The sequence below is a fragment of the Pinus tabuliformis genome, chromosome 9, assembly GCF_031772625.1.
Source record: "Pinus tabuliformis cultivar Carrire ecotype Pingquan chromosome 9, CPIR1, whole genome shotgun sequence".
NCBI lineage: Eukaryota > Viridiplantae > Streptophyta > Pinopsida > Pinales > Pinaceae > Pinus > Pinus tabuliformis.
The window spans coordinates 1,595,524,389-1,595,596,477 of record NC_142307.1 but is presented as its reverse complement, the minus strand read 5'-3'; the positions used below and the strand labels follow the sequence as shown (position 1 = coordinate 1,595,596,477).

Genomic DNA, 72,089 nt, shown 5'->3' with positions numbered 1-72,089 from the left:
ATATAAATGCATCATTGAAAATGAAACAAGTGAACATTGGTACAAAGGCACAACCCAAATTCGAAAATATTGGACACTACTGGGATGACGTGACGGTGGATAAGGTCACTGAATTGCTCCGCAAATACTAGGACTTATTCCCTACCAAGTTTATGGATCTAAAGGGAATAATCAGGGTCCTAGGAATGATGAATATCATGTTAAAGCCTGACGCGAAACCAGTTAAGAAAAATCCTTACCATCTCAACCCGAAATATAAAGAAAAGGTCCACTTAGAAGTAGACAAGATGCTCACAGCAGACATCATTGAGCTTGTGGAAGAATCTGATTGGGTAAGCCCAATGGTGGTGCAAGAGAAGAAACAAAAGGACGAGATAAGGATATGCGTGGATCTCAAAAAACTGAATGATGCTTATGTGCATGATCCTTTCCCAACTCCGTTCACTGATGAAGTATTGGACAATTTAGGCAGCCAGGAAGCATATTCCTTCACTGATGGGTTCTCTATGTACCACCAAATCAAAGTCACGCTGGAGGATAGGAGTAAGACAACCTTCACAACTGAGTTGGGTTGTTTTCAATATAATGTAATGCTATTTGGATTGAAGAATTCACCTGTAATCTTTTCGTGTGTGGTTGTTGTGGAATTCAAGGAATTTATTCATAAGTTCTTGGAGGTACATTTTGATGACTGGACTGTATTTGGGCTGGTTAAGTGCCATGTACCAAGCTTGTTCAATGTCAATAAGTGTCTGTTTTTCATTCATTTTGGAAACCTATTGGGGCATGTGGTTTGTAGACAAGGACTGATGGTAGATCCCGCGAAGATCGTGGTGATATTGAACTTGGAAGCACCGAGGAGTGTGAAACAACTACGCGCTACTCTAGGACACATGAGATATTACAGAAAGGTTATCAAAAGCTATGCCCAGATCACCGTGCCCAGGGAGAAATTGTTGAAGAAGGATGTCATGTTCGGTTGGAACGATGACCGTAAGAAGATCTTGGATATATTGAAAGAAAAGATGGTTACCGTGCAAATTCTAGTCTTCTCGGACTCGAAGAAAGAGTTCCATGTACATGTCGACGCATCATGTATAGCGCTGGGAGTAGTACTGACATAGGTTGGTGGAGAAGGCTTGGACCATCCTATCGCATTCGCAAGCCGCAGATTATCCAAAGCAGAGAAGAACTATTCTACCACTGAGCGCAAGGGGCTAGCTATGGTGTATGCACTCCAGAAGTATAGGAACTACTTGCTAGGAGGCCATTTTAAGATGTATACAGATCACTCTGTGCTGAAGTACCTGGTCAATAAGCCTGTGTTGGGGGGGCGAATCTGCAGATGGCTCTTATTGTTCCAAAAGTTGAAGTTGTTGTGAAGCCTAGACAATTAAACGCGGGACCAGACCATTTGTTGCGCATCGAAACAAGAGAGGAACCTACTAACTTGGATGAAGGATTGTCTGACGCGCAGCTATTTATAGTGCGTGTCGCGGATGGTCATTTTGAGGATATAATACACCTCCTAACAATAGGAACTGCACCAGAAGGATACTCTGTCTAGCAAAAGAAGGAATTAGTGGTGCGTGTGGCAAATTTCTCTGTCATTGCTGGGCATCTATACAAGATGGGGACTGATGAGATATTGGGATGGTATGTACATGAGTTCGAACGAAGCAACATTTTCACGGACGCTCATGGGGGCACCGTGGGAGGACATTATGCAGGGAGAGAAACCGCGCAGAAGATTCTACGCACAGGGTTATGGTGGCCAACCCTTCATCAGGATTCAAAAGCATATTGCAAGGTGTGTGATGTATGTCAAAGGATGGGCATGCCATCGCTAAGGGATGAAATGCCTTTGAATCCAAAAATTACGTTGCAACCCTTCGAGAAGTCGGAAACAAATTTTGTAGGACCCTTTCAGCCACAAGGGAAGATAGGAGCAAGGTACATTATCACTGCGTTGGAGTATTTGACTCGTTGGGAAAAAGCATAACTGATGAAGGATTGCATGGGTGCAACTACCGTGAAGTTCCTATTTGAGCATGTACTAACACAATTTGGATGTCCAAAGATCTTGATGAGTGATTGTGGTACGCACTTCCTGAATGAGACGATCAGCGCACTAAAGGAGGAATTTCAGGTATATCACCAGAAGAGCACACCTTATCACCCACAGGCTAATGGGACAGTGGAGTCATTCAGCAAAGTGCTTGAAAATACACTAATCGAGGTTTGCAATGCTTAGTGAAGTGATTCGGACCTATGCATACCTACAATACTGTGGGCTTATCGAACGACATGCAAGAAGTTGACTGGACAAACCCATTTTAGGCTCGTCTATGGTGTGGAAGCAGTAATACCTATGGAATACATCATACCTAGTCTATGCATAGCAATGCTCATAGGTATGACCGATCATGGAGCCCTAGAGGAGAGGCTCACGCAGCTGGATGAGCTCGAAGAAGAAAGATTTTTGGCTGGATTTCACCAGCAGGTCCAAAAGCAGTGTGAAAATGCATGACATGATCAACACATCAAGCTGTGCACAATTAATGTAAATGACCTAGTTTTGTTATATCATAGTAAGTTTGATAAATTTCCAGGGAAATTCAGGATGGATTGGTTAGGGCCTTATGTTATTAAGGAGATTACCGACGGAGGAGCAGTACAGCTGGTCAAATTAAATGGAGAACCCTTCCCAGGAAAGGTGAATGGAAGTTAGTTGAAGCCATACATCGGCGGTCTAGACATGTAACTAAATGAAAGTAGCACAATCTTAGTGCTCTAGGCAGCTGAAAGGAGGTGCGGGACTATAAACTACACTACCGAATAGGAGAGCTGCACGATTGGAAGATGGTGCAGAGTGAGGACGTGTCACTAGGTCCATGGCAGTGTGGAGGGAGCTGCACTACCTCGGGAGAAATCACGCAGGTTGGCTAGAAAGTGAACGTTAAAGTCACTGTTCATGAAAAGATGGCAGAAGTGAGGCTAAATGGAGCAGGCGTCCGACATTTAATATGAAATTTATCTCTTAGATCCTTGAAAATATCCCGCCAATAAAGCATTAATGAATCGATTTTGGGGGGAACGGTCGTATCTGAATTCAAAATGCCCTATAAATTACAAGTGGTTTTCCAGCGAAAAACACTTGGCATTTTACGAATTGAGTTGTTGCGTTCTCAGGTGCAAATGAACTGTGAATTCTTTCAAGATATGGTAGCGAGTCCGGCATTTGAACAATTGTAAAAGGAGACATAAGCTCTAGTAAATAGCATCATGTCAACACACGCAAAAGCTATGGACACTGAAGGAGTGGCAGCTGAGGAGAATGTGCAGGAAATTGATATGGGGGCCAAAGTAGTTGCCCTGGAAGTGGCTGAAGTATTGGAGAAGGTCCCTAAATCACCGAGAATGCCGAGACCGAAGCCAACCCCAACCAAGGAGACCATGAAATACAAGAAGGGTAAGTAGCCTACCATACCGGTGCACGTGTCGCCAAGACGAAACCCACCAAAGCCCACTGCCCAGGAGAAAGGCAAGGTCATTGTAGAGCTATAAAAAGGGTCTCTTTCACCTCTAATTACCTCACATTAATATGTCAATTCGGGAGCATTTTGTTATTTCAAAGAGTGTCTCAGTCTGAGGCTATCATTTGCCAGAGTAATGCTAGTAGTACAATGTTCAGAAATACAAGAGTAAACAGATGCTTGTCTACAACTAAACTAATTCAAAAGAGTAAATCACACACTCAGAAGACTAGGAAACTTATCAGTCAAGGGTTCGGTAGCGATAACCCATCCCTTTGGAAACTGATGAAAAGGAAATTAGAGAACAGAACGTGGATCTGGGAGCCAAACATTAAATTCCAAGGCTCACTACAGCCTTAGATCATCTCCCACACCAAAATAACAAATGCCAGCAAATGGAACGATAGATAAGAAAATGGAACAACAAATAAGAAATCGAACAACAAGTCTGTAATGGAACAACAATTCTTAAATGGAACAACAGCTATGAAATAGAACAACAACTAAGTCTCGTGAGCAGTAACAAATTTAATCTACCAAATCAAATGCATTAATCATAATCAAACAACAATCTTTCACTCTTAAGGCAGATTGAACAACACACACCAATGGAATAGTACTGATTACTGATAAATTATGGAACAACGCTTAAAAACCATATACGCACACAACACGCTTAAAGAGTAATCTGATCCAAATATCAATCTCAGTTAAAAGGAATACGACTGCATCTCAAAATAGAACAACATCGTTCATCAATTCAACAATCGTAAAGAACATAATTCCCAAGATAAATTCTGTAACATGAATGAACAGGTGCACAGCACAAAAGCTCTGTAATGGAATAGTAATAGTATTCTGTTAAGACTAGTAATATTCAATTAACTCTGAAAGGAACAGTAATATGATGCAGAGTCAATACAATAGTTCTGTCTGTGGAAACCTTAATGAATTAAACATAACAGATCATGTGATGTAAACTTATAAAGCATATCAGATTACCAAACAACGACGATAAGCAAACCACGCAGAAGCCAAATCATAATAATACAGGAGCAAGTGTCCTCCAGGGCCGGGCCCTTAGCCTCCAGGGGTACACCGCTTTAGGTTAATCTAGACTCAGAGATGAAGTAATCACCAAGTTTGTATTAATGCATGAAGCAAAATTACAGTAAACCAGTTCTTATCAAGACTCGATGACCAAAGTTTTGATCTTAACAGAAATTACATAAAAGCATAATCATGTCTAACTCCTCCTCGAGCTAACAATGTTGTCCCTTTTATAAGGGTGACGGCGGAGATGTCTAAGTATAAAAATAGATAAAACAACGATCCCTCAGGATCAAGGATCCTAAGGGATTCACCAAACTGTTAATCCTTAATCATCTCTTTGCTCTCCTGCGCCGAGCTAGTGTCTTCACCTCCTTTTCAGGGCCGATTTGCTTTGATCTGCTTAGCCTTGTTTGCATTCGGTCTCCTGTCAAAGGGACAACGGTTATCTCGTCCTTGTCCTTTCCTTTGGAACGACAACTCCTCGTTTTCACTCCTTCCTGCATGAGGAAATGACAATTGTCAGTGTTTTAGTTTTGCATATTAATCTCACATGTTTTGTTATAATTCTTTATCGTTTTCCAAGTTCATGATGCAAAAAGGTTTGCAAGTTCTACTGAAAAGATACTGAAATGATCATCAAAAACATACCGTTTTAGTACTCCACAGCCATAAACCTAAAGGCAGAAGAGGAGGATATCGAAGACATCCCCATGGATGATGAGGATGTGGGAGTGGAAATAGAGGAGGTTGAAGCCCAGGGTGTGGACCCTATCACATGATTGCGGGTGTATGTCCCACTGCGCAAGCCTAAGTCCAAAGTCCCAAAGGACATTGATGAAAGTAAGACTCCCCTGCAAACCCCTCTGCTATAAGATGAAATCACTTTTAATGGACCGCGTTTGGCATGGGTGTCGATTTTGAACCTCGAAGACTGGGATTTGGTGGACCATGAAATTTTTCTGTACCTAGTGACCAAACAGTTGATGCGCTGCATCATAGACATGAATACATGGATGATTACACTGGAGCCACGAAAGTGGCTCAGATGAGTAGAGAAGGTAGGATTACTCAACCTGCTCTGGGTGTCGCACTATAATCACACCCCCGTAACAATTTTGGTCATCAAAGACTTGCTGTGCTTGGTGCATGATGGGTGTCTATGGCTGGAGGAGCCAATACCCATCAATGATATGATGATTCATAGAATAACATGCCTATTGTATACAGGTGAAAATCCAGCTATGATATTTGGCGGCAAGGGTGGCGAGCAGGTGCTCACAAAATCAATGAAAGAGAAGTTCAAACTGGTGAAGAAGCCACGTGGGTACGCTATCTCTAGCATCTGCGACCCCGTTATGAAGGTGGAAACACAGATCCTTGTAGGGAAGGTGATGCAGAAGTGCTGCGCCGATGAGATTTCGGTGCCTATCATCACACTCACACATTAGTCCACAGAAGGAGTCTAGTTTAATTGCTTAGACTACCTTCATGGAGAGTTCCTGGTGAACTGCCACAAAGTGAAAGAGCAAATGAAGACCTTCCACTACCCATGGCTCTTGCTATCAATTGTGCTCATAGTGTGGGAGCTACCAAAGGAGAGCCAATTCCCCTCGGTCATGCCAGACCTTCCTGAAGCAACGAAGTACACTTTGCTGTGGGAAACCAAGGACGCAGAGCACGTTCAGGACAACAAGATCTTCTGGATCTTGATGGAAATGAATATCAGGATGGCTATCAATCACAAGCCATGATTGTCACCCACGATATACACTAACCTGCAGAGCTATGCCAAGTTTAAGGCTGATTTCCATCAGATTTCAATTAGGGTGCGGAAGGACCTTAGGTAGAAGTGGCACGATTTTCCGTACCTAGCCACAGATGATGCCATCGATGCGGTGTTGGATAAATGACTGGTAGAGTGGCACACCACCACAAACTTGGTGGTGGGTGGAAGCAAGTCTGCAGCACAAAAGAAGAGGGAAGAGGCCAAGTTGAATATGGTACAGCTGGTTGAAAAGAGGAAGAAGGAGGCTGCTGAGAAGGCCCAAACAGAACATACAGGAAAGGAGGTATGAAAATAGACAGGTGGTGCAGAGCGGGGCTCTGACAAGGCGCACGGTCGCTTTGACCTAAGACCGAAGAGGAGGACACAGAGAAGCTTGACGCGGACCCTTAGGAGACATCCACCTACATTAAGCGCCTGAGAGAGCTGGAGAAGGGAGGGTCCAGAAAGAAATCCAAGGCAACCAAAACCTCACTGGACCCTATCACATTGACGGAGGGCAACTTATATGACATCGGTGACACAGTCCGAGATGTCACCATAGAGGTGCTGCAACAATTCGAAAAGCAGCAGCAGATCATCCTAGGGGCTATCCAGATTGGACTGCCAGAGTTGCAGACCCGAACGTCGCAAGTTGGTATGGTGTCTTCCAGCTTGACCATCGACACATTAGAGGTTGTTGATATGTTGCACATGAAGGCTTCTAATGTGCTAGTGCTACCAGATGGAACACTGACAACAAAAAATGAGGTTGACAGGCCCACTATCAGCACCTTGAAGGGAGTGGGATTGAACCTGGCAGTGCCCCTGCGCGAAGCACTCCACCTCTTGCAGGATGGAGTCATTTCAAAGATGAGGGCCTGTAAGCACTACGCCCTCTAGGTGATCAGTGAACAGAAGATAAACAATGAGTAGATGGTCTTGCAAAGGAATGCTGCCACCACTGCTAAGGCTGAAGCGACCAAACAGAGCAAGAAGATCCTAAAAGTCGTGGAGGAGGCATGCAGAATGGTCCCGGAGTTGGACAATCTGGAGGAAGAGCCAGTCGAGGTCCGCATCCACAAATTGGCCATAGAGGTGTGCAACACTCAGAAAGAGATGGCATGAGTTCAGTTGGAGCTGAACCTACAGATTATAGAGCTCCAATTGAGGACCCAGCCTTCAACACCACCAGAGGTAAAGGAACAACCGGGCAATCGCTGTCACAGAAGCAGTCGCGGCAGTGGAGAGTGCAGTAGCATATTGCACAAAGTTGTTCGAACAATCATTTGAGGTCCTGACTAGCATACAGGAGGACCCAAACAACCAGAGGCTAAAGACAAAAGTGTGCGAACTCCAACAATGCTATGATGAAGTTAAGGGCACAACGTGAACCATCACGCTGACACAGAGGTTAGCCAAGCTGCAAAAAGCCAAGCAGCTGAAGGAACATGTGGATGTAGCACTATAAAACGAAGCAGTGCTGAAGGCACCACTAAAGCCCTGGCTGGAGGAAGCTTACTCAGTCATAGGAAAAATTGAAGGCAAGCTTGCGACTCTACAAGCGATGCAACAACAACTTTACGCTGACAGCGCAGGGGCAGTAACTGAGAAAATAGTTGAAGATGCGAAGCAGGAAGCAGATCAGTGCATGACCGAAGTTGTGGTCATTAGGGTCGAGCTGGATGGGCTTCACACAAAGATCTCCACGCCTACCAATTGACTCGAGGGCGAGTCACAATGTTTGTGTTGGGGGCCTGTTGGGAGCGGGATCCCCCAAGGGTAGTTTTGGGGCTAAAATCCCATGTTGAAGTCAACTTTTGTAATATTATTGTAAAGACTCCGCATTTTGTTGTTGCAGAGCATGAAGGTGTTATGTGTCATAAAGGGTAGTCCGCCCTAAGTTTTGTAAAGTAAAGTCAGCTGTAAGAGATCTACCCATAGTCCGCGGACCATGGGATTGTATAAAAAGAGCTAAGCTCTAAGTAGTTTGGGAGACACAACATGTAAGAGAGTCATAACCTTAGAGCAAGAAACCTAAGGGTTGAGTTGTAGCATATGTAAAGGCTCTGTAGCTGAGTGCGCAAAGGCCTAGGGTCGAAGTCCGCACACTCACCCTGCAGTTGTGTGCACAGGGTGAACAAAGTTTGTAAAAGGAGCTATTCTACAATTTCTATGTATTTGTTCTGTTGATGGGTTTGGATATTTTGTGTATAAATTTCCTTTAGTAAGATTATATGAAGCACAAATGAATGCAATTACATTGAATAATTAAACGCAATTACGAATATCTGATTACACGGTGATAACCTTAAGTATTCGGCAAGATAATGAAATCACTTAGGTTAATTGAGGAATCTACATGGCGTGCTACCATAACAGCGCGAAAGTACCTGAGCCACAGGTTAGGGCCGTGCCAAGGTTGATCGTATAATTTCGCGAAGGTATTGAAAGCTGGAATAGAGGGTTTATCTTACAAGCCCTAGAGCGAGATCACCAACGCGAAGGCAGGGATAGAAGAAATCAAATGACATCACAACCATCTCAGGGTGCATAAACTTGGTTCTAGAATCCCCCCATACTAGCGGGTGAGACTTTGGTCCACGCTTCGCTGAATGATGCCAAAAGGGCCAATAGTGTAGGGATTTGTTTGGCTAATTAACGTTGAACCTGGGTCAGGTCCCCTCAAGCCAACAGAGTGTTACAATGCCGCCCATATAATTCCTCAAAAGGACTCATCCTCAATGAATCCTGATAACCATTGTTGTACGCGAACTCTACTAAAGGGAGATACTCTTCCCACTTCCCCTACTAATGCATCACATACATCCTCAAAATGTCCTCTAATATCCTATTGACCCTCTGTTTCTGTCCATCTGTCTATGGATAATAAGCCGTATTGAAGGCCAAATTTATGCCCAGACCCGCAAACAACTCCTTCCAAAACTTGGAAGTGAACTTCACATCTCTGTTTGACACAATATTCTTTGGAACACTGTGCAGTCTAACCACATATCAGATGAATACCTATGCTACATCGCTAGCTGAGAATGTAGACTTCACTGAAATGAAACGTGCAACCTTCATCACCCTGCCCAAAATAACCATAATGGAATCATGTTGTCTAATTGTCTTTGGAAACCCTATGATGAAGTCCATGGAAATGACCTCCCATTGGAATCGCAATTGGCAGTAGCAGTCCACCTTGATGTTTACAATCTACTTTTACTCGCTAAAAGTTGAAACATCTAGCCACGAACTCTGCTACATCTCTCTTTAGATTCGACCAATAGTAAAATCTCTTCATTGCAGTTAATGTCTTCTGATAACCTATGTGACCTGAATAAGGTTTCACATGAAACTCCCTCAAGATCACCTTCTTGAGCTCACTGTTATCTGGTACATATATACCTTCTCAAAACCTGACCAACCCATCTGTTGTAAGACAATAATCCATACCTTGTGCACCTGCACCTTTACCTGTACCTGTACTTCCACCTATACCTATACCTGTACCTATACCTGTACCGACATTGTGTTGCAACTTGTGCACAATCTCCATATACTTGACATCCTGTTGACCTGCTTACAAGATCCTATCCTATAAGTCTATCCCATAGGAGCTCATAGCTGCCAAGTGATTTACTTGTACTTGTCTACTTAGAGCATATGCCACCTTGTTCTCCTCACCTTTAATGTACCTGATCTCGAAATTAAACTTGCTGATCATGGCCAACCATCTAGCTTGTCTGGGATTCAGATTCATATGGTCAAAAAAATACCTCAACTAAATATGATCAGTCATAAGTACAAACCTTTTGCAAAGAAGATAGTGTCTCAACATCTTCAATACATGTATGATTGTCACTAAGTCCAAATAATGTGTCAGGCAGTTCTACTTGTGCCTTTTTAGTTTCCCATACTCGTAACATACCACTTGTCCTTCCTGCATAAGGACTCCACCAAGTCCTCTCTTGAAAGAATCTATGCATACCACAAATTCTTTGTCAGGATCTGCAATCTGTAGCACTAGTGCATGTGTCAAAAACTTCTTAAGCTTCTCAAAGATAGCCTCACACTCCTCAGTCCATTCAAACCTCTTACCTTTCCTTTGCAATGATGTGATAGGATAAGAAATCTATGAGAAGTTCCTAATGAACCTCCTATAGTAGTCTGCCAAACCCATGAAAGATCTAACCTCATCCACACTCTTAGGAGCTACCCACTCCATGATGGCCCTTATCTTCTTTCGATGTACTGCAATGCCCTCCTTGGAGACAACATACCCCATGTGGTGTACCTCAGTCTAAAATAAACTTCACTTAGTGAACTTAGCATACAACTGATGCTCTCTCAACAACCTCAACACTGTTGCTAAATTCTCGACATGTTCTTCCTCATTTTTAGAATATACCAGTATATCATCAATGAACACAATAACAAAATTTTCCAAATATGGACGCAACACACAATTCATCAAGCACATGAATGTAGCTGGAGCATTTGTTAAGCCAAATGGAACAACAACAAACTCATAATTCCCATACCTAGTCCGAAACGTAGTATTTTAAATGTCCTCCTCTTTGATGCGTACCTGATGGTATCTGGATCTAAAGTCTATCTTCGAGAACACTGCTACTCCCTTCAGCTGATTGAATAAATCATCAATCCTCGACAAAGGGTACCTGTTCTTGATAGTCACTTTGTTCAGTTGCCTGTAATATATGCATAATCTATGTGTTCAATCCTTATTCTTTACAAATAATACTAGTGTGCCCCAAGGTGATACACTTGACCTAATGTATCCCTTGTCCAACATTTCCTTCTAATGCAACTTTAACTCAACCAACTCAGGTGTGCTCATCTCATAAGGTTCTTTTGATGCTGGAGTTTCCCTTGTCACTAACTCAATAGAAAAGTCTACCTCCCTATGAGGTGGAAATCCTATAATGTCCTCATGAAATACATCCTTGAACTACTGTAAAACTGGGTACCTACTCAACACATCTATACCCTCAACTTCCTTACCCTTATCACTAGAAATGTGCACTGCAAATAACTTGCACCCTTTCATGCGACTACCTTTTGATTGCATGATTGTCACCATCCTAATTGATGTAGCTTTCTTCTTAGACTATAAGACTCTTAGTTCTCCATTTTCATCAACACACTCAATGGATTTATCATAACAATCTACCTTGGTTCTATGAAGATACAACCAGTCCATGCCCAACAACATATTGTATGAACCAAATGGAAATACATTCAAATGTGCTGTGGTAGGCATACCACCACTAGTAGAAAATGGTGAAATTAGTGACTAGGTGACTAAAAATGTTAGTCACCACAACTTTTCCAAGTGAAATACTACCAAAAATTAGCAAAATTAAGAGAGCCAACTAAAAACGAATAACATAAATGACTATTTTAGTCACCAATTAAAATATATGACTAGCTAATAAGTAATACTACTAAAAATGACTAATTTAGTCCAGGAAAAAAATATGACTACCTAACCAAAACTACAACAATATGAATTAGTCGTTTATGTTAGTCATTTTAATTGCATCACTTCAACAATCTAAACTTACAAGTCATAGGGGATTCAAATGTTGTTTTAGATTGGGTGAAAGGTTATACTTCCTTGTACACTTCTTTATTGGATCAAAGGATGATTAAAATTATCACATTCACAGGCAATCAAATTCAAAGATTGACAAATTATTGAAATGGGAATAGGGCCAACACCTCCTTTTGCAACACGACATGACCACCTATATATGTTGCAACAAACTTTCCAACTTATTCAGTTGGTTGCACATATATTTCACATTTCTTCTTCGTCTTGCAAAGTGGTAGTGCTAAGGAGAGGGTATGAAATTTGATCAAAGATTGTTCACTTAGTACCACTACCAAATTTCCTTCATGCAACTTGCATGATGATAAATGGATGACATTTGAATGTTACAAATGTGTATGTAGTCTACATTCAAATTTGTTGTCTTCATTGTCCTTAGTAACAATGACAAGTTTGAATATTTCCTTTATTTATCATCACAAACACATAACTCTTTGTTGTCCCAAACATAGTTAATATTGTTGGTGTATGATCTCTTAATTGTGGAATGGTCTCTTGATGATGATAACAAACTCTCAATCTCCAATGCTCATGAATACGATGAATGAACGATCTAATGCCTTACTTGTATAGACAACTTATGATTCACTTTCTATTTTTATTGTGCCATTGTATATATGCTTCACTAGCATCTCATGCTATATGGTTAATTGAGCAAGCTTTATCTTTCATTTTTCAAGTATAATTTGGTTGCATGAATAAGCATAGTTGTGTAATTAAAATCATTCAAAATTTGTTAATAATTCATGGTTTGTTTGACTATTCGCACACTTATCCCTGACCTTTTACTTTTAGAGCGAGTACTGTTAGATCACTAGTCTTCATTAAGGAACTTCCTTTCATTACTCAATGCCCTAGCTTAACTCGATATTTAAGGATTCCCCCCTAGATAAGGATATCCTTCTTGTAGTCTAAAGAGTGAGAGAAGGCCACGAAGGTGACATTGGGTGGCTTGCTTGACGGGTGGGGTTAAGACTTTTTTTTTTTCTATGAGAATGTTTGAGTGGAGATACAATTTAGAAAATGCTTACAAGAAAATTAGTTTCCTTTATTTCCATCTCCTAAAATACTTCCAATAAAATCATGTGCTTTTAATAAAATCTAATTTTGATAAATAATTAATTCAATAAAAAAAAATAAGATTATTATTATTATTGTTATTTTTTTTTATATGAGAGAATATACAACTATAGCATGTTTGTACTTAAGGATCGATTCTATCCACTACGACAATCACCTCCAAGTGTACCCACATTTCCTCACACGTGGCACACTGAGCTAATCGAAGTTTAAACCAATAACCTCATAAAAAATTCCTTAACAACCCATTCTATCATCAATTAATCTACACTATGGGGCAAATTAAAAATAGCTTTTTTAATATAAAAAAATATAGCCAATTTATCTTATTTGAAAATCAATTTTAACATCTAATTTGAGGAAACTCCGTAAAATAAAATTTAATGTGAAAAATGTTAAGCAAAATAAAGTTGGGGTAAATTATGAAAATAAAAATAAGTAAAGTGAAATATAAAATTAATAATTATAATTAATAATTCAATCATATTACTCCTAATTTACCAAGTGTCATAGGCATAAAATCTCTTCATATACAAACTTTTTTTAAAGTGAAAAGAGATTTGAACCCCTCTGCGTAAATCCAAAATTAAGATCTAAAATTAAGATAGATCTTTATATCAATTTATGTAATTGAAAGTAAAGAATTATTATTTTAACGAAAAGTTACTTTCAAAAATATTTGTAATTTCCTCAATTTTAAAATAAAGTCAGCCTAGTTCCATCTTAACTCTAGATCTATCAAGCGACGAGAGGGATCACATCTCTTGAGGTGAAAAGCTCTTTTTTGAGTGACAAACTTGAGGAAAGGTTTGTAGCTTGAGAGATTTGATCCCTCTCGATGCTTGATAGATCCAAAGTTAGGATGGATCTAGGTTGGTTTCAGTCATGTGCGGCCAAAGAAAATCTAACGAACATATGATTAATTTTATCAATAATATGTAAATTCATCTAATATTAATATAATCATTTTAAATATGCTAATATGTCTCAGATTAATCTATATATTTTAATTTTAAATTTTCTTAGTTGCCTCAGTTTGTTGTGATGATAATAACTTTAATGATGAAAAATAATGAAATATAAATTTTGAATGTAAAGGGACAATGTAATAGTGTTGAATGATAGAAAATGTGAATAATAAGAATATAGTCAATTACAAATAGTCTTCATTGTAGTTAATCTAAAACTATTTTCTTCTATTATTCTTATTGTCACCCTTTTTACTTTTGTCATCTTTTCATATTGATTGTCATATTTTCATATCGATTATATGAAAAGGATAGGTTAAACCATAAACCATTTAAATCTTTAGCTCAATCTATTGTAGTTAACATCATTCCTTGTCTCTCCTTCTCTCAAATATTAATAGGTTGAATTATTAAAACACAAAAATCAATGTACATTGCCAATAATTTTTTGTGCTTACACTGAAATCAATGCACAATGTTAATCCAATCACTTTAAAATTAATGTACTATCATACATCCAATTATATCAAAACAAAAATCAACATTTACATTGAAATTAATGAATCTAATGCAAGCAATTAAATAAGATTAGAAAACAACATTTACACTAAAATCACTACATCTAATGAAAGAAATCAAATAAGATTAGAAATCAACATTTAAACTCAAATCAATTCATCTAGTGCGCATAAAAAAATTGGATTATAAACCAACATCTACATTGAAATTAATGCACCTAGTGCAAGTAAGCAAATAGGATTATAAAGCAACATCTACACTGAAATCAATGCATCTAGTGAAAGCAATCAAATAGGATTAGAAATCACCATCTACATTGAAATCAATGCATTTAGTGCAAGCAATCAAATAATATTATAAATCACCATCTTCATTGAAATCAATGCATATAGTGCAAGCAAACAAACATTATTAGAAATCAACATCTACATTGAAATCAATGCATCTAATGAAAGCAATCAAATAGGAATAGAAATCACCATCTACATTGAAATCAATGCATTTAGTGCAAGCAATCAAATAGGATTAGAAATCATCTACATTGAAATTAATTCATCTAATGAAAGCAATAAAATATCATTAGAAATCAAAATCTACACTAAAATCAATGCATCTAGTGCAAGAAATCAAATTGGATTAGAAATCACTATCTACACTGAAATCAATGTATCTAGTGCAAGAAATATTCTTCCCTCTCCCAACCCCCCCCATATATCTATATCTCCCTCCATCTCTCCTTATTTTCCACTATATCTCAACCCCCCAAACACACATGCTATTTCACTTCATGTCTATCAATCTCTTTGTCCCTCCCTCTCTCTCCTTCTCTCTCTTCTTTCCTCTCTTCACTTTCCATCTATATCTCTATCTCCATTTACCTCTCTATATCACTGCCAAAACATACACTTTATTTCTTCAATCTATCTACCTATCCCTCCCTCCTCCTCCTCATCCCCTCTCTCTCACTCTCTCTCTCTCTCTCTCTCTCTCTTCCCCTTCTCTCCCTCTCACCCGTTTCTATCTCTCTTCCCTACTTCTTTCCTATCTCCCTCTCTCTCCATCCTCTTTATCACTCCCTCTCTCTCTGTCTCTCTCCACCTTTCTCTCTATATTTCTTTCTTCTTACCTCTCTCTCTCTCCCCCTCCAACTCCATATCTCTTTCCCTCCCTCACTCCACTCTCTCACATCCTCTCTCTCTTCCTTCCTCTGTTTCTCTCTCTCTCTTACTCTTCAACCTCCAAATCTGTTACTATATCCCTCCCTCTCTCCTGCTCCCCCCATTCTCTCCATCTTTCCTTATTTGTCTTTATCTCAACCCAAAACATACACACTCTCTCTCCATCTCTCCAATGTTACTCCTCTCTCTCTCCACTTCTCACTGTCTATGTATTTCTTCTTCCCTCCCTTTCTCCCCTTCCAACTCCATCTCCCTATCCACCCCTCTCTCCTCCTCTCTCCCTCCCTCTCTCCTCCTCTCTCGTACTTCCTCTTTCTCCCTTTCTCTCCTACCTCTCTCTCTCTCTCTCTCTCTCATCTTCTCTTACGCCATCACTCTCCTTCTCTCTCTAAAGTATTATCTCTGATTCTTCCTCTCTATCACTCTCTCACTCTCTCTATCTCTCTCAACCCTCCCTCTCTCTCTCTCTCCCTCTCTCTCTCTCTCTCCAATCATATCTCTTCCCCAATCTCTCTCTCTCTCTCTCTCTCTCTCTCTCTCTCTCTCTATGTTACTATATCCCTCCCTCTCTCCTTCTATCTCCTTCTCTCACCCCTTTTCTCTATCTATCCTCATTTATCTCTTTATCTCACCCCTAAACATACACTCTTTCTCTCAATCTCTCCCTTTTCAGTCCCTCTCTCTATCCACTTCTCACTCTCTATGTCTTTTTTCTTCCCTCCCTCTTAGCCCCTCCAACTCCATATCTCTATCAATCCCTCTCTACTCCTTTCTCTCATCCTTCCTCTCTCACCCTTTCTCTCCTATGTTTATCTCTCTTCCCCCGTCTCTCTCTCTCTCTCTCTCTCTCTCTCTCTCTACCCTCCAATCCTCTCACTATCTCCCTCCCACTCTCCTCTCTCTTCCCCCTCCATCTTTGTGTCTCCCTCTTCCTCTTTTACCCTTCTCTACGTCTCTCTCTTTTTATTCCTCCTCTCCCCTCTCCTTCAGTTTATCTCCATCTCTCCCTTGTCACTCCCCCTATCTCTCCACCTCTATAACTTTATGTCTTTGTTCTTACCTCCCATATATATAGAGTTAATATATATCATGATATATTAATATATATTATAATATAACAAATTTAATATTGGATTAAAACAAAGTTATTATATTTAATAATATCAATATTATGATATATTAATATGAATATTAGATTTAATAATAATAATAATAATATCTTTTAATATTAATATTATGGCTAATAGTATTTTTTGCATGGTATTAATAATAATTTGGCCCATGGTATTTTTCCCATAGGCTTCATCTAAATGAAACTTATTTTTGAGTGTTAGTAAGTGTAAAAAGGTTTAAGGAGCAAATATAAAAAGAGGTTTTCTTTATTTACCATACCTCTTGTTTATTTATATTTTTATTTATTTATCATATTTCTTTTATTTACAATGGTATTTGGCCCATATGCTTGGTATATAACTAGATGTTGATTTCTAATCTTATTTGATATGTTTTTATTTATTTATCATACATCTTTATACCTCTTTTATATTTATTTATTTATCATCCCTCTTTTATAAATATGGTAATTGGCCCATGGTATTAATAATTATGTGTCGTGCAGGATCCACCTAAATAAAACCTATTTTTTGAGTTTTCATAAATATAAAGAGGTTAATGGAGTGAAGATAAAAAGATGTTTTATTTATTTACCATAATTCTAGTTTATTTAAAAAAAAAAAAAATTTACCATACCTTTGGAGTAAATATAAAAAAAAGAAAAAGAAAAAAAAAAGTCTTATTTATTTACCATACTTCTGGTTTATTTATATTTATATTTATTTACCATAGCTCTTTTTTTACTATTCGTAAACCTCTTTATATTTTAAATTTATGTTGTGTTTATACATAATAATAATTAGATTGATTTTTAAATAGGGTCGACATTAGATTAACAATGTTAAATGTTAAATATTAGCGTTACGTTTAAGTTTACATGTTTATGTTTTTACCCTAGATCTACCCCATGGGGGCAATAATTATTTTATTTTTAATCTAAAATTACAAATAACTTTGAAAAATACATATAAATAATCAAAAACAATTTTATATTAATTAAAATAAAATAAATTTCAATGAATTGAAAGTTAAAATAATATTATTTGCATGAAAAGTTGCTTTCTATTTTCAAAGAGAATAAATAAATTTGTAATTATTTTATTTAAACTTTGAATTAAAAAAACTTAATAATTTAAATTGCCATAAATTTGGGGTTTTGGGTGATTTTTCCCTAAACCGTAGGGGTTATAGATCATCTTGCCTTGATAATTGGCAATGTAAAGGCATTGTTTTACATTTGGCACTGTTTCTACTAGGGTAACACCTATCCAAATATTTGGGAGGATAAAACTGATCCAGATCGTGCGGCTGGATTTTCAGTGGATCCATGTGTTTGGTGCTCCTGAGACATATCAACCATCAGAGTGATTTCAAATTCTATCAGCATTGAACTAGCAACTAGTTGGGAACTAGAGAAAGAGAGATGCAGTGAGCTGATGAAACCTAGAAAAAAACTAGTAGATTTTTAGATTCGAAGTTCCTTGTAATGGAGACATGGTGGGTGCTTCATATTTTGGTTACATGTCTGGCAGTTTCAACCGCTGTGGACAGATCAATGGATGCCCAAATTTCATTGAAAGTCGGTCTTTGACAAAGTTGAGGAAACCTTCGGATCCGATGCTGGATTGCTCTCACATTGTTATTTAGCTAAATCAAATATTTAGGTTGCAGAATGATTGATCCAATATTTACGCACTATGGCAAAGGTCAACTATCTTGCTTCTTGGTTGATCCAGATACTGTGCTAGATCTGGTGAGTAACTCTTAACAAAGTGTGAAAAAGAATGTTGTAATTAATTTTGATTACTTTCACATTGTTGTTGAGCTAAATCAAATATTCAGGTTGCAGAATGATTGATCCAATCTTTACGCACTATGGCAAAGGTCAACTATCTTGCCTCTTGGTCGATCCGGATACTGTGCTAGATCTGGTCAGTAACTCTTAAAAAAGTGTGAAAAATCATGTCGTTTACATTAATTTTAGATTTTATAGAGTATTTACATATTATTATTTTGTTTTATAAGATTAAGTTTTTCATCTATATCTAGAAGATGACAGTGGATGGTTCCAAACTTAGATTTGACAATTTTAATTATTTAAATCATATTTATTTGATTTTTCTGGAGCTTCTCTACATTATTTATTTATCTTGGGAGATTAGATCTTCCATATACATCTTCAAAACTTCGACCCAAAAAACCATTATCCTTTTTCTCTTAAATGTGTTTTTTTTTGTTGAATTCAAATTGCAAATATGGGTAGACATGGTTGCGAATACAACTTTAGCAGCCATGGCCAAACACGCAAGGCGTAAAGGTTTATCAAGTTGCTTCTTCGGTGGTAAATCTCATAACAATTCAAGAATCAAAAAAATAAATAAATAAAATAAAATAAAATAAAATAAAATAAAATTTGAACAATTAAATGTAATCCCTACATTGATCGCAAAGGAAACCCAGTAAAATTGTTGAAGCAATTGACGTGCGTTAATACTATGGAGAATTATGGGCAGGCTTTGGACACAGCGGTTAGTTCACCAAACAACATAATTTGTAACGATACTCTGTGTTTCTTACTGGCAATTTCGATGAATATAGAAAAATTAAAAATTTACTTATGTAAATTTTACTTTGTATATAATTTCTGCATATAATCTTTGTTTAAGGAGTAGATTAGTTATTTAATCTAAAGAATTATTGATTCACCATAATTATAAAAAAATAAAATACATAAAATGAATCATTGCAAACTGATACTCATATTGCAGATAGAGGGGTTATCAAGATCATCTAATCTAAAGAATTATTGATTCACCATAATTATAAAATAAAATTACATAAAATGAATCATTGCAAACTGATAGTCATATTGTAGATAGCCAGGTTATCAAGATCATCTACAAATTATATGTTACAACAATTGAAGCACCTGGAAAAGATCTACAAGCCATATGCATCATTCTATGATGGAAGGTGAATTATGTGCAGTGGAGATGAAATACAAATTTATTGGTGTTGTATTGTTTTAAACATTTTGATTGGTAATCAAACAACATACATTAATAATTTGTTTGATATATTTGTACAGATTCGATACAATTTTGAAAATTTGTTTCAAGAGCTCTCTGAAGATGAACGAGACAATTTCTTATTTGATATGAAGATGAATGAGACAATTTCGTATTTGATGTGAAGATGAATGAGACAGTTTCAGATTTGATGTTAAGATTATCGAGTGGAAAAATTACATCGGAAATATTCATATTCCTTGACTTGGTGAATATATATTAAATGGGTGAATATGTATCAGTGGATCACAATGGTTGCAATGGCCATGAAGACATCAATTTTCACTTCACTGGGTTCACTATTTCTGGGAGAGTGATGGGGGCTGTTGGAGCAGAAAGTTGTCCATATATAAATGGAGGTGGTGCCAATGTGAACGTTGAACTCATTTCCACCAGCAATGATCTCATTAATGATGTGTTTACGTCACAGGGAGGCAGTTACATGTTTACAAATATTACTCCAAGGAAATATAGGTTGGTTGCTTCCCATCATGAATACATAAATTTCATCAATCCTTGAGCAATATACAAATATCAGGTCATATCAAATCCCACTACATTTTTTTTCAAAAAGGAAAGGCCATGATATTTTTCTCTCTTTGCCTTCATTTGATATGCAGAATAAGTTTGGAGATTCCTTAAGGATGAGTGTCTAGAGGACACAGTAGCCCTCCATGAAATCAAACGTGAAGAAGTGGAAAGAGCGGGCTCTGTGAGCCAATTGTTAAACAGAGGAAGAAGATACAAGGTCATACCTAATGTCGATCCTAGCTAGGATGGTGCTATGCATGAGGTACAATGATTGAGGTTTATAGAGTATATTTTCTATAATATTCTCTTTCAAATACGTGATTCTCATGTTCTCTTAACAATTTTCCAAAGAGGCTCTCCAGAGATGGAGTTGGGCTTTGGAAATCTGGTAGTAGATGACATCTTTTATGTCCCAAGTTATGATATGGATGGCTTAGTTGTTTCTCAGGGTAACCCTATTTTAGGTGTTCATGTATACCTTTATTCAGATGATGTCCATGAGGTGAAGTGCCCTCAAAGAAGCTCCTTGGCCAAATCAAGCACTTTGTCATGCAATATCTGATGCATATGGGAAATTTGCTTTTAATTTTATTCCATGTGGAAAATAAAGGTTGTTTCCATTCTACAAGGGTGAGAATACAATATTTGATGTTTCACTTCCATCTATAGAGGTTCTTGTTGAGCACAATCATGTTAATATATCTCAGCAATTTCAGGTCGTAGCTTTCTTAGTTGGAGGAATTGTGGTGACTTCTGAAGGAGTCTATTTTGAAGGTGTTAAGATATTAGTTGATGGATGAGAAATAGCTACAAAATATGTCTAGGGATATTACAAACCTGATCATGCAACATCAACACGCTACACAATCAAGGTTGAGAAGGATCATTTTGAGTTTAGCAGTTTGGAGAATTTCATGGTTGTGCCAAACATGGCTTCAATCCCAAAGATAGAAGCTACAGATTGTAATATTTGTGGTTCCCTAAAATTAGTGACAAATGGCTATTATGGCAAGCATCAAGTTGGCTTGACACATGGGCCAGACAATGTTAAGTATCAATTAAAGAGGATTGATGATATGGGAAACTTCTGCTTCAAGGTTCAACCATGTTAATATCAAATATCCCCACTGACCACAACAACAGAACATGATTCTGGTATTCAATTTTCACCATCACTTATTTCTGTGACAGTAACTAGACCAATGTTTGACATTGAATTTATAAAGGCCCTTGTTGATATCCATGGTTCGATGATATGCAAGGAAGGATGTGACTCCTCGGTTTCTATATCACTTACTTCTTTGGCTGTTGAAATCTAAGTTCAGAGAAGCTTAAATCTTTAAGTTTAACAAATGAGAGCAGTGACTTCATATTTGAGAAAGTCCTACCTAGTGCATTGTGTCTTGAGGTAAAACATGGACCTTCATCTGATTTGTTAGATTGGGATGATGACTGGTGTTGGGAGAGAAAGGTTATTGATGTCAATGTTGGTGTTTCTGATCATTCAGAGATAGTGTTTATCCAAAAAGGCTATTGGTTGCGTATTATGTCTACTCATCCTGTGGCTTCTTACATCGTACAACCAAACAAAGAACCAATGAATTTGTTGATTGAGAAAGGATGGTAGAAAATCTGCTTAGAAGCTTCTCATGTGCACATGCTTCATTTCTTGAACTCATGCATTTTCTTTGGAATGTCTTCATTAGAATTCAATGTATTGAACCATAAGCCTATATATTTGACTGGTGAAAAATATCTACTGAGTGGTGAAATACATGTTGATTCAAGTTCTTATCCCAAAGAAAATGAGTTGTCTCGAAGCATTATTGTAGACATATGGCAAAAAGGAGGGTGCATTTATAGATATGATCAATAATGTCAAACTTGTTTCAAGTGCTAATGGACCAAGCAACATTGTTGTATATCAGTACACTCACTGGGCCAATCTTGAAGATGAAATGGTCTTTGTTCTGAGAGATAAAAGGAATGCTAGTGAGAAAAATAGTTTTGAAAAGGTCTTGTTTTATCCAAGAAGTCGGCATGTTGCTGTTAAAACTGATGGGTGCCAACTTGTTATTCCTTCTTTTGTGGGGTGCCTAGGAAAGTACATTCAGGGTCAATGCTGCCAGAAATCCTAGGTGTTGACATTAAAATAATTGCTCAAAATGACAGTAGCAATGGTCTTCTGAAAAAGGGTGACTTGGTTCTTCAAACTTCAACAGGATCAGATGGTCTGTTTTTGGGTGGTCCTTTGTATGATGATATTGAGTAATATGTTGAAGCTTCCAAGGGAAATAATTTAAAAGCACTTGCATAGGACCCCTTTTGAAGCTTAGTTGTATGCTTATCCAATTTGATTAGAAGCCCCACTAGATTAGCCAAACCATAAAGAATATTTGATCCTCAATATTCGAACTTTTGTGCATTCCCTGCATTTGTGGTCCTCAGTAGAGGAATAATTGAATTTGCATCAAACAACTGCTAGATATGGACAAAATCTCTTCGATCACATTTCTTCAAACTACAACCATGTAAGTCTAGATTTTACTATTACTTTCAACACTTTACAATGAAACCTATGTAAATGCAAGTTGAATGTGGATAAAATACAAACCACTGTAAACACAAGTTGTCTTGTATGTGTATGCAAGGGCATACATGATAAAATATTTGAGAGTGAATGGGATACTGTTTCAAGAGCTTTCATGCTCTATCTTGAGACTCAATATGCAACGTAGAAGTAATTTGATTGTACTGGAAATTGACTCATATCCCGATAATGCATACAATTTCTTTGTTGACATATTGATTGAGATGATGGGGAGCTTTAAATCATTAAAGGAGTTGGTCATATGTGTTGTGCCTTTTCTTAAAGAAATATGTGTCTTCTCAATTTTTTGTTTGAGAGGCTTCCTAATCTCTAATGTTTGTTAATGGTTGACAACTTTATCTTGGTAAAAACAAAATTTCTTCTTTTCTTTTACATGTGCATTGAACAAAATGTTTCAATGTTTAAGAATGTTTGCATTTTCTACTTAGTTGTCAAGTATAGCATTAAAAAAAATTATATAAGGCATATATTGATGTAGCTTAGGTTGACTATTATGTTTTGTTTCATTATTATGTCTTGTTTGCAGATTTAGTATATCTAATAGATATGAAACAAAACCATGTAACGACTTTGTTTCATATCTATTCCTTAATGAAAATCTACACTACCTAAATTAAAAAGGTTAACCTGCTATAAGATGTGAAAAGACCATAAAATTCTCCCATGGTTTTTTCCATGATGTTCATAATGAATATTTATGTCTTTTACCTCGTAAATGAGTGCATAATTGGCTTATTCTGGTTTTGAAATGCAATGTAGGAACTTTCCAAATATCCCATACCTCGACGTCTCAGATCCCCACTCTCTCATCTTCGCATATATAGGTTTATGTAGACATAACTGAATTTAATGATAGGGAAATTAGTGTATTAGGTTGCTTTCTTCAGAGCACCCCTGCTCTAGAGATGATATAACTTTGTTTAATTGATGACTTGAATTATGACGATCCACGATATGTAAAGTCACTTTTTGGAGGAAGTGATGTATTTGAATAGAGTTTCAAAGAAAGTAACGATATTGGTATGAGAATCTCCTTTTTAAATACACGCTTCAAAATCTTTAAACCGTTGACCAGTAAAAATGCTTTCGGGCTTCATTTTATTTTATTTTTTTCCTTACGGAAGGGTATGACCAATGCAGGTTGTATGTGGATACGAGGATGTGGACACCAGTGGAATGACCTGCTTAGTCTTGGGCAACATCGAGTATGGAAGCGGATGGCAGTCTCATGGAGTGGGTATGCAACATTTTGCCCCATTTTCATTTTGTTTATCATTTGTTGTTTGTGTTGGTTCTAATAGTTAGTTTTAATTATTTATCTTTTTGTCATTTATATCATTAACATTCCATGTTTCCCAAACAAGGTAACATCTTCTGTTGCTTTAGATTAGCATCTTGTAGGATTAGGATGTTCCCAATGAGTTTTGAACATTTGTCCAATATGCCTTGTCGATTTTGGATTGTCATTGTGGGTTATCGCTTTAATTGTTATCTGGTTTGACATTTGATTAACAACTTAATTCCATGCTTTTATAAATTATTTGTATGTTAATTTTTAAAAATACTTAAGAAATCTGTCTTCAATAGTCACTTTAAACAATGGATTTTGCACTACTAGGTTTAAGGTTTGGGTTATGTATTTGGTTAACATTTCCCAAGATTTATATCATATCTCAAGTGTGAGGTTTGGGTTATTTATTTGGTTAAAATTTCCCAAGATTTATATCGTATCTCAGCCTTTTTAAATTCATGCATTCATGCCATTCGAATGTAACACATCGCGACAAGGATGAGCCCTATTAAGCTCACCAACTTTGTTACTATGCTTCATGAATCATAATTCAAATGGACTCTAAATTTGGTTCTTTTCCTTGAGTAAGCAATACTAAGCAAAATCCTCTCATTCAAACTCAACCCCAAGTCAGACTCAAAATTTTGACATGTGAATTTAACATTGGCTCAACAACAAGTCTAACACCCAAGTCCTTGCAAGTTAGACAAGATTGTCCATTAAAAAAAAAAATTGTTCGTATCCTTAAATTGTTAGCCCTTGGACTCCTTCATTAAAGAAAAGATCATTTTATGATCTTGATAATTCGTCTATCAAAACGTGGATGGGGCGAAATATGAGTTAAGGAGTAGAGAAAGAAATTTTCCTTGACATTGCTTGGAATATTTGAACTTTTGGGGGCACATCACGTGACACTACCATCATGATACCAACATTTTTTGGTAAAGTTCCACTGCAAGATGCATCCACTAATTCACATTCCTCAACTCGTGACTGTAAAGATGATTCTTCCTGAACATTTTTCCTAGATGATGATAATGATATATAGTCCTTATCATCATAAAGTATGGATTTTATTTCTTCACCCATGCTCCACCTTCCCCCTCCCAATTGTATATAAGCATCAATTTCTCTTGCATGCTTCCCTCTGATTGCAAAGTTATACCCATACCTGAAATCCTCATCTTGATCTTGGTTCTTATGCTTCTCTTATTCTTCTAAGCTAAGAAATCGGAAAAACATTACCTCCCTACCACCACAAATAGATAAACCATTTTTCCTACACTATCTTTCAAGCTCCACAAGAGGAATACTAAAAAATTCTCGAGTTGTTGCTCCCTCTCCAATCACCATAGCAACATCTTGATTTGGACCAAATCCATATGTTATGTCTGTAATATTGGATTCAGAACTATCAAGGTCCTTCAATGGTGGGGCATATCCACATATTGAATGAAAGGGAGGGACACCTAAATTTCCAAACCGAAGAAAGGTAGCTCTCTGTCCATTCACATAAGCATATGAAAGGAGAAACTAGTCTCACCAAACTTGGAGAACTTTGATCACTCTCTCCTGCAAGGATGCCATAATATAAATGTTAAAAAATTCACAAAAATATCCACATAGTCATTACACTAATTATGATATTTCTTTTTATGAGTAAAAATTACCAACCGCCTTTCTAATTCATGACCAATAAGGGGCTTGATCTTAATACATGATCTATTTTCATCATTACTATCCTCAACATGTTCTATTATTCAGAGTGAGATTTCATGAATTGGCAGGTGTGTTTTTCCACATTTCTGTTTTTATATCCCACATAATTGGAATCCTGCTACATTTGTCCTCCTCTACTTCCCTAGGATACATGTCTTAAAGAGGGTACAAAACACTAACGATATGTTCTTTTGCCATAAGTTCTTCTCATTTTTTGGATGAATTATGTGGAAATTTTATTCATGCCAATTATGTGGCAGGAAATAATGTTCCATTATTATTTTTTATCATCTCTTCTTATGAGTTAGCATGATTCTATTGTACTAGTTCATTATGATTATGTCATGTAAAGATCAAGTTGAGTGGGTTTTACATTTGATTTCCACCGTAGTCAACAACTGAATATATAAGTTTTCTATTAGGTTGAATAATGGTACAACACACTTTGATTTCTGCTAGTGCTTTCTTTTTCATATACTATCACAAGTGCACAAATACAAACTCACTTTTCTTTTTACGTGGATAAGCAAATGATGACAAATTTGTATTTTGTAGTGACAAGGATAACTATGTATTGGAGCTATACCTTGAGCCCTTCAATTCATCCTTGCCTTACCCAACACGACCATCTCCTATTGGTAACAGAGTTCAATTTCTAAACCAAAATTTGTCTTCAATACTATTTCATGATAAATAAAGAACACGACCATTGTTGGATTTCCTTTGAGCACACAAATACCAAAGCTATGTCATTTTTCTTTCCTTGGTTAATATATTGCATTATTGTGTTTGATAGTTAATTCATTATTATTCTATGCCAATAAATCTCTATCAAATAACAAAGAAGGATGACCTGGCTGTTTTAGAGATATATAATATGAATTAATTAAAAATTCACAGGGTTATTTTGATTCTCATCTTTCTATTTCACTTCTTTAGTGAAAACTATATATTCAAATACCAACTCAACTCAAACCAAATTAAAATAGAGAATCCTAGTTAGGAAGACATTTCTCTCTCCATACCTTATAATGACAATAATTTTTTGAATTATACTTGAAGTTCACTGATAATAACTTGGATTTATATATTTCTTTTAGAAACAAATTGAAATCATGGTAAAAATATGAATATCCCATTAAATATGACCTAAAGATGATTCAAAGAATATCACCTTTAGTCTGAGCACGTGGCAGAGTAATTTCTGAGGTGTGAAGTTTTATTAGAGGCATTATTTGTTTATTTGTTTTGGTTAGAAAATGGTTTTCTCTTGCTTTTATGCGACTTTCAATTTATCATATCTAGCATGTTGAGAAATGGGAAAGAATAATGTGTGACATTTGTCTTGCAGAAATTGATGTTGAATGAAAGGATAAATAGTTTAACCAAGCTACAATCCTCTTTGGTAAAGGTAGAGGGACATCTTAAAAAGTTACCTAAGAATACACCATATGCATAGTTTGAACATAAGTAATATATGGATTTTTCGTTTGCAGATATGTTCTTTTTTCTATCCAAGATATCACAACAAGACAAATATTGATATTGTAGAAATTGTTAGAGGACCTCATTGAGGTTAATTTTTTTGATGTTCTACTTCATTGATACATTCTAATTACACGAAGGCTTTAAATATGAATTAATATGTTACCAAAACAAATTATATTCAAAGTTTATACATATAAAAGATAAAAACAAATGCCAATTCCTTCATTTGATTGTTACTTGACTCTGGTGTGGGCAGGTTACATGAAATGTGATTGGAAAAAGAATGGGGAGAAAATATAGAGATCATGTCTTGGATATGATTCATTTGTTGTTGGATATCCTTCAAGCACTTCAGCCATCGACTTTGGAAATGTTTCTAGTAAGTATTCCTATGGTTTTTAATGTTGTGATTTTTTCACCTCATGGTTATTTTGGGCAAGAAAATGTTTTAGGAATGCGTGATAAGATATCGATGGATAAGTAAACAATTTTTTTAAAATTGCAATGTCCATTCCATGATATCATCTCTTTATTATTTGATTTTATTTTGAACGTTTATTTCGATTTTTCTTTGTATTTTAACTATGAAATTGAAAGAACTTGGTATTATGTCTGTTTAAACAACAACCAAAGCTCGAAGATGAAATTAATATTACATTATATTGATTGAAATCATTTTAACTATTTTGTATTGACAGGTTTTCATGATTATTAGAAAAGTTTACTTTCATGTTGTTATTTGAGAACATGTTGTTTATATACTTGACCAAGTTCATGCATTAGACAAAGAATTGTTGTTGCGAATAAAATGACAAGGATTATACATCACACCTCAGATTATTTGTTTTAACAAGTCATTTACAACTTGATCTTTTTAGCATGTAACTTAGTTGGCATGATTGTGCCTAATCTTTCCCTGAAGGTTGAATACTAAGTTACTAAGGTGTTCTTTTCTATGGTGACTTTAATTTGTTTATACAGGTCATCTGGCCACATAGTGGCCACTATCGCTCAACTGAAGAAAACTTGTTCGAGTTTCTTGCTCTTATGGGGAAGAATGGCTTTAACATTGTTGATGTTGAGGTATATGTAATATAAATCCTTTATTGTCTATTGTAATTTATATTCTAGTGTTCATCATCTTTCATGTCTTACACTCTGCATTCTAGGTTCTTTTGTTTTCAGAAAAGGAACTCAGTATTGATGGTAAGCAACAAGATTTGAAGAAAGAGGAGAACACTAACACTGGAGTGACAAATGCAAAAAGAGAGAGAAGAGAACTAGTCTAGTGGTACCCTTAAAGCCAATATCCCGCATAAGACACACACATAGAGACTGATGTTCAAGTCTTCATAGTTGGTGAATTCACTTGCAATGACTTGACAACACAATGATAATGTTTTATAGTGATGAAACAACATTTCATGTGTAAATTGTAGTCCAACCAATGTTAAGTTGGAAACTCATATTGTAATACTCAACATTTCATATAATATAATTTATGTGGTTGAAATTATTTATAGTTGCACTTGATATTGTTTAGTATTTTAACTAACATATGTAATTCTAAATTTTCATATTAGATGAACCAATTCACATTGTATGATGTTTTTTTAATTTAGTCGCAAAATCATACTAATTAATCTATGTTTATTAATAATGAACACATAAAATCAATCTAAAACTACTAAATTAGTAGTTTATATTGATTAATGATGAACACAAATAAAATGAATATACGACTAAATTAGTCGTTTATAATGATTATTAATGAAAATAAATGAAATGAATATAAACTACTAAATTAGTCGTTTATATAATGAATATGAAACTACCAAAAGAAAATATAAATGACTACTGAAAATGATAAATTTTTCATTACAAATGACAACTAAATTTTGCATATATACGACTATTAGTAGCTAATCTACAATATTTTATAACATGACAAAAATTTAGTCATATTTATTTGGTCATTAATTGGTTTCAAACAATGGCTAAAATTTGCATATCTATGACTATTAGTAGCTAATTTACAATATCTTATAACACGACCAACATTTTGGTCATATTTCATTGGTCATTAATTGGTTTTCTGAGATGATCATATAGTAACATATTTTTTTGTATATTTGGTCATTAATTGGTTTTCTCAGATGATCATATAGTAACATATTTTGTTGTATATTTGGTCATTAATTGTGGCAATTAATGACCAAATTTAACATGAAATAAACTGCTAGATGATAAAATTGAGACAATCAATTAATGACTAAGCTAAAAACGACTAAAAGTTGGTTGCATTATAAGATAATGTAAATTAGCTACTACTGGTCACCCACTGAAAAATAGTCATTTATATGTAAATTTTATTCATTGTTTTAGTAACTAATTAGCCATTTTGTACTAGTGCACTCAAGTCTCTTTCCTAATGACGAACTCATTTATTTGTACCTGTAGCCAACTATACTAATAAAGACTCTTCATGCAATTCCATACTGAAACCACAATTTTCCACCAAGTAAGGACTAACATAGCTATAATTAGATCCAGGTTCAATCAAAATAGAAATAAATTGATCACAAAACTTACCATCCATCTCAATGGTCGATGCCTGATGATCTGAATATTTTTTATCCAATGCTACATAGATACGCAAAATACTCTGACCAACATCTCCAATAGTCTATGCCTCCTGCACAATATATATCTTAGGCCTACCACTCTGGTATTGTGGACAGTCTCTCCTACGATGATCTCCTCCACAATTCCAACACCACACGCGCTCCTTATTCTGTTCCTCAGATCGGTGTCCCTATCCTATGTCTGATGCATTAAACCTCTTAGGTGGTGTGACATTCTCCTTGTTACCTGTATCCTGAGGCCTTGCTCTATTTCTGTCCCATTTGGCTTTGTTCTTTGTATTACCTCTCTAGTCTAGCTTAGTCTTGTTTTTATGCTATGATTATTCATATAAATTCCTTAGCTTCTGAATGGCCTCCTCCAATGATCTAGGCTCATCGAAATCAATTATATATTTAAATGCAACTGATAACCCATTAATGAACCTCTGAATCTTGGCCTTTTCCTCTGTGAGATAAGGCACATACCTCAGTAACTCCAAGAACCTACTACTTTACTCATCATCTGTCATGGAACCCATATTTAGCTCATAAAATTCTTTTTCTCTGTCATCAAAGTATCTCTCTCACAAGTACTTCTTCTTAAATAGAATCTTAAACTCACTCCAAGTCAAATCCTCATCATGAATGCATCTGAAATTCTTCACATCTTCCCACCAAATGTATTCTTTACCTTTGATACTGAATGTAGCCACTCTAGCTTTCATGTTCTCTAAATAGTCATGCAACCTAAGAATTTCCGCATGCCAAGCAAACATGTCTCTACATCCTTTGGTTTCTTCATCCCTACATCAAGTTTTGGTGGATTTGCTTTCTTAAACTCATCTAGAAAGTATCCACTATCACTCCTCCTGTAAGGATGATACCGATGATGATCATGGTGCTTATCTAAATCAGAACTAGAATCATACCTGTGTCTATCCCTTCTCCTATCCAGATTTTCCAACCATATTCCATCTCTGATTGTGTCATATCTATCTACTCTATGACCACCATGCGGATGACTACCATATGCACAATTTGTTCCATCCTCCTGCTAATATCTGATCTAACATGGTCCCTGTCGTTGCAAATTTGACAAACTCTAAAGTATTACTACATTTACGTCTGCTTGTTTCTCATGTGCCTGTATGATTCTATCATTATCTATCTTACAACTCCTTATTTCTTCCTTTAATATTCTCAGTGTAACTTCCAAATCGAAAGGGTTCCCAACACCATAATGCTCTTCTAATTCATAGCGAGAGTCTTTGTAGTCAACCATGTTGCTAGCCATTTGATATTTCTTCCTACGAGGTATATCATGTCAAATAAACCAAATCATAATAAACCAACGTACCTTAGTATAGCTCGGGGAGGATACCTGGTCTGCAAGATCAACAAATCAACGTGATACATGTATAACATAATCATGACAACATATAGAAACATAAAACATAAGCATATGACCATGCAACCATCATTTAGGGTCCAGTCATCAATGCATGACCTCAACAACAACGCACACCACAACCTCATGCATGACAAGCACCATCATTACATCACTATACACTTGACCACATGAAACCATGAATATGCATAAGGGATTCATAACTGTCCAGACATATGAATAAACACATATGACCAAGCATGATTGAAAAATACTTGAAATCAAACTTGCAAGAATGATACACGCAACCAAACATACAAGAATGTAACCAAACATGCAAGAATGTAACCAAGCATACTACAATGATACATGTAAGCAACATAAATTGACATGTAACTAGTCATACACTCACAACAATGCATTCCACAATAACACCTCAAATTTCACATGACGACATCACTACAACCATGAAAAACATCATCCAAATGCAACAAGCACATGAAATGCAAGTGTGAGAGACACATATGCAACTGACATTCATGCATGACCAACACATATTCCATCTAGTCCAAGGGGTGAACCATGCTTTGATATCACTTTGTAACACCCTCCTCCTACATCTACCCAAGCAACTAGCCAACCGAGGTAAACATGCGATGAGAGGCCACTATGATATGATTCCACCTCCTCAGTCATGTTAAGGAAGTGGAAACGATGGAAACACAACATACATACATTAATTATCAACTACAGGACCCTCAAGAATCTATCCAATACTTTAGAAAACTTGCCTTGGGGTCCCACTAAGATTTTGGACAATTTAAGGCTCAGTCGCTCCCATCCTATAGGCATGAGTGCAAACAACAACCTAAAGTCACTCTCACAGGCTTGCCTGCCAGCGACCAGAGACCAAAATTGTCAGTGCAATGCCAATGACTATGGGATTTGAGCCACTTTTTCAGGCCCAGAGCCCAGGTCACTACCTGAAATTGAATCATCTCTTCAGTTCAGTAAAATAACATGGAAATGACAATACTAAAGAAATTACTTGTTCAATACCTTGACTATACCCCTACTAGCCATGATAAGCATTTCGTCAAACATATTGAAAGTGTGTAATCTACAAATGTAATTAACATTTTGGAGCATAAGGGTCTCATACTTAATTGAGAATCGCTAAGAACCATTGGTGCCTCAACACATAATGTTCCATTCCATCCATTAGGTTATAGATACATTGATCATTCAATTACAAGTAAAAACATGATGAAAACCACTCATGGTTGTTGTCATAAAACATGTAAATAATGAACATAATAGGGACATAAATACCAATGAAATCACAACCATATAATCCACATATAATCCATCTCATAGAGATACAAGGATAAATAACCTTTCATTAATTTTGAAAAATCGAAACCCAGGATGGGACTTCCACTGTCCACCTGACCATAGAATGCTTGAGTCAAATATCTCTTCAGCCATTCACCCCGTGCCATAATCCAAGCATGAATATGGGATCTCATAGAACACATCAATCAAAACTCATCTAGGGCTTCGAGAGGCCATCCACCTCAACCCATCAAACAATGACTCCACCTCATGATCAGACATCACAAAACCATCATCCGATCGGTATCTATCCCAGCCATCCAGGGCTCCAAAGCGTTTGTTCCAAACCAAGCCTCCAGGACTAGTAACTCAACCCACACTTGCCGCCGAGCTCGAGAGCATTTTTCCAACCAAGGTTCTATGATTAGTAACTCAACCCACCAAGGGCTCCAGACTGTTTGTCCAACCACGGCTCCAGGAACTAGTAACTCAACCCAAGCTACGGAAACATGAGAACCAGTGAAAAACACAACAATGAAAATAAACCCATAATCACCATGTCTATCCAGGAAATGGCAAGACTAGGCAATCCTCCATGCCAATTACAAATGACAACCAAAAACCACATGCATGTGCCATGCATACCTAAACTAGTGAAGGAAATATACATGCAATTCGGTACCTGCAAGAAAATCTGATGTAGCTACTAATCCTGATGCCTTCTTGCACCAAAAATCCAAGTATGCCACACACACCAAGAGTGATCCAAGGATACTCTAAGTCTTTAAGAGTATGAGAGAGAGAGATAGAGTAATGAGAGAGCTTCATAACTAAACTAGAATAAGGTTGCCAATTGATCCTCATAATCCTTTTTATGAATGAGGCCTCTTTTTTCTTCATTTTCCATTATTTTCCTTCAATCTCCTCCTCACATGCAACTTGTGACCTTTAACCTCCCTTTTCTCCCAATTTCCATTATTTTCATAAATAAATGTGCCAAAATGCCATTTTGCCTCTCCAAAGGCTTAGCCATTGCATTTCCCAATTTCCTTAGTCATAACCAATCACAAGTGATCCCCATCACTAGGAGTTTGCCCAACATTCAGTTTGGAATAAGTGTCCCATCATCTGCGGTTATTATTTTGGCTTTATTTACTTTTATTACATGGAATTTTCAGCAAGGTTGTTACACATTCATTGTGGATCAAGCAGTGGAAACTCCATCCCTTGAAGTGGATAACATCATATCTAGATTCTTGGCTTCAGATTATGTACAAAAAGTGATTATCTACCTTTTTAATGGATTTTGGCCCTTAACATATTCTCTTAAGGACTATGTGTACTAGAATTGGTCTCAAAATCTAGTGTTTCATTTTTACTAAAAGGGATTCTTTGTTGTGCTCTTTAAAAATTTAGAGGACTGATAAAAGGTTTCTTATTAGGGACCCTAGTTTTGCGGCCACTCTGGTCTCTCCTTTCAACCATGGCTTCCTAAGTTTAATTCTCTTTCCATGAAAACTTTGGCAACCATGGTTTGGGTAAGGTGATCCACATCTAGAAGGCAATCGATCCAAAACTTGATCTGGCTGAAAGCCCCCTTGAATAAGACCCTGATTCTTAATGTTGATCTTCTGAATTGATTTCATTAACATACTTGAATCCAAATTTAATATTAAACTTACGATTGTGTTGATAGTCTCTTAATTCATTACTTAATGCATTTAGTGATCATCATTGCGGAAATAACATGCATAAGAAAACATGAGATAAGAGATTAATCACAAAATACGAGATCACCGAATCAGTAACAGATTTCACCCAGTGTGGGCTACTTCTCCAGGATCTGCTTAACTTTGTAGTTTCTTCATTAACTACTCTTTAGTAAGGCTCTTCTTTATCGATATAAATGAACTCCCACTTCAAGTGGAAATATGGCCTTTTCAGTGCCACACCATCTCGGTTTGTGTGCACGAGCTAAAAAAAAGAGATCCCTTTCAGTGCCTCACCATCTCAGTTTGCATACATAGGCTCAACTGATTTATATCTTGCTACCTTTTTGTAGTATACAAATACCATACATAATATACAAGTACATATTCTCTTGTAAGAGGGAGAATTAGCAACAAATGACACTTACATTAGTTTTTATGCCAAAGCTCTCAATTGGATGCTCAAAACACATTAAAAACAACACTAGTAGGTTTGTCTCATCATTCTACAACTTTTGATTGTAAGCATGACCAAATTTTGAAAAGTGCATATCTGTCTCGAAAATTTTGCCAAGCATTAATGACACATGTGGCCTTCTAACAATGTTCCCTCAGATCTTCTTTTTAGATCCAAATTCTAACTACACCAATCGATGCTTCTTAAAAAATTATGAAAAAATATTATAAACTTCATTTGGTTATGTCGCCTTCACCCCTAGACCCTTGTGAGAATCTCAACATTGAAAAACATGCCATGACATCAGAATATGGTAGGAATATTTTGGTAAAATATTCTAGGGAATATTACCCACCTCAATATTTGTGCTTGTGTGGGGCCATGTTCCCTCCGTTCTCTACGCCCTCCACTCCATGGGTCATGCCCGTGATTGCCCCCCCATTATGCGAATGGGATTGGTTATATACTTATATGGTGGCAGAGATTTTAAAAGAGGCAACAAATCATATGGTTGGACATTACATATAAAGTATGTTGTTGGGGGAGGTCCCGGGGTCAAGCCTATAAGCCTCCCCATTTTGGCTTGCGAACATAAGTTATATGTTAATATTTAAATGGTGGAAATGTGGAGTTTAGCGCGACCACCAAATATGGTGGCCCACCCACCCATAGTTTTATTAATATATAAATATATTTTTAATATGTTGATTTAAACAACTCAAATTCTACTAACTTTAGCATAACCACTGCCTAGTTTATCAACCTTGCCAACTTTGACCCCATCGCTAACTTGGTCTAGAACACTGCTAAAACCATCACTAGGTTTAGCCATCATCTTGGCTAAAACAACCAAATTTGATTGAACCGCCATCTTTGGCCATGGTCTAAATTTAACTCGAGTTCTCGCAAACTTGTCATATGTCAAGTTTCATCGGCCAAGAACGAGGTTCCATGTGCCGATTGTGGGTTGGTCCATGTCAACAACTATGTGCCACTTGGTTTATCCATAGGATGCTACATGGCACTATCTATATGGTTCCTGTGGTGCTTAATGGATGGTGCCACATAGCCTGTTCTGAGGGTATCACGTGGCATTGTTAGTGCCCTAAAGTTCCCTATTTCGTCAAAACTTCAGATGAGCATAACTTCCTAATATGTACTCAGTTTGAGGTGCCATTTGTGTTGTTGGAATCAACTCATCAATTTCAGTAACCAAACCTTCCGCATGGATCAAATTTTGTTTCTTCATTGAATCTCCTCCTCTTTTGATTCAAAAACTTGACTAATGTGCTTGGATGAATATGAATGGTGTCTTGACTTGCTCCGAATTTTCATACTATGGGGATATCTTATAGAATCAATTTTTTTGGACATCATTTGGATTAATTACCATACTCATTTCATGGCACCGGCTGAACCGAGGGAGCGGATAGATAGGGAGGAAGCTTAGATAAGAGAATACGCTCCCACATTGGTTTTTTTGTAGAAAGATTTACCGCCAAGACCGAGCAGGGCGAGTTCTTGGTTTGACATGGTGTTGTTTCCATCAACTTTTGAGCACTTTGACTTTTGAGGTTTCTTGGAGCCTCCTAGATCATAAGGCTCCCTAACCTTCCCATTCATTTCTCACATACATATATCTTAGAAGATATGAGAAAAATAATAAGTCACTTAATCAAAGTAGTCATCGAAAGGCTTGCAAAAGGAATTATGACATTTGTTCACATATGTGTCTAAGTGGACCTCAATAAAGGGTTGCTTGATAAAATCCTTCTCAAATAGAAGGGTAAGGTTTATTTGAAAGTGGGGGATTATGGAAACACCTATTCTATTATACGAATTGATAATAGCTAGGTCATCTTCAAAATGCTTGATCTTATTTTGAAGGGCCTTATACCCACCTGGATGCTAAGAAAATGAACCATGGATGACAATATACAAAGGGTTTAAAAGGATCCAAGCCTACTACAACACACAAGAAGGAAAACACACATTGTCATAAGTCACCTATTACCAAATCAACACCTTCAAACTTATATTAGCCTCATGAAAAGCCATCTCAACCCACAAAAAAGTAAGTTCATCCTTCAACCAAAACGGAAAGAGACTCAACTATAATTTTAGCTCCATTGATGAAAGAGCACAAATGATCGGAATCTGGATTGGGGGCAAAAATTTTCTCCCACAATTAAAGTGCTTAGAATCGATAAAAACCTGAATGAACACATCTATCTCAGTGATATGATCCCAGCACAACTCGGTTCACTGAAAACAAAGTGTGTATGAGAAAGATAGAGACTTTTGTCTGCTTTCACAAACAGGGAAAATTTTGGGTACAAGGCTGATTGGGATGCTGACTAGGCATTCGTACAACCCAGTCAACAAAAAGAATATTCTAAGGAATATTCTTGAAATATTCCCACAGGTGGCTCAATTAGGTTATGAAAAATGTCGGTATGTAATTGGTCAAAGACATTAGGTGGACTAATGAGAGGCTGACACGTGGCAAGCCTGGAGGCTGCCACGTGCCCTCTCAAAGGTCAGCTAAAATGTTTTGGGAAGCCATGAATCAAATTCGCAACCTCTTCCACACAAACCCAAAGCCTTACCACTATACCATGCTAATGTTTCTTAACATACAATGAACACAAAATGTATTTCATGAGATAAAATGTGGCAGTTGGGGGAGGTAACTGCTAACCTTAACCTCTGCATGTGACCAACCTCGAAACCATAGGATAGCACTAACACTAACCATGGGGATTAGCACTAATTAACCATGATTAACCCTTAATTAAGTGTAGATTAAGTTGGCAGCATTTTTGGCAGGTTCGACAAATCCGACACTACTCCAAAATTAGCGGGGTTAACTCAAGTTTCTCCATATTTGGTGCAGTTTTCCTAGGGAAAACTGAAGAAACCATAACTTCTTCATTATTCGACCAATTTTGGCTCAGAAAGAGTCATTCGTAGATGAAATGGATGTTATGAACACAATGGAATAGGTTTCAGAGGCAGAAAGGCACTTCTATATGTGATATTTCTACGTTGAAGTTTAAGGAAGCCCAAGGCCACCAGGAGAGGAGGTCAAGCCTAAATCAGCTGAAGTCAAATTGCAGATCTTGGATAGTCATTTTTGGGGTGTTTGGGTCTTTTGAATCCAATGGAGTAGGTTTCAAAGCCATTAGAGCACTGCAGGTGAATGTAATAAGAGAATTGACCATTAATCCAAAGAGGGCCTAGCCATTGAAGCAGGTCCAAGGAGATGTAGCCCAAGAGGGGTGAACTCCTTTATCAGATTTGTGTCATGAGTTTGTTGTGTTTTATTTCTCTGTAATTTACTTGTTGTATATGTGTTTAAAAAAAAAAATCTCATTAAATACACTCAATACTTGACACATAATCCTTCACATTTTGGTTAATTTGAGACGATCCTAAACACACATTTTTAATACTAATGATGGATCTTGCATAGAATTAACAAGTTTTCTTGACATTCAGATCAAGTTGGTAGCAGAGAACTATTAGCTCATTTTAACCCTGAGATGGTTTGCCAATGTTAGCTAAAAAATTAGCTATTGGTTTTGTATTTGTGCAAGGAGAATTTAATTGTGTGCAAGTTTAGGTGTGTAAGCTGAAGAAGGGAGATGCTTCTTTGTTGAGAAATTTTTTGAAGCTTTGTGAAGTTTTTTAATGCATTACAAGTGTGATGGCATCTTCAACAAGTGATGTTTCTAATCCATCTTCCTTAGCAATACTCTTTGATTTAGATATGTTGCAAGAGCTTAACATCATGAGAGATATGGTGCAAGAGATAAATGAAGATAGGAAGGAGAACACTATACTTCAAGAGGAGTTTATGGCCATGAAGGACGAGAAGCAAGAGATTCTTGAAAAGATGCATGAGATGGAGATTCAACTCCATGATTCCAAGGAAACCCTAGCCAAGTATGTGCATGAAAATGAGGTATGCAATTCAAGTTTATCTTCAATTTCCTCTAAAAATGAATCATTTGGTGCATTTGAATGACACACTAGAAGAATAAGGTACAAATTATTGATGAAGATGGGCTATGAAGGTAAAGGGTAGGAAAACATGCACAAGGCATAGTTGAGCCAATTGTTGTTGAAGAAAGGCCTGGGTATTTGGGTCTTGGTTATGGAAAACATGATGGAGAATTCTCCAAAGCCAAGGAGGCACAGGAAGGTGTTACAAGAAGTGTTGTGGAGGTAAATCCTCTCTGCGGACAGAGATGATCCCTACTAGCCCAGACCGGGTCTAGCAACAATCAAACAATGCTATCACGCAAGTTCCTAATTGAAAATAAAAAGTGGATGGTGAGAACCTACTTGGATTCCAATGCTAATGTTCGTAGAAGAGATATCGCCTTCGTTCCTTTGCCTCGGCCGGTCACGATCCCCACGATCTCCGTGGTTGGACACCTGCACATGCAAAGAACAACACGAATACAAGCATAAAAACTAGAAGATGCAATTATATATCAGTAAGAAAAGATATAACTCAACATCAATCATAAGACAATGAGAGTGGAACCATAATGATAGTCATCTATCATTAATAAATAACAAAGAAGAATACAACCATTGTTCTAACGTCAAATCCTCCTTTGGCTGGGTAGTCAGCTACACAAGTCTTGCAAAGCTTGTTGGGATGAGGAACAAGCTTCTCTCTCTTTGGGTGACAAGAATCTCCTCACTTAGATTTGGCCTTATGGGTGCAAAGAAGGCTCTTGCAGCTTCAAACTCTCTATCACTATGCTGGAACTAGAACTACTGTAACTCTGACTATTGTGACTAGCTTGCTTAAGGCATAGAGGCAAGCTTTTATAGATAGAGAAGAAAGAGATAGGATCAACCACATTATTCATGGGATTGGCTTTATCACTTGGAAACTTCCATGAAAGGTGGCAAACCACTTTCCTTTTTATGGAGATTCAAAGCCAAACCATCCTAGCTCAACATGGATTCAGTTGGTGAATGGGTTGAAGAGAACCTTCGGAAATTTGTTGGTTAAAAACTTTACTCAATTCGGTTGGCACGAGTGCTAGTCTGGGACAGAGCGCCAATGGCGCGGCCTTTTTAGAGGATTTATCTCATTGGCGCGGGCAGTGAACTGTGGACCCGCGCTAAATGCAAAAAGAGCTATTTTCATGGGTATTTTGCAGGAGATGTCTTCAGGGCAAATGAAGCTCATACTTAGAGGAATAAGATGCAAGTGGTTTCAGGTCATGTCACTTCTCACAGGTCCCGGAATGAGTCCTCCAGTGTGCGGGTAAGGGGTAACAGGGACGGTGACAAACGGTGACAAATTGTTGTGTAACAGATGCCCCCTAAAGCATGAGGCCCGAGAGAGAGAGGGGTGAAATGCTTTACAAGAACATGCGTGACTGAAAACACGGCCGCCGGAGAACCTGCGTAAAGAAGTAAAACTGATATCGCTAGTACATGATATATGTGGTATGGGCGTAGCCATCCATAATAGAGTGCATAATAATCTAGATCCAAGGTATGGGCGCAACCATCCAGAGAGGATCAAAAAATAGACTCAGGCATGGTCGCAGCCATCTAGTGAATGAGTCATGTAATGAACATAATGATCCACAAATCGCAACCTGGATCCCAACAGACAAAATCCAGGGTCTTGCGCTCTATCTCGACCCAAACAGAGTACAAGTTTAGGCATGCGAATACATGAGTTGGAGTCGAACATGCATGAACATCGTCTGATTACCAGTCAATAATGAAAACTGTTAACAGGCGCGAGAGGTACCACCAATAATGACAATAATCCTCAAGGTACTATAGGTACAATCTACGGCGTGCGAATCAATGAGATGGCATCGAACACCCGTAGAATCATTCGATCGGAGGCCAATGATGAAAACCTCTCGTCGAACACGAAGAACCTACCATTGAGGCATGCAGGCTCCAAGGCACCGGAAGGGAGTCTCTAGATCAGCTTCCTGGATAATGAGCTGAAGTCGACAGGAAGTGACCTTGATCAAAGGTGGGCCATAGTGTTTTCCACATCAGTGACATGAGACAGAGGAAGAATGGTGTGATGAATCAAAATTATGTGAGGTATCAGAGGAGGTTGTATTGCTGCAGAGGTCAACTTCTCTTGAACATATCGGCGGCACGACAGTGGATTTGGCAGTATTTGACATCAAATGAGCAGAGGTCATGGTGACAAGGTAGTGAGCAGATGAGAGGTCAAATAGGATAACCCAAACCCACGGAGGCTAGTGTAAAGCAAGATGAGATGTCCCCACCCCGACACGAATGCAGACTAGTGCCATGTTCAAGAGCGACATACTGCTGACACGAAAATAATTATGGGTCCATTTTCCCCACCATTTCTGGCGAGTACCCCAGTTATTTTTAACAAGCTTGACGGGGATAGCATATGCTTGTAAGGCGTCATTATGACAGAATTCGATGTCATTAAGTTTTAACGAGCATGACAAAGGAAGAACTCGGCATCTTTTCCTGTTTAGAGAGTCTGAAAAGACGGCAGAAAAGAAAACTCCAGGGGTGTCCTTTTTCGTAAAGTCTCGCGAGCCCGAAAAAGTATAAAACAATGCTCGAAAGAACCGCCTGACCATTACGATCGAGGAGTAATTTTCATTTATAGTGACATCGATCCGAAAAAGTAGAAAAGTGATCAACATCACGTCGTTTCATAACCATTCACGAATCGGAAACGACAAGGGTCTGACGATCTTTTCGTTTTTACACGGTCGGAAAAGGGTTTAAAGACGACCGCCTCTTATTTACTTTTAACGAGTCAAGAGGGGTAACTCAGCGATCTTTTCATTTTTAACGAGTCAGAAAAGAGCTAAAAGATGACTCCATAGTGACTTTTTCGTGTATTTACCGAGTCCGAAAAAGTATAAAATACAACTCGTTTCACCATCGAAGTTGCAAAAAGGACCTGTCATAGCACCAGAAACAAGCATAAAATCCATTTTCGACCAAAAGTATATTGAAATATTCAAAAAAAAACTTTTTAAACCCTATTACAAGTCAACAAGTCTATAAATATGGTGAAAATGTGAAAAATAAAATTACTTTTACTTTTTACCTCTTGCATAGTGGTAGTGGTCCATTTGGGGTACAAACTTCGAGCAGCGATTACCGCCAATCCGGGCAACCATTTGAGATTCCGCCAGTTCCAGGTAAGAGGTGCTTCCTTTGGCTCCATTTCCATACTTGTTTTATGCATTTTGTTCCTTAATCGAGCCTCCGCAAGGGGGATTTTAAAATTTAGGGTTGCGCCCCATTGGCGCGGGTATCCGGCACGGGTCCGCGCCAATGGGGTGATTTGCCCAAAGGTGTCGCTCCGTTGGCGCGACTGTTTTAGAAACAGTTGCGCCAACCGCGTGACCTAATTTTTTACTTAAATTTTCCCATCATTTTCGAAATTTGTCTGGTTTGTAAGTCTACCAGGGTTTCATTAATGATTTATTCATCCTTGTGGGCACAGGAAACAAGAAAAAATGGTGGTGGAATGGAAAGAACGAGAGCATTATGTCGTAGATGCCTTGGCCATAGCAGATGAGGGATGTATGAATGCTCTGAGAGACTGTGGTCTCAAGAAATTCTTCCTCACCTCTTATCTGCGAGCTCAACTGGAGCTATTACAGTTCATAGTGGATGCTTGGGATGTTGATGACCAAGTTTTTCGATTACGGGATCAGACCTTAGAGCTAGATGTATCTGATGTGTACTTCATTACTGGGATGTCACAGAGAGGGGCGAGCCCCATTTTTATCGGAAGCAGGCCTTCCAGAGAGAAAATAGGTGAAGTGAAGGCTCGAGTGTGTCCAGAGGCACAATTTGGGAAAAACAGTGCCAAGGTGGATATCGCCACCATCCATGATTTGGTTCATAAGGTGATACTGTTCACAATCACGCGTGCAGCTGGGGTACAGGCACCCCATGAGGCAAGCAAGAATCATCTGTTACTGGCGACAGAATGTCTCAGCCCCACCATTTTTTACTGGGCTACAACGGTGACTACAAATATCAAAAGGCAGCTTACAAAGTGTAAGCGCAGGGGAGTGAAACAGTTCGGGTATGGCTCGATTGTGGTTTCGTTCTTCTTGGAACGATTACCCCTATTCCAGTACCAGGGAGTTGTAGTAGCGGATCCATTACCACGAGAGCCTAGGATGGCTCGCTGGGCAGCATTGATGCCCAGAGGAGGAGGGGGCCAGCAGATGTCTTGGCGGCTCGAGTTCTTCATATGGCTTCACCGCCAGCTGATCGTGGTAGAGGACTGGCCATACGCGGGAACCAACTTCATGGGGGATCCAGACCTCCCACTGGCAGAGGGAGAGGAATGGGAAGAGGAGTTAGGTATGATCTTCTCTTTTTGATGTTTTTATGTATTTTTTTTTTGTCAATACATGCATGTTCTGATGACAGTTGTATATATATGCAGATGTGGGCCCAGAGAAACCAACCGACTTGTCTCCTATAGCGCGGAGGGGCCAACTTGCAGCTGATCCTCAGGCAAGGGGTGCCGTGGGGGAAGAGCTGGTGCAGAATCTCGAGGGACTTACCCAAGGGATTCCAGGTTATGCCAGATTGGCGGACGTGCCTTTTGCATACCAGAGGCACACAGTAGGGGTGCCGAGCCGCATCCATCGTCTGTTGAGACGCTTGGTGCGCGTGGTGACGTGCTATCATGAGCACCACCACGGATAGACTTCTAGACTTCTTTCGTGCATATTTTTTGAGGGACATGTTGTCCGAGGATACATCAGGATGAACATGTATTATTTTTTGGACTTATGTAATGCATGCGGTGCAAAACTTTGTGACACACATATATACATATGCCTATGGTTTATTATTGTGCTTTTATGTGCTTGCTTGTATAATGTTTTGATTATAAATTACACAAATGTCTATCTAATACATGATTAGCCAATGCATCAGATAATGTGTTTAATCGTCTTGGAATATGCTGATATGTGATGAAATCAAAATTCCTTTCTAACAATTTAACACGTAAGTACAACCTTAAAATGTGACGGTCTCTGACAGAATATCGCCCATTGAGCTAATGGATGACAAGTTGAGAGTCTAGGTTAACAAGCAATGTACGAATACCGAGGTTAATCGCCTCGGCTAGTAATTCAATAATAGCGCTATATTCAGAAACATTGTTTGTAGTACAGCCTAAAAACACACCTTGAAGGTCTATCAACTCACTGTGAGGATCGTAGATCACCCACGCCGCAGAGGATGAGTTACGAGTGCTGCGGCAGGCACCATCAGCGAAACCAATGTAAGGTGCACCCGACATCTACACAAGAAGCAAAAGACACAATAAGGGGCGAGCACGCTTTCACACCAGACTGAAAACATGAAAACTCACACACACACACACACGCATGTACAAATCGAAGCGCATGAATCATGCTCGAGAATAAAGGGACGGGCATGCCCCCAAGCATGGTGTCTCAATTCAAGGTACATGCCCCCCAAGCTTCGGTCCATTGAAAATGGAGTGAAGGTTGAGATTTAGGTTATTGCACTCGAACGACATCATATCACCCCAGGATTCTATCTGATTTGCGGGAGGAATAACCCACGGATCAGAACGCATGGAAATCATGTTAATAGGGGCGAGATTCGGAGGTGGGAGTGGAAAGACACCCATTAGGGCGGGATCCTTAAAGAGCCAGTTCCCACACTCTCGAATGACTTGGAGGTATGCTCCACGAAAGGCACATTGCCTTCAGAAGAGGAAGCGAAGAAGGAGAGCTGGTCGACTGTGACAATCTTCCCCTGATGGGGGAAACGAATGACACGGAAGAGGGAGGAGGCCACGGCTTGCATGGCGTATGTACAACTACGTCCGAGGAGGAGGTTTTAGGTAAGATTAGCGTCGACAACTTCGACCTCCACTTCTACCGTCTTCCCTTCCAAGGAGATGGGAAAGCGTTGGAGGATACCGTAAGGACGGGACTCTCTTCCGTCAAAGGCTTCTAATGTCGTAGGAGACTGGCTCAATGTTGGAGAACCAATAGCTTTCCAGCAAGCAACAGACATGATGCAAGTTGAGGCACCTTCATCGATGACTGTACGATGAATCGTTTTACCATTGATGATGACCTGTATAAGGAAAGAAATTTGGTGAGGCAGTCTCGGCGTATAGCCCTCAAGATCAAAAGAAATCAGATCCGAGTCAACCGGGTCTATGAGACTGATGGCCGATAGCAAGGACTTCCTCTAGGAGGGGTAGCTCTGGAGGACTTCTAGAGAGGACATAGCAGACGGAGCCTGAGCTAAATCCTCAACGATGTTGTAGTGCTGGGCAACACGAGCATTAGGGTTGTAAGAAGACTTCCGGAGTACACCTTTTGGAGGGGGTCGGATAGTCGTCTCAGTGCTAGGTCTTTTGATGTGGAGAGGACCAGAACTGGACGGAGGAGCGCTGGAGGGGACCTCCGGCTCTTTCCCGGCATGAGATGGATATTACTTTGCTCGAGTAGTGACATGGATGGGAATTGTCCCAGCCATGAAGACTTGAGAGCCGAATGAAGAAGAGGGTTGCAATGGATCTGCCACCATTTGAGTTTGCTGAGAAGGGAAAGGTTCTTTAAGCACAACAGGAGTCCCAGGAGCACCTTTCAACAAACGACTAACTTCGGACCACCTCGGGAAGTCTTTAGTGTAGTGATCCTCATCACAGATAAGACAAGGATACTTAGGTTTACGTTTGGCTCCTTCCTTGGGTGGAGTTTTAGGGGAGTCCTGTTTGGGTTGTTCGGTTTTATTCTTAGCTTTCCCTTTCTTTTTCCCTTTCAAGGATTTATCCACCGTGGTGGACTGAACGGCGTTAACCTCAGAGGTACTTCCAGAATTAGATTGACCCTGAGAAGTGTTTCCGTTAGAAGCATTCTGTTTTTGCTTCCCTGGGTTCGCGGATGACTTCTTTGAAGATGCGTTTACAGAGCCAATAACTCCGTCAACAGATGGTTTTGGCGGAGCTTTGGATGTTCTGGGTCTCGGGGCGTTGGAAAATAATAATATAAAGTACCTGACTGAGAATATACTAAGTCGAGGTACTGAGCACGTGCGATAGCTTGCTCTTCAGTTACACAAGCTCCCATGGCGATGTCTCGCGCGATCGCAGGGACAAAGGAAGTTGTGAACCAATCGGTCAGGAGCTGATCAGGAATCCAAAATTTGATCAAGCGACGATGTCGTCTCCATTCATGTATATGATCAGATATATGCGTGGCCGTGTCCTGTTTGAGAGACGTAACGAGATGTGTCCCTGTCTCATACCGAATGGGTAACTGAAAATGAGTTAGGAATGCCATAGCCAACGAGTTGAAATCTTGAAATGTTCCGCGATTCAACTCAATATACCACTTAGCTGCTGAGTCGGTGAGAGTCCTTTGGAAGAGGCAGAGTCGGATGGAGTCATCAAGCCATGAGTTGGATGAGCACCAAAGGTGATAGGTCATGACATGGACTTGAGGATCTTCACCAGCTTTGCCATCGAATTTTGGGCAATCACCGAGTATTTTAGTTGGGACTGGTGGCCAATATGGATTATGAAGAATGGGATCATTCATCAACTTGGACACATCTGGAAGTTCCAACGTCGCTAAGAAGGGCAACTGAGGATTAAAGGACATTTGTGGCTGTGGAAAAGAGGTAGTACCAGGGTTCCAACCAGGTGGTGGTTGCCCCCATGGACTTTGTTCGGATGGGGCTAGCCCATAAGGGTTCTGCCCATGGGGATTTTGCCCATAGGGGTTCTATCCATATGGATTATGTCCATAAGGATTATGTCCATAAGTAGACAGTTGACCCTAGGTCTGCCCCCCAGCACCCCATGGATTTACAACTTGACCTGCAGGTGCAACGTACTGTTGCTGATAATTTTGATAAGGAGTGACTGTTGGGGGGAAAAGTATCTAATGCAGAATGCCTCTATCCCACTCTGAAGGTGATAGTACTTCAGCAACAATTGAATGCAAAGCTATTCAAAGTTTCTTCTTTATGAGATGAGAGAGGGAAGAAAAGGATGATCTACTAACCATTATCTTGCACTAATAGTCGATCCAGTCTTCACTCCTTGCTTCTTGCTCCTAGCTCTTTGCCCTTTCACCGGCCCAGCTACACACAGATCCTGTAAAAGCACAAGAAAAGGAAACTACAAGAAGCATACATCCATAATCGATTATAGGATTAGCATAAATCAAATATACAAGCATCTATTCATCATAAAGACACATGCACATAGAAGAACCTCAAATACTTTATTGATAATAGAAGTAAAGTTCTGAGAGAGTTACAACCACAATGGGCCCAATCCAGCAACACCTCTCAGCTGAAAGAAATCTCCTCTTCACCTCCTTCAAGCAAAACACCCAATAGCTCTATACACAAACCAACAGCACTTCCTTACTTGCACAAAATTCCAGCCTCTCTAGACCTCATGAGAGAGCTCTATATATAGGAGATTTGGAGAAAGGATGAGTCAGCTTGAGGCTGGCATAAAGCTGACTAGTGTCCTCTCCCACTTTAGTTAATCTTCAGTTCTTGAGTCCACTTGGAGAATCTTGCTTCCACTTGGAGATCAAGACCCTCTTACTCATCATAGGGCGAATTCCTTGAACCAAGTGTCAGTTTGGAAGCTTCCTGGGCAGTTGACACCTTGCAGAATGACTGTGCCACTTGGCCAATCTCGCCCAGCGCAGGTAGCCTTCATTGATTTTGACCTTCAGTGCAGGTACAAGGAGGAGCAGTTGACATTCAGTGCAGATGCTCAGTGGAGCAGCTGACATGATCCAGAAATAGCCTGTTTTTGAGTGTTTTCAGGTGGAGAACTGATTTTCAGTGCTGTGGTTTGCAGACCTTGTTCCTCTAAGGGTAAGAACAACATGTTTAGGGACTTTGGATCCCTCAGATTATCGACATTTCATGCTCCATGTTGTAAGGCACAAAAATGTCTATAACAGTTGCCCCCTAAAGTATGAGGTCGTTTATCGGGTGAAATGCTTTATGAGGAGGATCCGAAGTTCATTCAATCGCTGAGAGGTGCCCTGTAATAAAATACAATACAATACATTATTTTTCATTCTGCTTTCATGATCTAGCTGAGGCGGGCATTCCCATGCTCAACTTTATAAATTCATTTTGGTACATAGAACAGACGATCGTCTGATGGTAGACTGATAATTCTCTGCTGAAATTATCATCCTTTGAGTAGGATGATCATCTGCTGCAATGATGTACATAACAAATGTCTTTATATTTCCTGAATATATATCGCAGCCCGGATGGATGAAACTAGATCCGGGGTCTTCAATCTCGTTCGATCTTCACTCTAAGTACAAGTCGATCCATGTGAGAATTACGCTGAAGTCGAACATGGAAAGACATCGCTTGATTACCGGTCAATAATGTAAACCGTTAACAAGCGCGAGAGGAATCACCAATAATGACAATGACCCTCAAGGTACTACAGTACAATTCACGTGGTGTGAATAAAGGACTTGGCGTCGAACACCACGCAAAATCTTCTGGTCGAAGGTCATTGATGTATACCTGTCGCCGGAAGTGAGAAACTTGCCATTGAGGCATGCAAGCTTCAAAGTACTGGGGGGTTGTTCCTAGATCAATCTTCTTGGATAATGAGCTGAAGTCGACAAGAAGCGATCCGTCAAAGGAGGGCCTTAATGAATCCCACATCAGTGACACGGAACGGAGCTAGTGACTTTAGTGGAGGTGAAAACAATCTGTGAAATATGATTCAGGGTGGCGATCATGGGTGGATGAAGGATAATGTATGGCAGTGGATGGGACACGGTTGACTCTTTCTGAACACATCTCTTGAACATATAACGACACTGATGTGATGGATCGGTAGCATTACCCCAAATACGGATGGTTTGGCGAAGACCATGGTGATGAGACCGGTGAATGAAACAACCCAACCCGATGTGATACGGAGGACAAAGTGTCATGTTCAAGAGTGACTTGCTACCATCAAAGCTTTGAGGTTCTCCCAATTTTTCCCCAGTCATTTCTGACCAGTACCTCTTTATTTTTGTCAAGCTTGAGGAGGATAACATATGCTTGTTCTATAACCTGCCCTTCGGGCAAGCCCATCGCTATATTTTAACGAGCTTAGCGATAGGGAAACTCGTTCTCGTCTAAAGACAAGTTTGTCGCTATTTAATCATTTTAACGAGTCTAGCGACAAAGACAACTCGGTCCTTTTCATTTTTAGAGAGTCTGAAAAGGTACAGAAAGTTAACTCCAAAATTCCTTTTTCGTCATCTAATACCTTAAGTCCGAAAAAGTATAAAACAATACAGAAGGGATGAATTTTCGATAACTTTAACGAGCCGAATAAAACAAGCGCTCGACCTTTTTGTGCAATAATCCCTCAGGTCCAAAAAGATTAAAATCTAGAAGAGGGATAGCTCTTCCGGTCGTTTAACGAGCTGGAAGGCCAAAACTCGGCAAACTTTTCATATTTTACGAGTCAGATGAAAAGAGCTCAAAGAAGACTCGTCTTTTGAGGAACGAGTGATAAACAGGGATAGCAGCGGATTCCAGGTACAGGTTGGAATTTTCCAATCACGGCAGTGTCACAAGGATGGCTAAGTGAAATCACTCTTCGCAGCTGTTCCTCAAAATGGGTAAACAATCATATGGAGGTGAACGATTGGCCAAATGAAATGGAGGTGGCGGGTGCAAACACGACCAAGGCTTTTATGGCTAATAAATTTACGATCACAATGGTTATTTACCGGTACTGGGTTCATTTTTTAATGAGCTTGAACTCTGGAGGAAACTCTTGCTCAAAAGCTTATGTTTATTTTTTAACGAGCATGAACTATGACGCTAAAACTGCTCGGATCTCGCTTTTCTATTTTTTAGCGAGCATAAATTCCGCGGTAAAACTGCTCGAATTGTGGTCAAATTTTTGATTTTTTACCATTACTAGCTTTCCTCTTTTCAAATGTAGTACTGTATTTTTCAATTGCTGCAACAAACTATGTTAGAAATGGATAATATTTGCATGAAAATGAGATTATAACCCTAATATTTCACTTTGTACTATGTAAAAAGCCATTAAAAGGTGTTTTTACCTCTCATTTACCATTTCATTTGCATTTGGTTTGTTGGAGCTCTGGAGGTGCCTCTTCCCCCTTGATTTTCACCAGTTGATTCCGGGAGATTCTGCGGACGATTTTCGGCGCCGTCTGGACCAGGTAGGAGCTGGACCCTAGCTCTTTCTTTTCATGGTTTCCTTTTCCTGTTTTTTGCCTGTTTTCCAGTCTTTCTGAGCCCCTGGGGTTTTTCCAGGGCGCCCTAGGATCAGCGCAGGTTTCCTTTTCGAAACCTGCGCTGAAGGTCAAGCTGCCTTAAGGCAGCCTGACCCTCAGCGCAAGTGGGAGACTTCCTGACTGCGCTGGGCTCAAAAGACTGAGTTTTAAGGTTATTTTTTGATGATTTTTTCGCCAGTTTTTCATCAAAACAGGAACTCATTCTCTCTCTTGTTTGTTTTGCAGGGTGACTTGAGCAAAATGTCCCTTACATGGCGAGAACGAGAACATGAAGAGGAGGACATGATTGCCCTCCATGACCCGGTCACGGTGAACGCGCTGCGGAACTGTGGCCTGCTGAAGTTCTTCCGGATCTCTAGTATGAGAGAACATATTTCTTTACTGCAGTATATGCTTGATGCTTGGGATCCTGTTAACCAAGTATTCCAGATTAGGGGGAAGACCATCCCCTTGACCATAGAGGACATGTACTTCTTGACTGGGTTGTCAAGACGTGGTGCCTTCGTTTCCTTATCAGGTACGGCCCGGGGGACTGATTCCACCAGAGATTATGTCCGCCAGTATTGCAGGGAAGGTTCTCAGCCGAGCAGAGACGGCAAGATTGTTATCCGTGAGATTACTGATCGGGCTCTCAGGTCCATTCTGTTTACCATTGGTAGGATGGCCGGTAGCGCAGCTTTACATGTTGCCAACAGGTCCAATATGCAGCACGCCTTGGAGTGTCTCCAACCGAAAGTATTCAATTGGTGTGATGCAGTACTTGTTCAGATGAAAAGTCAATTGACCAAGATAAAGGACGGGAAGCTGAAGAACTTTGGATTTGGTTCTATTCTGACTGCCTTTGCCTTGGAGAAAATCCCACTGATGCAGCCTCAGTACATCATACTTGATTTGCCTTCCCCGACCGAGCCACGCATGCAGAGGTGGGTTGACCACATGTCTAGGCATGCAGGTCAACCTCAGATTACCTTTACTGAGGCCTTCTTTAGGTGGTTCGAGCGCCAGGAGATGGCGTTTTCTGAGTATCCATATGTGGGCATGGATTTCCGAGGTGATCCGGATTTGGTGTTACCGGATGGCGAGCAGTGGGGTGCCATTGGTAAACTCTTTGACCATATTACTGTTTATTGTTCTTACTCATAATGTTGCTGTGCTTTATTCTGTCAAGACTTTTAATTGTACTCTTGGGTGCATGCAGATATTGGTCCTGTTCGTCCAGCAGTTCGTCCGAGATCGCCAGCTGCTGCCCCAGCAGGGGAGCCTGCTAGGAGAGTTGTTATTCACGATCTTGACGACACTGAGACCCTTATAGCTGTGCAGGAGCAGGTTGAGAGCCTTACTCGTGGCCTTCCGGATGTACAGATTGACGAGTTACCTTTATAGATGCAGCGGCATACCATTGGTGTGCCTAGACGATGGACTCGTCTCTTGCGCATGATTGCACAGGCCGTGACGTACTATCATGAGCACCACTAGGCTAGGGTGCCCCCTAGCATCTTTTTGAGTTCTTAGGTCATATGACCAATTTTGTCTTGGTTACAGAACATTATGTATGAACTTATATAAACAGCTTATATATTTTGATTTTCGGGTTTTATTCTGGTTGATTTATGTGATCCATATGTACAATTTTTGATGATGTGTCCTTTTTATAAATGTTGCAAATGTCTATCTAACACATAGTTTGCTAATGAGTCAGTTAATGTGTTTAAGTTTCTTGAAATATGTTGATATTGAATTGAATCAAATCGTCTTTCCAAGATCTTAACCCTTAGGAACATGCGATAAATAGCTGGATTGCGAACAGAATATATACCATTGAGTTGTAGTATTACGAGCTGTGAGTCTAGCCTGACAATTAGTCGGCGTATGCCACGTGTGATGGCATCAGAGAGTAGTTCTATCAACGCGCTATACTCAGCGATGTTATTTGTTGATTGCCCAATACATACACCTCTGAAACTTACTAACTCGCCGCTTGGATCAAAAATGGCCCAGGCTGCGGAGGACAGGTTCCGCGAACTACGACTCGCTCCGTCGTCATACCCAACACATGTCTCCAGAAAGTTCGACATCTGCAACGGAAAAAGGGAGATCACTCGACCAGAACAAATACTTTAGCGAAAATAAAATACAACAAAAGCATGCAGGTTACTATTTAAGCATAGTAACGCTTGAGGTACAACCCGTTGCGGGGCTGCGCCAGTGGAATTCCATCGTAATCCATTAACTCGTAGGCTCCTTTTGCTAACACCCTTTTAACAATATAGGGGCCCATCCATAAGGACTTGAATTTACCTGCTCCCAATTTATCGGATTCTTGGTCATAAAGCAAGACCAAATCACCTTCTGAGAAGACACAGGGTTTGACATTTTTGTCGAACTGAGCCTTGACTCGTTTCTTATGGGCTTCGTTAGCCAAAGCGGCATCACGACGGGTTTCATCCAACTGGATTAATTCCAAGAAACGAGCCTCTTCCTCTGAAGTTCCGGGGAGGAGGTCGATCGCGAGTTTAAGTGACGAAATTTCGCACTGGATTGGCAAAACTGCTTCCAGGCCATACACCAATTGAAAAGGCGTGAACCCGGTTGCGTTCTTTACCGAGGTTCGGTAAGCCCACAAAGCTAAATACAGGATTAGGTGCCATCTTCTTTTATGAACCCCGATCATCCTTTGCAACATACGCTTCAGGACCTTGTTGATTGCTTCAACTTGTCCGTTGGCTTGCGGATAATATGGGGTAGAGCTGTCGTGAGATAGCCCTAGCTTGGCAGCTAATTCGACCATCATGTGATTGCGAAAATGCGATCCATGATCTGTAACTATAGCTTGTGGTACGCCGAACCTGGCGACTACATGATTGAAAAAGAAAAGGGCAGCTGTTTCACCAGTGTTATCCAATGTAGGCATCGCCTCGGCCCATTTGGTGAAATAGTCGACAGCGACTATTATATACCCATGCCCCCCGGTCGAGGTGGGGTTACATTGCATGAAATCGATGCCCCACTTGGCGAAGGGCCCAACAGCAACTATAGGCTGCAAGGGTGCGGGTGGTCGTCTGGTTTTGCTATCAAAGATTTGACAAGCATGGCAACTTCTGACTGCTGTTATGCAATCTTTGAACATGGTTGGCGAGAAGTATCCTGCTCGTAGGATTCTTTGTGCCGTTGCATATCCAAACTGATGCCCCCCACACGCGCCTGAATGACAATCATTCAGGGCTTTTTTGGCCTCCTCATGGGTAAGGCACCTCCTCAGAACTGTATCGACACCACGACGGTAAAGTGTATCACCGACGATCATGTAGTCTTTTGCTTGGTATCGTATACGTTTTTGTTCTGAGTGAGAGGTGTTAGACCTAAATTTTTGGGTTTGGAGATAAACTATGATATCTCCATACCACTCATCACTTACAGATATCAGAAACAAACTTTCGTCCACGATTGACTCTTCCGATGTTTCATCGTTGGACAACGATGGGAGATCGCATAATAATTCTGCGAAAACTAGAGCTTTCTTTGATTTGGATTTTACAAATTCCAGATCAAACTCTTGAAGGATCGCTATCCATTTTGAATATTTGCCCCCCAGCAACTGTCGCGACAGTATATAAGTCATGGGGTTGCAATCTGACAGGATGGTAGTTTTCCGAAAGAGGACATAATGTCGAAACCTTTGAATCGCTTGAACAGTTGCAAGCGCTAGTTTTTCAACATAAGAATACTTACTTTCTGTATCGTTTAAGTTTTTACTTAAATAATAGATAGGATGTTCAATTCCATCGACTTCTTGTACTAAAACCATCGCAATGGTTGTATCTGCTGCAGCTAGATACAGGTTAAAATCTCTTTGATAGTCCGGGGCGTACATTAATGATGCTTTTACTAGACAATCTTTCAGAGCATCAAAAGAAGCTTGCGCTACTTGGTCCCAGACAAAAGGTACATCCTTTTTCAATAAACGAGTATAACCTTTAGCAAGTTCTGCGTAATTTGGAATGAACCTCCTCAGAAAGTTTGCTTTCCCTTGGAGTTTCTGAATCTGAAGCAAATTTGAAGGTGGAGGCAAATTAATGATTGCCTGAACCTTACAGGGGTCGAGACGAATCCCATCTTTAGAGACTACAAAGCCAAGTAAACGACCAGAACCGACGCAAAACACACATTTGTGCGGATTGAGTCTTATCTTGTAGTGTCGGCAACGTAGAAATATCGCTCTTAAGTGCTGCGGATGATCAGTCCGCTTTCGCGAATGAGCCGGAAGATCGTCGAGATAAGGTTGAACAATGTTCTTGATGTCATGGAAGGCATAATTCATCGCCCTCTGAAACGTCGCCCCTGCGTTCTTTAAACCAAAGGGTAATTTTCGATAAGCGAATGTGCCCCACGGACAAATAAATGCAGTCTTTGACTGGTCCTGTGGGCGGATATTTATTTGATTATACCCGGAAAATCCATCCATAAATGAAAAGATTTCACATCCGGCGCATTCATCAATTATTTGGTCGATGAAGGGTGTAGGGTAGTTGTCCTTAGGACATGCTTGGTTTACATCCCTATAATCGACACACACTCTAATCGTCCCTTGTTTTTTCATAACAGGGACAATATTCGATACCCAATCGGTTAGCGGAACCGGGTAGATGAATCTAGCATGGAGGAGTTTTTCAACTTCCGCCTTGATGGCAGCGGCTTTCTTCGGGTGCACCTGCCAAAGCCGTTGCCTTACTGGTTTGACATCAGGATACATTTTAATTTCATGTTCAACGATACTCGAGTCGATGCCTGGCATTTCATCATATGACCATGCAAAGACATCTCTAAATTCGCGAAAAAGAGCGTTATATATTTCCAGTTCTTAAGGGGAACAACCTTTGCCGACATAAATATTCTCTACAACATCTGTTTTAGTCGAGATATTTATGGCTATAGTCTCCTCAATATTGGATAGGTTTCGCTCGGAATCCACCGTATTTACAGTATTCGTTAGGAATTCAAATACTGAAGGGTGATAAAGGTCACTTTGAGTATCTTCTTCATATTCCGGAAGAAGGGAACGATGGTGGTGATCATTCCATGGTGCCCCCTCAATCATCATTGATTGTAAGATTCCTTCGTCAGTCCCATGTACTTTCGACCAAGGATCTAATGGGGTTCCATATTCTCTAGATCTATCTACCCAAACGATTGACGAGCGTTGATTTGGGCTCGCCTCCCATGCTTGAAACATTGATTGCTACAATATTTCTAAAGGGCTTGGGGGCAAAACCATTGAATGATCCATGTTGACCTTCGTGGAAGATATCATGTTGCAGGTCGCTACAAACGGTACATTTCCTGTATAAATAGGAGGTGGTAGCGCAAAAGTTCCCATCAATGTGGGGTCTTTCAATAATCCTACTCCGATATCTTGAATTGAATGGTTGCTCTCATGGATCATGGGAATGCTTCCTGTAACTTGTGAACCATTAGGGAGGAAATTATGTTGGTCGACGATCGTAATCCCTCCTTCAAACGGGAATGCGATCTTCCTAAAATAAGTCGACACGACAGCTGCCATGGCATAAATCCATGGTCTACCCAGTAGGATGTTATAGTCAAGATTTCCATCAATGACTTCTACATCAATTTCCACTGTTTTTCCTCCTAGTTCAACTTTCAAGTTATTAAGGATACCGTAAGGGGTATAAGTCCTTCCGTCGAAGGCTTTTAATGTCGTCGAAGATCGCGACAAGGTTGGAGATCCTAAAGTTTTCCAGCAACTCATTGACATAATACATGTCGAGGCTCCCTCATCAATTATCGTTCTGTGAACAGTTTTGTTGAGTGCTTTCACTTGAATAAGGAAAGCTAGCTGAGCTGGTAACTGAGGATCATATCTTTGTGATCAAAGGATACAAGATTGGAGTCTTTAGGATCAACCCCACCAATTGCCGATAACAACGCCTGCCTTTGGGTCGGACAATTTTGTAGCACTTCAAGAGTCGACATAGCGGATGGCGATTGGGCCAAATCTTCCACTATATTATAATGCTGCGCCGCTCTGGCGCGAGGATTAAATGTCGACTTATGTACTACACCCTTTGGCGGTTTTATTGTTAATTCAGGGATGGTGGGCGTTACAACTTCCGTCGAAGTTGTTGTCGAACTACTTGTTTGATCTTTACCTTTTTCGTTCGACACCTGAGGATTCCCATAATCTTTGTTCCTTGTCGAAATCAAAGCATCATTCTGCTGTTTCGAAACCGACAACATAAGGACTTGCGACGGGGAAGCATTTCCACTATCAACCAGATTTTGACCTGGGTTGGGAAATGGATCAGTTAACACAGCTGATGTTTGTGAACTTTTAAAGAACCTCTTTAACTCAGCTTTGAATGGGCAATTCTTTGTGTTATGATCCTTATCATCACATATTAGACATGGATAATTTTGTTTCCCTTTGCCAGGAGGGTTTGAAGAATTTTTTCCAGGGGATGACTCACCCTGTTTCTTCTTCTTCCCTTTGTTTTGTTTCTTCTTGCTTCCTGGTTGATTGGTTTCTTTGCCCTTATCTTCCGATACGGCATTTACTTCCGAAGCAAGAATTTCTTCTTTTGCATTTTGATCGGAATTCTTACGGGCTTTCTTTGACGAAGCCTTTATCGATTTCGCGTTTGCTGTGCCAATCACGCCATCACCGGCATGAGAGTCACTATTTGATTTAGGAGGGGGAGGAATTGAAAACTCTGGTCTAGGGGCGTCAGGTATTTTGTCATAGAGCGTGCCGGACTGAGTATAAACTAAGTCCAAATATTGTGCACGAGCAATAACTTGCTCCTCTGTTACGACTCCCCCCTTGGCCACATCTTCCGTAATAGCCGGAAGTAACGACTTTATAAACCATTCAGCTAATAGCTGATTGGGAACATATGTTTTCACCATCCTACGACGACGACGCCACTCATGTATATGATCAGATATATGGGTAGCAGTCATCTGTTTGAAGTTGGTTAATATTTCTGTTCCCGTTTCATACCTTATCGGTAATTGAAAGTGGGTTAAGAAAGTCGTGGCTAGGGAACTAAAGTTGTCGAAAGAGGCTCTTGGCAATTCAATATACCATTTAGCTGCTGGACCTGTCAATGTCCTCTGAAAAAGGCGAAGTCTTATCGAATCGTCGTTAAGGGTGTTCGACGAACACCACAGATGAAAAGTCATCACGTGATTCGACGGGTCTTCACCTGGATTTCCATTGAATTTAGGAATGTCAGATGGAAGTTTATGAGGAATCGCTGGCCACCAAGGGGCATAAGCAATCAGATCGTTGGTTAAACGGTGTAAATCAGGTAACTCTAAAGTTGCCACGAATGGTAACTGCTGATTCAGGTTAGGTGAAGCGTAACCAGGGTACGATGGAATCGCTTGAGCAGTAGGTCTTTGCATACCAGCATAATGTAATTGATGTTGGTATGATTGATACGGTTGGTGGACTTGACCACTGTAAAGTGGTTGGTTTTGACCGTTTTGGATATACGGTTGTCCACTATTCGCAAAGATCTGCTGTTCAGAACTTTGGTACACTTGCTGGAACTGCGGTTGTTGGTATTGTACAAGCCATGGTTGTGACGCCACGTTCTGTTGTGCCATGCTAACCATTGGACCAAGGTGTGGGGTAATTGTACCCGTTTGTACTTGTGTCATCCCACCAGTTGGCGATTGTGGTTGCGAACCATGGTCAAGCGACTGTTGCATTACAACCTGAGGTTGACATGTAACAGGCATCGCTTGAACTTGCGACACGGTTACAATAGCCGGGGTGGTTGGGATGTTTGTCACAGGTACACACTGTTGCATAGAATATACAATCCTTGGTTGTTGAGGTAGCATAGGTACCCAACTACTTGATGCAATTCCAGTATAACCAGAATACTGTTGAGAACTGCCATATGGATATCCTCCCGGAGGGGGTAATGAAAAGGCATACTGCCCCCCATATGGTAGCAATCCAGAACTCAGAGGGATTGTTAGTCCTTGAGGACTAGATGGCCCGAATTGACCTCCATGAGGGTCAATCTGTCGAGTTTCAACATAAGAATTACCGGGTATTACTCCGGATGAACAAACTGGAACAGCCCATACTGTCGAAATAGTCCCTTGGTGGACTCCTTCTAGCTATTGAGAGCTAGTTGGGACAGCTGGTATGCCGGCAAACATCGTTGGAGCGACGACAGGGGCTTCTGCTATCGCTGTGTCATTTGACACAGTCCTAGATGATGACGGTTGTTCAGACATTTTAAGTCTATCCAATAGATTGCCTAGCGATTCTACAGGGACTTCCACTTGTGGTGGATTAACTTCTGATGAAGGAAATAGAGTGACCCCGACTCCAAAATGAGTTGGAGTACTTGCTTGCGGATCCTATGCAATTTCCTCTATTGCAATCAAACCCGGTGGAAGAGGAAGACTGTCAGGTCCGTAAAATATTTCTGGTGCCGAAGAAGGGGTTGCTTCTACAGCGACAGTTGTTTGGGGAACAAAACTTTCTGGACCGGTTACAGATGGAACTGGTTTAGTTAAACAAGTCTTTGCCCCCAGACTAGGATCAGTATTACTGTCCTTCTGTGGCTGTTGGACTTCTTCTATAGAGTCAGGGTTTCCAGAAATGTTAGGAGTAACCGGAACCTCGGATGTAGTAGGAACACTTGTTCTAACTTTCAAAGGAGATTTTGAACCGGTTAAACGAGTTCGCTTTGCCCGTACTGTTTTCGATTCCGGGGACAAAGACGGTTGACTCGTAAGCCTCCGCGAACGACGGGTTTTCAATTGACTTTCTTCCATGATTGTGGATTACTCGATCAACTAAAATATTAAAAGGGGAAGTTTGTGTTTCCGAATTGAATGAATTTTATTAGACGCTTTTAGACACAACTTGCTTTTTCACTTTTTAAGAGTCGAGAAAAAGCTAAAGATGACTCTAGTCTCCTTCGATGTATTAACGAGCCCGAAGTGACAAATGCTCGGTTGGACTTTTTCAGTTATAGAGTTTGAAAAAGGCCAAAAGAAACTGCTCTGGAGATCTAGGCAGAGGGTGTGCCAAACCTTTCGCAAAACCACAGAATACGTTTTACGGTACGGGTGGTCGATCTTCGTGAATGCTGTGTTCACTGCATTGCGATCAGTAGGGCGGCCGACACGGTTTCCTATTGGATAAAGGCTTTATTCCTGTAGGGGTTTCCCAATATATACGCGACGGTACGTGGGAGCAAAAGTCCGTATTAGTGCCACCGACTCTCAGGAGGAATCACCCACCTTCGTCGAGATCGACAGTCACTAGGTTTAACGATGCCGGAACACATCTCTAGCTTAGACCTCTAGATGTTTGCGTTATGTTTCAAAGCGTTGTTAGGTTCATTCAATATATTTTAAGTTGATCTTTTTAAAGTTTGCCTTTCAAGGTTCACCACGAGATGTATTGATACAAATTCCTAAATGCAGTCTAAGATGAGAAGCAAGCTTTTCAAATCTTTTCGACTTATGAAAATCTTAACTACTGAGGGAAAAGAGAGACAAAATCTTTTCACACAGATCAAAGAGCACTCGTTAATGCACTTTTTCCCTAAATCAACATACAAAATTAATGCAAAATGCAAAGATGCAAGTATTTCTTTTCTCTTCCTTAATGTTTGATGAAATACAAAAAGAAAGCTGTTGTATAATTTCGAATTCAATTTCAAGCGAAAGCAAACAAGTTTGTCCAAAATCAAAAGACACCTTACGATTCACTTGTTTCGACACTTAGAAATATATCAATTCAAACCATATAACGAAAGCGACAAACTCAATCAGCTATGAACAACAAATAAACTAACTCTTAAGATCAGAACGACACTTAATCACAGGTCTAGATCTAAGAGGTCAATGCAAGACTGGTTCACTTTCGTTATGGGAAACTGTAAATGACACAAGAAATACAAAAGAACAAATACAGTTTCTTTATACAACTGAGGTGGAATAATGACAAAGGAAGATGGTTTCAGATAGGCCCACTGACTGGCAACAAACAGCAAAAACAATAGTGAAAACAAGGCAAGACACAGCAGGAAACCCCAGTAACTCAAGCCAAGACTGGTCCAGCGCAGGTGTAACACTGCCTGTTTGACCTTCAGCGCAGGTAGCCCCTTCGGGAACTGCGCTGAAATGCAGACTGCCTTTGTACAACCTGCAATGAAGAACGAGACTTTCGTCCGTCTTGGTTTCCGGGTCACAGATTGCTCAAAAATTCACAGTTTTTGCTCAAATCAGAAGCTATCAGTCAAGGACACACTAAGGGATGTAAAGGAGGATGAAAAGCTATCACTAAGAGCTTATTAGAGTCCTTGTGGATCAGCTCTTCAAATCATAAACTTGCCCAGAAACTGAGCTAGAGTAGCTGCCCTCTACTTTGTGTTTGATGGATTCAAACACAGTTCGATTCGGTACTCCCTTTGTTTATGAAATGAATAGCAAAAAACCACAAACAACCAACAAGATACGATCCCCAGCGGAGTCGCCAATTTGTTGGGGGGAAAAGTATCTAATGCAGAATGCCTCTATCCCACTCTGAAGGTGATAGTACTTCAGCAACAACTGAATGCAAAGCTATTCAAAGTTTCTTCTTTATGAGATGAGAGAGGGAAGAAAAGGATGATCTACTAACCATTATCTTGCGCTAATAGTCGATCCAGTCTTCACTCCTTGCTGCTTGCTCCTAGCTCTTTGCCCTTTCACCGGCCCAGCTACACACAGATCCTGTAAAAGCACAAGAAAAGGAAACTACAAGAAGCATACATCCATAATCGATTATAGGATTAGCATAAATCAAATATACAAGCATCTATTCATCATAAAGACACATGCACATAGAAGAACCTCAAATACTTTATTGATAATAGAAGTAAAGTTCTGAGAGAGTTACAACCACAATGGGCCCAATCCAGCAACACCTCTCAACTGAAAGAAATCTCCTCTTCACCTCCTTCAAGCAAAACACCCAATAGCTCTATACACAAACCAACAGCACTTCCTTACTTGCACAAAATTCTAGCCTCTCTAGACCTCATGAGAGAGCTCTATATATAGGAGATTTGGAGAAAGGATGAGTCAGATTGAGGCTGGCATAAAGCTGACTAGTGTCCTCTCCCACTTTAGTTAATCTTCAGTTCTTGAGTCCACTTGGAGAATCTTGCTTCCACTTGGAGATCAAGACCCTCTTACTCATCATAGGGCGAATTCCTTGAACCAAGTGTCAGTTTGGAAGCTTCCTGGGCAGTTGACACCTTGCAGAATGACTGTGCCACTTGGCCAATCTCGCCCAGCGCAGGTAGCCTTCATTGATTTTGACCTTCAGTGCAGGTACAAGGAGGAGCAGTTGACATTCAGTGCAGATGCTCAGTGGAGCAGCTGACATGATCCATAAATAGCCTGTTTTTGAGTGTTTTCAGGTGGAGAACTGATTTTTAGTGCTGTGGTTTGTAGACCTTGTTCCTCTAAGGGTAAGAACAACATGTTTAGGGAATTTGGATCCCTCAGATTATCGACATTTCATGCTCCATGTTGTAAGGCACAAAAATGTCTATAACAGTGACCTGCATTTGTTGATAATTTTGATAAGGGGTAAATTGAGTTTGCCCCTGGGGTTGCTGGTAGCCATACGTTTGCTGAGATCCATACTGAGCCTGATAAGAAGGCTGCGCTTGGTAGGAAAGTTGGGGTCGTGGCCCACCTTGCATTTGATAACCCATTTGAGTCTAGGGCCCAGAAGGATGTCCTTGAACAGGTTGAGCTTGTACCATCTGGCCGGAAGGTTGGCCTGGTTGGGTTTGGGACGGACCTGTTTGCCCAGAAGGATGTGTTTGCTGGGTACCAGGTTGTCCTTGAGCAACTAAGGGTTGTCCTTGCGGAACAGATGGTTGAGTGGGCTGGACGGCCTGTTGACCTTGAGGTTGGCCAGCCTGTCCAGAAGGATGACTAATCTGGGAAGTGGGTTGGCCTTACTGTGAAGAAAGCTGACTCGCTTGCCCATAAGGACGACTAGGCTGAGCAGTGGGTTGGCCTTGCTGTACGTAAGGCTGCCCCCCTTGCCCAGAAGGATACCCCTATTGGATTGCCGGTTGACCTTGTGGAATATAAGTTTGTCCAGCTTGTCCAGAGGGATAACCCTGCTGGATACCAGGTTGGCCTTGTTGGATGTAAGGTTGTCCTAGCTTTCCAGAGGGATAACCCTGCTGAATCCCAGGTTGGCCTTGTTGGATGTAAGGTTGTCCTGGTTGTCCAGACGGGTAACCTTGCTGGGTACCAGGTTGCCCCGGATAGCCAGAAGGTTGAGTCAGATAGGTAAAAGATGGACCGCCAGTGGCTGAAGGTTGTCCCTGATAGGGTTGTCCTTGTAGGCCCCCAGGTTGTCCTGGGTAAGACTGGCCATAATATTGCTGCCCTTGGGGGGTTTGCACATAAGATGGTTGGCCTTGGTTAGGCAGTCCCTGAAGCTGTGCAGGCATTGCTTGGCCCCCATGGAAAGTGGTGGCATTCCAAGCAACGGACAATGGTACCGAAACCTCAACAAAAGGTTGAGTAGGCAAGGGTTGAGAAAGCTAAAGGTATTGACCAGTAGAATCGTAATAAAATAATGGGCCCTGTGCATTCGGATCCTGAACAGCTTGTCCATAGGAATCATATGGCCCCTCTCCTGGGACGGGACCAGAAGAGGGTGGAGCACTTTGTGTAGGGTGGACAACTTTTGGTGAGTGTGCCGGCTGGCCGCTACTCACTTGACCGTGAGGGGGACCAGCACCAGTGTTCAAGGCTGAAGATGCTATAACGGCACTAACAACCAGAGTTGAATGTGCTACACAAACAGTTGGATTTGTCGGAACTGAAGTGACAGGTGTAGTGTGGACTTGTGACACAAAAGATCCCGTGGTGGGAGTGACATGGGGGTCCCACATAGTCGAAGCAGGGATCCTGGCACTTACCCTATCCCTCAACGACTGGTAGCGTGGGTGGAGCGGAGAAGTAGCTGGGATGGGAGTGTCGATATTCGACAAAACAGGTGTCTCACTCACAGACTAGGAGATGTCTCACCCATGTGAGAGGTAGAGATTGGAGACGAAACACTAGGGGGGGTAAAAGGAATATCGTCCTCTTAAGGCTCCCAGATGGGGTTCCAATGAGTTTCGTAACCTTCGTTGTCCGGAGCGCGAGAGTTGATTGGTTGGATACTCGAGATAATAGGAAGAGTATCACTTACAACCGGTACCTCAGGAGCAACGGAAGACAGAGACCCTTTATCACTTGGAACGAGAGTCGACGATTCAGCCAGGATGACAAACTTCAAAGAAAACCTAAGGGAATCTAACGATAAAGGACCCTACTCAAACTAACGCACACAAGATCTAACCAGGTAATGTTAATCGCGACCAAATAAATTTTAAGATGCAAGGACACAACTTGACCTTTTCATATTTTAAGAGTCGAGAAAAGGACAAAAAGGTGACTCTAGTCGCCTTCGAATGTTTTGTGAGCCCGAAGTGACAAACTGCTCAAGTGAGCCTTTTCTTTTAAGGAGTCTGAAAAGGATCAAAAGTGACTACTCTGGAGAACTAGGCAAAAGGGTTTACCAAACAAATCCGTAAAACTGCATATACACCTTGGCAGTCATATGAAAACCAAGGACTTCCCGTACGGCAGTCAATCTTCCCGAATTCTGTGTTCGGTGCGTTACGGCTTGTAAGGCGGCAGACATGGCTTCCTGTGGATAAAGGATGATAACCTAGTGGGGTCTCCCCTATATACGCGATGGTACGTGGGAGCTCAAGTCCATGCTAGACCACTATCGAGTCACAAAAGGAGGAATCACCCAACCGTAGTGTGAAACAACAGTGACTAGGTTTAAAGATGCCGGAGCACGTCTCTAGCCTAGACCTCTAATCAGTGAGCGTTATGTTCCAATGCGTTTTTAAGTTCATTCAGTTCATTTTATGGTTGATCTTTAGTTAAGTTTCAATTTCCAGGTCCTACCGTATGTAATCTCTCACAATTCCCTAAATGCAAACTATATGCCAAAGAATATCATTTCGTTCGATGAATACTAACTACGAGAGAGTTAAGGATTTTTCAAACAAAATGACCACAAACAAGCAAGAACCTCTCTAATGCAGCTAATGACAAATAAACAAAACTTTTCTTTGTTTTAAATCACTTAATCAATGAAAAGCTTCTAATTTCAATTAACTAATGCAACGCAAAAGAGATTATTCGGTTTTCTTTTCAATGGCAAAGTGCACTAAACAAATTTTGAGAGATAGTAACACCGAGAAAAAAGACGAATTTCACTCAATGAAAACACAATCGAATCCCCAAAACACCAAAACAGTCCTTCAAACCAAGAAGAAAGCACAAAGACCTCTATGAGCTATGTGATCTAAGCCCAAACAAAGCCAAGCGAAACCCAAGTGAAAAAAAGGCAAATCACTTGAATATCAAGAAAAAGCTTTGACAACTACCGAACAAATGCAAAAAGTAATCACAAAGTCGACTGGACGATCAAAGAACCCAAGACTCCTACGAAAGTCTCGACGCACAAAGCCACTAGATGCCCTAGGGCTAAAATGTGAAACCGATAGAAAGAGGCAAACACCCGAAGGATGAAGGTCTAAAACCAGTCAAACAAGGATCAAACACACTCCAGTAATTGAAAAAGACGCGGAAAAATAGAAATCCAAGCTCAGAGGGCTTGCAGACAAGCGAACTAGAAAAGTTGACAGGCCTGGCGCGACTGTCATGCTGCAACTCGCGCTTTTATGGGATTGGCGCGGGTTGTTTTTGAGCAACTTGTGCCAATTGGCGCGACTGTAAGGCTAAAAAGCGCGCTAATCAAGTTTGCTAAGTCAAAAACAAAAGCAAGCAACTCAGGGCTTGAAGACAGTATCTAGGAAAACCAGGAAGCAAGAAACAACAAGAAATCCAACCCAGAAAGCTATCTAAGCAATCCAAACAAGAGAAAACCAAAGAGACAAGACAAACTCCAAGTTGTTTAGTTCGTAAACCAAATCGGAGATTGACTGAAGTGGCATTGATCTACTTCGCTAATGCACAACAATAGCATTTCGAAGGCTACCTGGCCGTACTTCAGGCTCCGTCTAAATTTTACAAATCAAACAACAAGATCTCCCCAGCGGAGTCGCCAAATTGTTGTGGAGGTAAATCCTCTCTGCGGACAGAGATGATCCCTACTAGCCCAGACCGAGTCTAGCAACAATCAAACAATGCTATCATGCAAGTTCCTAATTGCAAATAAAAAGTGGATGGTGAGAACCTACTTGGATTCCAATGCTAATGTTCGTAGAAGAGATATCGCCCTCGTTCCTTGCCTCGGCCAGTCACAATCCCCACGATCTCCGTGGTTGGACACCTGCACATGCAAAGAACAACACGAATACAAGCATAAAAACTAGTAGATGCAATTATATATCAGTCAGAAAAGATATAACTCAACATCAATCATAAGACAATGAGAGTGGAACCATAATGATAGTCATCTATCATTAATAAATAACAAAGAAGAATACAACCATTGTTCTAACGTCAAATCCTCCTTTGGCTGGGTAGTCAGCTACACAAGTCTTGCAAAGCTTGTTGGGATGAGGAACAAGCTTCTCTCTCTTTGGGTGACAAGAATCTCCTCACTTAGATTTGGCCTTATGGGTGCAAAGAAGGCTCTTGCAGCTTCAAACTCTCTATCACTATGCTGGAACTAGAACTACTGTAACTCTGACTATTGTGACTAGCTTGATTAAGGCATAGAGGCAAGCTTTTATAGATAGAGAAGAAAGAGATAGGATCAACCACATTATTCATGGGATTGGCTTTATCACTTGGAAACTTCCATGAAAGGTGGCAAACCACTTTCCTTTTTATGGAGATTCGAAGCCAAACCATCCTAGCTCAACATGGATTCAGTTGGTGAATGGGTTGAAGAGAACCTTCGGAAATTTGTTGGTTAAAAACTTTACTCAATTCGGTTGGCGCGAGTGCTACTCTGGGATAGAGCGCCAATGGCGCGCCCTTTTTAGAGGATTTCCCTCATTGGCGCGGGCAGTGAACTGTGGACCCACGCTAAATGCAAAAAGAGCTATTTTCATGGGTATTTTGTAGGAGATGTCTTCAGTGCAAATGAAGCTCATACTTAGAGGAATAAGATGCAAGTGGTTTCAGGTCATGTCACTTCTCACAGGTCCCGGAATGAGTCCTCCAGTGTGCGGGTAAGGGGTAACAGGGACGGTGACAAACGGTGACAAATTGTTATGTAACAGATGCCCCCTAAAGCATGAGGCCCGAGAGAGAGAGGGGTGAAATGCTTTACAAGAACATGCATGACTGAAAACACGACCGCCGGAGAACTTGCGTAAAGAAGTACAACTGATATCGCAAGTACATGATATATGTGGTATGGGCGTAGCCATCCATAATAGAGTGCATAATAATCTAGATCCAAGGTATGGGCGCAGCCATCTAGTGAATGAGTCATGTAATGAACATAATGATCCACAAATCGCAACCTGGATCCCAACAGACAAAATCCAGGGTCTTGCGCTCTATCTCGACCCAAACAGAGTACAAGTTCAGGCATGCGAATACATGAGTTGGAGTCGAACATGCATGAATATGGTCTGATTACCAGTCAATAATGAAAACTGTTAACAGGTGCGAGAGGTACCACCAATAATGACAATAGTCCTCAAGGTACTATAGGTACAATCTACGGCGTGCGAATCAATGAGCTGGCATCGAACACCCGTAGAATCATTCGATCGGAGGCCAATGATGAAAACCTCTCGTCGAACACGAAGAACCTACCATTGAGGCATGCAGGCTCCAAGGCACCGGAAGGGAGTCTCTAGATTAGCTTCCTGGATAATGAGCTGAAGTCGACAGGAAGTGACCTTGATCAAAGGTGGGCCATAGTGTTTTCCACATCAGGGACATGAGATAGAGGAAGAATGGTGTGATGAATCAAAATTATGTGAGGTATCAGAGGAGGTTGTATTGCTGCAGAGGTCAACTTCTCTTGAACATATCGGCGGCACGACAGTGGATTTGGCAGTATTTGACATTAAATGAGCAGAGGTCATGGTGACAAGGTAGTGAGCAGATGAGAGGTCAAATAGGATAACCCAAACCCACGGAGGCTAGTGTAAAGCAAGATGAGATGTCCCCACCCCGACACGAATGCAGACTAGTGCCATGTTCAAGAGCGACATACTGTCGACACGAAAATAATTATGGGTCCATTTTCCCCACCATTTCTGGCGAGTACCCCAGTTATTTTTAACAAGCTTGACGGGGATAGCATATGCTTGGAAGGCGTCATTATGAAAGATTTCGATGTCATTAAGTTTTAACGAGCCTGACAAAGGAAGAACTCGGCGTCTTTTCCTGTTTAGAGAGTCTGAAAAGACGGCAGAAAAGAAAACTCCAGGGGTGTCCTTTTTCGTAAAGTTGTGTCTCGCGAGCCCGAAAAAGTATAAAACAATGCTCGAAAGAACCGCCCGACCATTACGATCGAGGAGTACTTTTCATTTATAGTGACATCGATCCGAAAAAGTAGAAAAGTGATCAACATCATGTCGTTTCATAACCATTCATGAACCAGAAACGACAAGGGTCCGACGATGTTTTCGTTTTTACACGGTCGGAAAAGGGTTTAAAGACGACCGCCTCTTATTTACTTTTAACGAGTCAAGAGGGGTAACTCGGCGATCTTTTCATTTTTAACGAGTCAGAAAAGAGCTAAAAGATGACTCCATAGTGACCTTTTCGTGTATTTACCGAGTCCGAAAAAGTATAAAATACAACTCGTTTCACCATCGAAGTTGCAAAAAGGACCTGTCATAGCACTAGAAACAAGCGTAAAATCCATTTTCGACCAAAAGTATATTGAAATATTCAAAAAACAACTTTTTAAACCCTATTACAAGTCAAAAAGTCTATAAATATGGTGAAAATGTGAAAAATAAAATTACTTTTACTTTTTACCTCTTGCATAGTCGTAGTGGTCCATTTGGGGTACAAACTTCGAGCAGCGATTACCGCCAATCCGGGCAACCATTTGAGATTCCGCCAGTTCCAGGTAAGAGGTGCTTCCTTTGGCTCCATTTCCATACTTGTTTTATGCATTTTGTTCCTTAATCGAGCCTCCGCAAGGGGGATTTTAAAATTTAGGGTTGCGCCCCATTGGCGCGGGTATCCGGCACGGGTCCGCGCCAATGGGGTGATTTGCCCAAAGGTGTCGCGCCGTTGGCGCGACTGTTTTAGAAACAGTTGCGCCAACCGCGCGACCTAATTTTTTACTTAAATTTTCCCATCATTTTTGAAATTTGTCTAGTTTGTAAGTCTACCAGGGTTTCATTAATGATTTATTCATCCTTGTGGGCACAGGAAACAAGCAAAAATGGTGGTGGAATGGAAAGAATGGGAGCATTATGTCCTAGATGCCTTGGCCATAGCAGATGAGGGATGTATGAATGCTCTGAGAGACTGTGGTCTCAAGAAATTCTTCCTCACCTCTTATCTGCGAGCTCAACCGGAGCTATTACAGTTCATAGTGGATGCTTGGGATGTTGATGACCAAGTTTTTCGATTACGGGATCAGACCTTAGAGCTAGATGTATCTGATGTGTACTTCATTACTGGGATGTCACGGAGAGGGGCGAGCCCCATTTTGACCGGAAGCAGACCTTCCGGAGAGAAAATAGGTGAAGTGAAGGCTCGAGTGTGTCCAGAGGCACAATTTGGGAAAAACAGTGCCAAGGTGGATATCGCCACCATCCATGATTTGGTTCTTAAGGTGATACTGTTCACAATCACACGTGCAGCTGGGGTATAGGCGCCCCATGAGGCAAGCAAGAATCATCTGTTACTGGTGACAGAATGTCTCAGCCCCACCATTTTTTACTGGGCTACAGCGGTGACTACAAATATCAAAAGGTAGCTTACAAAGTGTAAGCGCAGGGGAGTGAAACAGTTCGGGTATGGCTCGATTGTGGTTTCGTTCTTCTTGGAACGATTACCCCTATTCCAGTACCAGGGAGTTGTAGTAGCAGATCCATTACCACGAGAGCCTAGGATGGCTCGCTGGGCAGCATTGATGCCCAGAGGAGGAGGGGGCCAGCAGATGTCTTGGCGGCTCGAGTTCTTCATATGGCTTCGCCGCCAGCTGATCATGGTAGAGGACTGGCCATACGCGGGAACCAACTTCATGGGGGATCCAGACCTCCCACTGCCAGAGGGAGAAGAATGGGAAGAGGAGTTAGGTATGATCTTCTCTTTTTGATGTTTTTATGTATTTTTTTTTTTTGTCAATACATCCATGTTCTGATGACAGTTGTATATATATGCAGATGTGGGCCCAGAGCGACCAACTGGCTTGTCTCCTATAGCGGAGGGGCCAACCTGCAGCTGATCCTCAGGCAAGGGGTGCCGTGGGGGAAGAGCTGGTGCAGAATCTCGAGGGACTTACCCAAGGGATTCCAGGTTATGCCAGATTGGCGGACGTGCCTTTTGCATACCAGAGGCACACAGTAGGGGTGCCGAGCCGCATCCATCGTCTGTTGAGACGCTTGGTGCGCGCGGTGACGTGCTATCATGAGCACCACTACGGATAGACTTCTAGACTTCTTTCATGCATATTTTTTGAGGGACATGTTGTCCGAGGATGCATCAGGATGAACATGTATTATTTTTTGGACTTATGTAATGCATGCGGTGCAAAACTTTGTGACACACATATATACATATGCCTATGGTTTATTATTGTGCTTTTATGTGCTTGCTTGTATAATGTTTTGATTATAAATTACGCAAATGTCTATCTAATACATGATTAGCCAATGCATCAGATAATGTGTTTAATTGTCTTTGAATATGCTGATATGTGATGAAATCAAAATTCCTTTCTAACAATTTAACACATAAGTACAACCTTAAAATGTGACGGTCTCTGACGGAATATCACCCATTGAGCTAATGGACGACAAGTTGAGAGTCTAGGTTAACAAGCAATGTACGAATACCGAGGTTAATCACCTCGGCTAGTAATTCAACAATAGCGCTATATTCAGCAACAATTTTTGTAGTACAGCCTAAAAACACACCTTGAAGGTCTATCAACTCACCGTGAGGATCGTAGATCACCCACGCCATAGAGGATGAGTTACGAGTGCTGCGGCAGGCACCATCAGCGAAACCAATGTAAGGTGCACCCTACATCTGCACAAGAAGCAAAAGACACAATAAGGGGCGAGCACGCTTTCACACCAGACCGAAAACATGAAAACTCACACACACACCCACACGCATGTACAAATCGAAACGCATGAATCATGCTCGAGAATAAAGGGGCGGGCATGCCCCCAAGCATGGTGTCTCAATTCAAGGTACATGCCCCCCAAGCTTCGGTCCATTGAAAATGGAGTGGAGGTTGAGATTTAGGTTATTGCGCTCGAACGACATCATATCACCCCAGGATTCTATCTGATTCGCGGGAGGAATAACCCACAGATCAGAACGCATGGAAATCATGTTAATAGGGGCGAGATTCGGAGGTGGGAGTGGAAAGACACCCATTAGGGCAGGATCCTTAAAGAGCCCAGTTCCCACACTCTCGAATGACTTGGAGGTATGCTCCATGAAAGGCACATTGCCTTCAGAAGAGGAAGCGAAGAAGGAGAGCTGGTCGACTGTGACAATCTTCCCCTGATGGGGGAAACGAATGACACAGAAGAGGGAGGAGGCCACGGCTTGCATGGCGTATGTACAACTACGTCCGAGGAGGAGGTTGTAGGTAAGATTAACATCGACAACTTCGACCTCCACTTCTACCGTCTTCCCTTCCAAGGAGATGGGAAAGCGTTGGAGGATACCGTAAGGATGGGACTCTCTTCTGTCAAAGGCTTCTAATGTCGTAGGAGACTGGCTCAATGTTGGAGAACCAATAGCTTTCCAGCAAGCAACAGACATGATGCAAGTTGAGGCACCTTCATCGATGACTGTACGATGAATCGTTTTACCATTGATGATGACCTGTATAAGGAAAGCAATTTGGTGAGGCAGTCTCGGCATATAGCCCTCAAGATCAGAAGAAATCAGATCCGAGTCAGCCGGGTCTATGCCACTGATGGCCGATAGCAAGGACTTCCTCTAGGAGGGGTAGCTCTGGAGGAATTCTAGAGCGGACATAGCAGACGGAGCCTGAGCTAAATCCTCAACGATGTTGTAGTGCTGGGCAACACGAGCATTAGGGTTGTAAGAAGACTTCCGGAGTACACCTTTTGGAGGGGGTCGGATAGTCGTCTCAGTGCTAGGTCTTTTGATGTGGAGAGGACCAGAACTGGACGGAGGAGCACTGGAGGGGACCTCCGGCTCTTTCCCGGCATGAGATGGATATTCCTTTGCTCGAGTAGTGACATGGATGGGAATTGTCCCAGCCATGAAGACTTGAGAGCCGAATGAAGAAGAGGGTTGCGATGGATCTGCCACCATTTGAGTTTGCTGAGAAGGGAAAGGTTCTTTAAGCACAGCAGGAGTCCTAGGAGCACCTTTCAACAAACGACTAACTTCGGACCACCTCGGGAAGTCTTTAGTGTAGTGATC

General features: G+C 40.3%; 1 pseudogene; it reads left to right on the top strand.

Moving 5' to 3' along the window:
• The first annotated feature begins 20,138 nt into the window (after positions 1–20,138).
• LOC149154839 (uncharacterized) lies at positions 20,139–22,763 on the top strand (annotated as a pseudogene).
• The last annotated feature ends 49,326 nt before the right edge of the window (positions 22,764–72,089 follow it).